Source organism: Podarcis bocagei (assembly GCF_964188305.1).
Source record: "Podarcis bocagei genome assembly, chromosome: 4".
Taxonomy (NCBI): Eukaryota; Metazoa; Chordata; class Lepidosauria; order Squamata; family Lacertidae; genus Podarcis; species Podarcis bocagei.
In genome coordinates, this window is record NC_138128.1 from 66,007,882 (window position 1) to 66,078,971 (window position 71,090).

Here is a 71,090-nt window from a genome sequence, read left to right on the forward strand (position 1 = left end):
ATACACGAATATTTCCAGCAGAGATGCGTCTCCCGATTCTTTTTTCCTCTGAAATGTGAGAAATGGTCTTCTTACCGCGGCTCAGGTCCAGAGGCTGGAATGCGCTTCCCATACATACATACATACATACATTTTTTTTCATACAGCGTAAAGACCTGTGCACAAACTCCTGCCTTTGCTGTAAACACTTTGCCACCAAATCTCAGCCTGACATTTTATTTTGTTTTAAATCTTGCCACAGGCTTTTGCCGGGCGTGGGAGGAAGAGATATCTGTATTAGACTAATGACTAATGAGGTTCGCGTCAGAAGTAGCCCAGAAGTCCTTTCTACAAAACGGGAACGGACTGCTCTTACATTAGTGCTCTATGTTTCATTTTGATCCTTGCGTCGCCGGATCACGCAGTCAAAAACGTAAGTCCGCTTCCTGGGAGGAAATAATAAACGAAAAGAAGGAGAAAAAGTCCCGTGTTGCCCTGCGCGCCTCCTCCCTTCGCGCTGATTGGCCGAGGCGCGAAGGAGCGAGTCGTTCAAAGTAGGCGAGTGTGGAGGCGCTTTGGGCGCGCGTCTCGTTTGAGGCGGTTCTTCTTGACATTCGCCGGTCCGAAGCGCTTCTCTTTCCTCCGGGAGCCGGCGGCTCTTTTTTTCCATCTCTCGCGGGCGTTTCGGCCAGCCGGTGGAGCTCGCAAGTGCGGGGACCCCCCTCCCGCAGCCGTTAAAGACGAAACGGGACTCGAGCGGCCGCCTCCCTTCCCTTCCCTTCCTCCGCTCCGCCCGCGTCGGGGTCTTGCCTGCACCGGCCTGAACATGAGTTCAGCGGGTGGTGGGGGCAAGAAGGACGAGAAGGGCAAAAACATCCAAGTGGTGGTCAGATGCAGGTGAGCGCGGCGGGGGGGGGGGTCCTGCAAAATAAAAACGAAAATAAATATGGGGGATTAGCTGCGGAAGCCAAATTAGGCGCCTTTCTCGATCTTGTGCATGTAAGCCTCGCTGACTTCTCACTAGGCTTGATCCCCCCGCGATGGTGTTGTTGTGGATGCTTCGGGTATCGAAGAGATCCTTTTTCTAGGCGTTGTCGGCGATGGTGAAATTCAAAGAGGTTGGGTGCTAAAGACTGCGGTCCTGGGCTTGGCAGCGCAGTGGGACATCTGAATATGCATACAGGGTTCTGCTGTTGTTGAAGAAACCTCCCCCCCCCCCAGTGTTTTGTAGGTTTGGGCAGAAGGTTGGTAGTGGTCCTCGGGTTGGTAGCTGGTCATCTTCCCCGTGGTTGGTCCAAGTCCATCTCCTGTTGATTGCTGGCATTTTTGGGGAGAATATTCAGCGTCGGTCTGATCCAGCAGTCGGCTTACTTACATATCTTTAAACAAGAGGGTGTATATTCAGGATCAGTTATACTTTAGCTTAGCAATTACTGGATAATTTGTGGGGAGAAAGCAAGATCCTTGATCTTGCAGACAGAACCTACACATTTGCAGTTTTTATGCATTAAGTTGCGTTGGGATTTGTAGATCCTGTTTCTTCCTTGATGCATATTAATCATAATGTTGGAATAAGTTCCCAGCTCTTTTTGCTTTGTAAATTTCATATGTCAAACCTAAGGAAGGCTGATGTGTGGCCAACACTTGCCCCTCCGGATGTTATTAGATTCCAGCTCCTATCAGACCCAGCTAGCATAGCAGCCAAGGGGTCTTCAGCCCCCCAATAAAATATTTGATGGGCCAGCCCCCCCCCAAAGACATTGCCATTCAAATGCTGTATGCACCGTGACATGTGATTGCTTATGCCGGGTGCAGCTTACCTGTTCCCTCCCCCAATATTTTATTAAAGTTGGCACCACTGCCAACTAGCAGGGTCAGTGGACAAGAATAATGGGAGCTGAAATTAAACAGCCTGCTGTAGACAGTGGTGATGACTGTCTTGCATTATCTGCTTAAAAAAGAAAAAAAAAGCATTGTGCCTCTTTTGTTATGTCATCTTTTATTCCCTCTTTCCTCTTCCCAAGAGGTTTAAGTAGTGCATGTCAATAGAAAAGCTATCAGTTCATTAAGAACAAAGTGAAAGAGATGAGATGAGTCATTTTTTTCTAGCTTGGCATAGAAAATAAGATTCTTTTTTTAAGGTGGGGACAATCTTCAGCAATTCAGTTTCCATTATCTGATTGCTTGGGACAATTTAATTTCAAGTATAGCGTAAATATGCTTACCTATAACATTTAAATCAAATTGTATCATTGATATTTTCTTAGTCACTTATTTCAGTCATAATACTTCTGTTGGGGGGCAGGATGAGATACTGATTCATCACCTAAATGCATAGCATACTTTTTAGTTATCCTCTCTAAATAACCCTAGCAAATATGCTGTATTGAATCTCAATGGATTTAGGGCATTGGAAAACTCTCCACAATTCCAGATTTTCCAAGAATCCCACATCACTGTAGGTGATTAAGTCCAACATTTTCCCATTTTTATTGTGTACAATTGACATTTCTTAAACTTGTCAAAGCTAGTTCAGCAAAACCAAATTTCAGCATAAAACCTGCATCTATTGCGTTCATAATTCAGTGTTCAAGGTGTTAGTCCTGAAGGCTGCTCCCTACAAGGCCCTTTCTATCTGTCCTAGGTGGAAAGGGCCCCGGCTCACCTTGCCCTATTTCAGGGATTCCTGGGAGACTGGAGGGTCACTGCCCTGTTGTGAATGCTGAAGAGCCCAGGCTCACTGGAACAAACTCTGGGGTTGGGGCAAATGTAAAAAATGCTTTCAAATGTTTTAAATAGTTTTTTAATTTATCTTGTTTTAAATTTTGGTTTTATGGTCTACTTTTTGCTCTGTTGGGGGTGGGATTAATGTTTTGTTGGGCCTGGGAATTAGTTTAATTTTTAGTATAACTGAATTGTTTTTTGTTCTATTTTTTAATTAGTTTCTATTTTATATAGTTTGTATTCTGTTCTTAAGCGGGGAGGGTCAGGGTTACGTAACACCGGTCCTGAAAGACCTACATTGGCTCCCAGTACATTTCTGAGCACAATTCAGAGTGTTGGTGCTGACCTTTAAAGCCTTAAACAGCCTCTGTCCAGTATACCTGAAGGATCATCTCCACCCCCATTCAGCCCAGATACTGAGGTCTAGCTCCAAGGGCCTTCTCAGTAGTGGCACCCACCCTGTGGGATGCCCTCCCATCAGATGTCAAGGAGATAAAGAACAACACAACTTTTAGAATAAAAAAATTCCTTCCAGTAGCACCTTAAAGACCAACTAAGTTAGTTCTTGGTATGAGCTTTCATGTGCATGCACACTGCTTCAGATACACTGAAACAGAAGTTGCCAGATCCTTCTATATAGTGAGAAGGTGGGGAGGGGTATTACTCAGAAGGGTGGTGGGAATGGGAGATTGGCAGCTATCTATCTCCCATTCCCACCACCCTTCTGAGTAATACCCCTCCCCACCTTCTCACTATATAGAAGGATCTGGCAACTTCTGTTTCAGTGTATCTGAAGAAGTGTGCATGCACACGAAAGCTCATACCAAGAACTAACTTAGTTGGTCTTTAAGGTGCTACTGGAAGGGTTTTTATTTTGACTATGGCAGACCAACACGGCTACCTATCTGTAACTACAACTTTTAGAAGACATCTGAAAGTAGCATATCCACTGTCTACAATCTTGTCAGCCTTGTGTTTGCTTGAAGCTAGACCAGTGTTTCCCAACCACTGTTCCGTGGCACACTAGTGTGCCGCGAGATATTGCCTGGTGTGCCGCGAGATGTTGCCTGGAGGGAGGCGGGCGAGTCGGGTGGCGAGAGGCGGGGCAGCGAGGAGAGGCCGCCCAGCGCGGGGCTCTCGCCGTCTGCCTGCCTGGCTGCCTGCAAGCTCGGCGGGCAGCGCCTCCGTCCACAGCGCCCGCCTCGCAGCTCTCATTCCCTGCCCCTGCCAAAGCTCACCCAGCCAAGCCGCGCTCTCCTTCCTGCCTCGCTTTGCTGCCTCCTCCCCCCCCACCCCCAAAGCTTGGAGGTTCCCCGGCAAGGGGGAGGGAAAAAAATTGAAACTTACACTTTCGTGCGTCCCTCCTGGCGTGACGCTGCGCGCTGACGTCACGGGGCTGTAATGGTGGTGTGCCTTGAGATTTTTTTCATCAAACAAGTGTGCCTTTGCCCAAAAAAGGTTGGGAAACACTGAGCTAGACTAGTGCATATGCAATTTGGGATCAACTCTTACCTTTTTTTAAGGCCCTTCAATGCAGCTGAGCGCAAATCTAACTCCTATTCTGTGGTGGAGTGTGAAAATGGAAAGAAAGAAATTTCAGTTCGCACTGGAGGGGTGATGGATAAAATAACAAAGAAAACATACACATTTGATATGGTAAGTATCACTATTTGGTTGGCTTCCTAGCATGTCTTAGCTATCTTATCAGTTTTGAGAATTTAGGGCAGGAATCATAGCTCAGAATAGAGCATATTCTTGTTATGCAGAAGAGTCCGGGTTTGATCCCTGACATTGGGATAAGGTACAACTGGTTGGACAGTCCTTTTGCCTTAAGACCCTAAGGATTCATTTCCAATCTAAATAGATACTGCACAAGATAATATTAGGACCAGGTGGACATATCTGATTTGAACATAATGTAACAATTTGATTTAGTGTTGCCTACCTTGGCCCTTGTGTGTTTCCCATCTGTTCTACTCTACTGGTACAGCTGTGAAAAGGAGATCAGAAGCTTTCCCCCCATTTTTAAACTATGAAACTGAAGTTATTCTTGACGGTGTTATAGGGAACCAAGCCAGAACCATAAACTTTAGTTTGAAGTTGGCTGCTTTCTCTAAACTATAGTTAAGACTCATGATTTATTGGGGTTCAGACATGATCATAAACCACACTTAGTGAAAAATGGAGGCAACAGTTTCCAGCACAGTTGCACCAGAGGAAGAAAATGTGAGAAGCATATGAGGCCGATGCTCGTTCACAGAACACTGAGCCCTAAGTGAGCGTCATGTCTGAATGAGCATACTTCTTGAGCTAGTATGCGGCACTTTCTGTTGTGGAATAATATAAATTGAACTAGCTTTACAAATTATTTGCAAATACTATATGGATAGGAAGTGGTTTGTTTTTTTAAAAAGTCTTTTACGCTGGGAAGAATTAAGAGGTAGGTGGGAGTGGCAAGTCTCTTGTCATGTAACAGGTAACCTACCTGATCAGCCTTATTTACGTTGCCTATAGAACATGAAATGTCCATAGAAAATGGGTATTTATTTCAGATTTGTGGGGGAGAGGATGGTTTCCTAGCACAACCTTGTAAGCAAGCCCAAAAAGTGCTTAGCCTACCTGGACTGCAGGAAGAGGGATGACTCACTCCATCTCCCTTCTACCAGCATACTTACTGAATGTGGAACAAAAGTATTTCCTCCCACTCCCTTCCCCAATGCCTACCATAGAAAGCAAGAGGACAGATGAGTGATCTGTTCTCCCTTCACCAGCTTGCTCACATGTCTGCATGGAATTACTGGTAGACAGTGCCTACATATTAAAGGTTAAGTACAAAACCTCAGCTTTATTTTAGAAAAGTCCTAGATTCTCCAAAACACCCATTTCCTTGAAAACCTTTGATTTGGTCGACATCTTTCCTAAACAATGGGTGCTTACCACGAAACTCATTTAAAACAATCTTTAATAAGGAAAAGTTCCTTTTATTACTTTTCTTTCACATCTTTCCTTCAGGTAACTCAAGGTTGTGACTGGCCCAATGTCACCCAGTGGGTTTTATGGCTGAGGGGATTATAATCCTGGTCTCCCAAGTGCCAGTTCAACACTAACTACTACACCACCACATTGACTGCTACACCACAAAAATTTCTCTTGATTGGAAAACAATTGGAACTTCTACCACTCTTCTTGGGGGGAAGCATGAGATGACAGGCTGGGAGATGAGAATCTGTAGCTAAATCAGAATATAATTCTGACACTGGTGAAATTATGTGGCAAGTTGGAGAGTTCCTGTTTCATAACTGAAAAACATGCAGCAATGATGCCTTGTATGAACTCTGCAGGTTTTTGGAGCTCAGGCTAAACAAATTGATGTGTACCGGAGTGTTGTGTGCCCGATTTTGAATGAAGTTCTTTTGGGTTACAACTGTACAGTGTTTGCGTGAGTATCATATTTATTTTTCTTCTAACTCCATCTATATCTATGTTCTTGAAGTTAACATTCCAAATTCCTTTGTACAGCTATGGTCAAACAGGAACAGGAAAGACCTTCACTATGGAAGGGGAGAGATCACCTAATGAAGAATACACATGGGAAGAGGTAAAATATGAGGAATTAACAAAACAGCAGAATCCTATGCATGTTTATTTGGAAGGAAGTCTTCCTGGAAAATACACACATACCCCTCTCCAAGTGGTGCAAGATTCTAGGCACTTATGTTTCCGTTTGGAATGAGGCATAGTGGAGACTGGTGATACATGGTTTATTTACACATACAGGAACCTGAGGGAGTTCCTAGCATTACCACCCAAATAAAGTCTTGCTTCTCTCATAGCTACAGTTTTGGATTCCAACAAAAATCAAACATTGCTCTGACTCTCTTGCTTTAGGTCTAGGTCACATCACTGCAATTCAACTCTAAACTCAGGCCTTTTGTCTTTCTAATTAACCAGGGAAGGAGGCACACACATTTGCCCTCTGACACAGCCACTCCCTTTGTTCCCTTAACAGCTCATACTTAGCAGGCCATTACCAGGCTGGCCTGGCTATTCCAGCAATTGAATTGTAATGGATCCAGGAATTGGATGTGGGGCTCAGGAATAATATAGCCTAACCACCTCAAACTCATAACATTATTTTCACTGTCTCCAGCATAAAACCATATATAATGGATTGTATTGGACACACTTGCATTTTAAAGGTGTATGCTCATGCTAGCATTCTTGTGTCAGCTTCCTAAACTCCAAAAAAGAAAACCAGTTAATGCTGGTATGCTATGTTTCTTTACTTTTAATTATAGGATCCATTAGCTGGTATAATTCCCCGTACACTGCATCAAATATTTGAAAAGCTTGCTGAAAGTGGTACAGAATTTTCTGTGAAAGTATCTCTGTTGGAAATCTACAACGAGGAACTCTTTGATCTATTGAATCCCTCTCCAGATGTTGGGGAAAAGCTGCAGATGTTTGATGACCCACGTAACAAGGTAAAAAAAAACCACCACCACCCCCCAATTTGGCTTCTCCTGAAGGCTGTGGGATTTTAAATTACTTGCTAACCAAGCATTTTGTTGTGACAGAGAGGTGTCATAATCAAGGGTTTGGAAGAGATAACGGTACATAACAAGGATGAAGTTTATCAGATTTTAGAAAGGGGAGCAGCAAAAAGAACCACTGCAGCTACTTTAATGAACCAGTATTCCAGGTAAGAAACATGTCTCCATGAGAAGCATTTTGTTCGTTCATGGTATTGGTAAAGAAAAAAAGAAAAACCCCTAGCTAGCTCAGTTGGTTAGAGCATGGTTCTGATAATGCCAGGTTTGATCTTGGTATGGGACAGCAGGTCCCTTCCAACTCTACAATTCTATGATTCTAATATGTAAGAATTATATCCAATAGTTCCCTTAGGCAAGGCCTCCCTCCCAATGTTTTGGATTATGAGGTCCTTGTCTGCTGCAGGATTCATTAAACACATTGCTCCAGTTACCTCCACATTTGAAGGTTATTAATTTATAAGGTTTACCATAAGCACCCAGAGCAGGTTACAACAATATAACATAAAATTATTTATTTTATTCATCTTTATTTCATAAGTTTATGTACTCCCTTGTCATCCAAGGAAAATATATTTGATTTTGAATTCTGTGGAATGCAAATTATAACACAATAAAATTCCACATAAGAAATAAAAGAAGCAATAAAAATACAGTTAAAAATCATAGGGCATTTAGCACAGTGTGTTGCAGTTGCTACAGCAGGAGAACAATCAAGTACTCCACTACTTAGTGTTACATCTGTCTTATTTGGTTGAGTTTTTGTAGAAAATATTATAGGAAGTTGGGTTATGTAGAATCAGACCACTGGTCCATCTAGCTCAGTGCAAGGAAGCAGTTCTGTGGGGTTTTTAGACAGGCTATACCGAGGATTGAACCTGGGAGCGTTTGCATTAAGAATGTACTATACTATTGAGCTTACAGTCCTTCATTTTCACAGCAGTTTGGTTGTCCTGTTTCTTTGTATTTTCTCACAAGGAAGCATAAGAACTCTTTCTGAACTCAATTCTTTGAAAATTGCATTTGAATGAGGCGACAACACAAGCTCATGTCACCCTCACAAATCCAGTGTGGATCAGTGGGAGTCCGCTACTAGCCACCCAGGTTTTGGCTAGTGGGGAAAGAAGGCTCAAGCTACCTTTCGATGCAGTTTTTCCCATGACCCATAAGCCTTCTCCCTTTCCAGGTTCTGTGCCCCCATAAGGGTCCCATCTAACAGTTTGAATCAGGCCTTGAACTTTCTGCCTACTTATATGGAAGAATGCATTGGAGGCAGGAAGCCAGCAGGTGGCGCCAGAGAGACCAACACAGAGTACTTCCTGCAGCCCTACTTGCAATAAGAAACAAAAGGCTTTATTAATGAAGCTTTGTGAAAGAGAAGGTGCTGTACTGTAGCTGGGAGATTTACAGAGTTTGGAAAATGCAGTGGTAGAATAGTTCTTGCCTGCTGTTTGTGGCAGCACATATTCTAAGTTGAAGAAAATCTGTAAAATGAGCTAATTTACCTTCTACTTTGAGTTGACGTGATGTAAGTGAATGATGGGCCTGTGTGTGTGTGTTTAAATGTCCATTGGAATATTTATCTGAAATGCTTCACTCTATTTGCAGTCGCTCCCATTCGGTGTTTTCTGTCACGCTACACATGAAAGAAACAACAACAGATGGTGAAGAGCTTGTTAAAATTGGGAAGCTAAACTTGGTAGGTGCTCATCCTTGGGATTAACCCAAGAAGAGATTATATTTAGGAGCAACAAAAAATGAGGGGTGGGGGTGCGGGACACAGTGCTGCTTTGAAAACTGAAAACTCTTACTGAATGTTTTAACAAAGTGATCTGCTTAAAATGCATGTCTTAAGAGACCATAGGTGCTAGGGCAGTGCACCAGACTTGCCCAAGGCCTGACTCCAGAGCCAAATGGAGCATATTAAGAGGGCCTCCAATGTCGGGCACAAAAACCACTCATTGCTGCAAGTTTGGTTGGATGGGCCCAGAATGATCTGTGGGTGTCAAGGAATGGGCAGGACATCAGGCAGAAAGGAGAGACAAGCAAGGTGGAAATACCATGGGGAAAGAGCCAAGACTTCTCTGGTCAGTGGCTGCATCTTCATGGGAGAAGGTAGACTGAATGTCGCAGCTCTCCTCCTGCCTGACACCCCTCAGGATCCATGCCACACAGCTGTTGAGCAGCGGCATCAATTTTGTGGCGTGTGGATGCTGCTGCACAGAATTGGATGTGCCAGCTGGTAAGCAGAAGGTGTTCTCTTGTGTGTTGCCATTGCATCCCTTGGCTCTAGTTTGAAACCTATTTTAAATTTGTGTTAAAATTGGGTCTTAAAACCATTAGTCCTGCCCCTGGAATTGTTTTGGGGGCAGATCCAGAGTGGGTGACCCCCAGGGCAGCAGAAGGCAGATTGGGGATCTGCACGCACGCCTAGCAGATAGGCATGTAGCACAGGAGAGTTTGGCTCATCACAAAAAGTAGGTCACACTTTACCTACTTGTGTTGGCTTATTATACAATTTGAAAGTAAGGTCTCACCTACGACTGTCACAGCTTATTAACCTAGACACGGTATTGGTTCCAGGTTGATTTGGCAGGAAGTGAGAATATTGGTCGTTCTGGAGCAGTTGACAAAAGAGCTCGTGAAGCCGGAACTATCAACCAGTCCCTATTGACTCTGGGAAGAGTCATTACCGCACTTGTTGAAAGAACCCCTCACGTTCCATACAGAGAATCTAAGCTCACTAGAATCCTGCAGGACTCCCTTGGAGGGCGCACAAAAACTTCCATAATTGCTACCGTTTCTCCAGCATCAAGCAATCTGGAGGTAAGGTTCTTGCTTTCAAACTCTGTTAGTGGCTGAAAAGTACCTTGTTTCAAAGATAACTTGAGTGATTGGGTGGCCTTCCAAGACTTCATCACTGGACTCCTAACCTATTCCAGGAAGACTCTGTGTATGCTGCAGGGTACGGGTTAGGGCATGCTAATCTAAGTCTTCCTACAACATTGTAAAACTGGCTCAGAATGTATAGATTGCTGTGGATGAAAGGAGATAGGATGCTGGTAAAGCTACAGTGTTTGGTTGATTAAAGAGCTACATTAATTTGAAAATTCTCAATTAAGTAAGGTTCCATCTCCATTGAGCAGGAGGCTTAAAAAAATTAATACAAAAAACATTAACTATCACAGAATTGTATCACTATTAGAAAATGATAATAATGATTTCTACCACCTTCTCTCTGACACAAGCAGGAATGCCTCCTCCAGGAGGATTTCGAGAAAGTTAGCCTATTAAAGCAAAAACAACAGAGTCACATGGCACCTTAAAGGCTAACAAATTTCATAATAAAATTTGTAATTTTTTTAATGGTGCCACAACTCTCCTTTTTCTTCTGAGTTGGTGGTTGCTGTGACATGTGTATCATCTGTATACCAATTTTCTTTAAAATGCATGTTATTTAGACATACACAAATGTGCAGATTTTGTCAACTTGAAAACTCAAATGATTAGTCAACCATGATTTATTTTAAATGGAGTTACAGCCCTAGAGCCTGATGTAGGCAGGGCTGATTAAAGTTGGTAGGATGCACAGCAGATCAGAGTGAGAAGCCATTTCTGTATACAGAAATTCAACTTTCCCCATTGGGATTGACTAGTGGAGATTGATTATATGTTTATAGGAAGACTCTTGCTGAAACAGAAAACACTTATCTGTCACTTTTATATCTTTTGTACAACAGGAAACTCTGAGTACTCTTGAATATGCCCACAGGGCTAAAAATATCATGAATAAGCCTGAAGTGAACCAGAAACTCACGAAACGGGCACTCATTAAGGTTCAGTATACTTTTATTATGTATAAGTTCTCTTTAGATCTTACCTACTGCATTGCAGGGCAGATCTAGTTCAATTAGTTGCAATGCAAGACCTCTTGAGATTGGGGTTTGCAAAGGCCAGTCAGCTTGGAGGATACGTAACAACACTGTACTGATGTTTCAACAGGAATATACGGAAGAGATTGAACGTTTGAAACGAGATCTTACTTCTGCACGAGAGAAAAACGGTGTCTACATTTCTGTGGAAAACTATGAGTGAGTACTTTGAAAACAGCAAAGCTTGGCCGCTGTGGGTTAGCATGGCATCTTCGTTTCTTCCTCTAATCATGAACTCAGGTGGTTAGTGATAATAGGATTGGTGCCAAAAGCCAAGAGGGAGGCTTCAACATGAGAGGATTTTATACAAATCCAATCTATTTTTAAAATTTTTTAGAAGTACCCCCCCCCAATAGCCCAGGGAGAACAGGCCATGCTCAGTAGTTAATGGATATTGAGCGATGGTTAGAAAAGAAGAAATAGGAACACGTGCGAAGGAATGAAATGGAATATTATTGAGGAGGGCTCAGCTAACTAGAACCGTGAGTAAGGAGCACCAATGGTAGAAGGTGAATGTACACTGAGATGTTTTGTTTCGGGTCTTGCTTATATCCTCTAAAAATGAACTCAGGTTATTGAGTGCCAACAGGGTTGGAGCTGCAACAGTGCCATTGAGGCATCCGCACGCCCTGGTGAAACCCAAGGAATGCAGAAGAGTGAAACGCTTCTTTAAAAATTCCCCAAAATGACAGTAATGCAATGATGACCGAGCATGTTCCGTGGCCTTTGACAGCCACAGATTGCTGAGTGTCAGTTGGAAAAGGAAAGGTGGGAGCGGGGAGTATGAATCGACCACTGTGAACCCCTTTGCAGTTTGTACCATCTTGAAGGAGCACGAAGGTGATACACTTACAACGTTTTGTTGCAGGTTCTGCTTGACTAATATGCTGCCTAGGCAACATTCCTGTACATAATTATTTTGTTTTAAGTACCACACTTCTATCTATATATTAGAATGCCTAAAGTACAGTATAAGTTACAGGCCACTTGCACTTGTTTAATCTCAGAGACTTCATTGTAAATGGGCTGCTCCTATATCTTAAGAAGAAATCTGTATCAATAATTAGTGATAGAAGAAATTTAAAATCATAATAGCATTTAAACAGGGAGTTTCCAGATATGTCTTTCTTTCCTTGCTCTTACAAATATTTAATTGTCTTGCGCTGGCACAGTCAACTTGTTCAGTGTTCACCATACGTGGTTTTTTTAAATTTTTTAATTTTAGTGCTCTTAATGGGAAGTTGACAGTTCAAGAGGAACAAATTGCAGAATATATTGATAAAATTGGCGCAATGGAGGAAGAATTGAAAAGAGTAAGTTGGTAGACTGTTATTAGTCTACGTGGCTCCTTTTGGGAGGGGTAATATGTTTACATCCTGAAAAAGCTTTAGAATAGCTAGATGAAAATAAAGCATCTTCACATTGACATGTTCCTATCTAACCAACAGCATTCAGCATGTCCAGGAATGAACAATGTTGGTAAGAAAAAGGAGACAATAATGTACTTTACTCACTTGATTCAATATATTTAAAGCATTGTCAACTTTTGTTCACATGAAAGCTTTTCTGTGAGTTGCAAATTAAATTTGTTGAAGCTAGTGTAACGAAGCAGTCTGACAATATCTCCATTCAGATGCAACAACAAACCATGGCTTGCTGTTCTGATAATCATTAGCAGCAAGCTTTTCCTTCCCTGGGTCCCTTCCTTCAGGTGGTCCCGCCCACCTGACAAAGTTCACCCTAGGGGGAGAGAAATAAAGAGTTGGGCCAAAGATGTTCCCCACCCCTGCTCTAACAGCTCATAGTATTTCTTTCAAGTGTTTTTTAACTGTTTTGGATTACTTTCAATTTCAGGTCACTGAGTTATTCACAGTTCATAAAAGTGAAATGGAGAAGTGCAAGACAAACCTGCAGGTTAGGGAAAAAGAGCTGGAAGACACACAGAAGCACTTGGAAACAACCAAGGTTCTTCTTGAGGAAGAAGTGTTTATAGCATCAGCTTTGGAGAACACAGAGGAAAAACTTCATGGCACTGCAATTAAGGTTAACAAAATTCACACTCCCAAGTTCCCCCCTCACTAGCACTTGAATGGGCAATACGGTTATAACGTCATGATTATAACTTACGCTGTCAGCGCTGCATAGGTTTTCAGGCCGCTTTCAAAATCTTGAAGTGCATCCCAAACCATAAGAATGATCTGTTAATGATTTGGGATAAAAGGGGAAGAGAATGGTCTACTTCTCTCATGAAGAGCATTCAGAGGGGACTGAAGCTTCAACATCCCACCCCTTCCATCTCTCCTTTTATTTTGTTTGGAAGGTCTTTTTTGTTTGCTGCTGTTTATGCACCAAGTGTGTTTTAGCACCATGCCCTGCAGCAAAAGGCACAGGGTTGCCTTGGAATGAAGCTTGGAAGTTGCTAGGAAATAGTGTGTTCCCCAGCAGGCTATCTGAACTCAATAGCTCTTTTCAACTTTCACTTCTGGACCCCAGCAATTCCATGCAGCTTGGGCCACCTATAGTTACAACACTAGCCTTTTCATGTGTTGCATGTTGGCACTTGCTTAAAAATTGAGTGTTGGACTGCACTGCAGAGTCTGCCCCTGATACCCAAACACTAAACTTCTTAAACGTAGGGGTTTAATATGACTGAGAACACAATTGTGCGAGAGTCCTGACTGCATGGAAGCCATTTGTGAGCAACTGTCCATACACAGGTTTTCCTTTGGGTGCTCACACTAGATACTATCTTCTACAATTTGGAATAATTGTTTGTTTGATTTGAAGGTGGCTTAACGTTTGCAACTGGACTTAACTGTCAGGGGTCCTTTAACTTTACCTTTTTAACATCACCTAATCTGTACTGATTTTGTAAAACTGTCAAAACCTTTCTGCCTTAGCTGCTTAGTGCTGTTAAAGAAACAACCACAGATGTTTCGGGTCTGCATGCAAAATTGGATCGTAAAAAAGCAGTCGAACAGCATAATGAGGAAGTCCAAAGGACATTTGCAGAACACATGAATGCCTTCTTCTGCGATATGAAGAACTCCATCAATGAGAACTGTTGGAAACACCAACAAATGCTGGACTCTTACACTTCTTCGGTTGGTAAGTGCCTCAATTCATCTTTCTGTGCAGTAGTCATTCAGAAGACCTCCCTTCCCCTGAAACTGAATTTGGAGTCAGACTTGTTCCTGAAATCATGGGGAAGACTGTCCTGTTGAGAAGTGACTCACTTAAACTGTGGCACCCATCTCTCTCTCGGTAGGTGATCTTCTGTCTGCCAATTCTTCAGCTTTTGGAGTTACTACATCAGCTATAATTTCAGCGTTCGGCTCTCTGCAGGAGATGGTTTCCACTGAAGTTTCTCTAGCTTCTGAAAAGATACTGAATCAGGAGTCTCTGACATCTCAAAATAAAAATGATCTCCGGAAACTCTTAGTAAGTATAAGTGCCGTGGGCAGTAACACTTCTAAGTAATTATTGAATTGTTTCTGTAAAATATCCTGATTGCTTGAAATGGACAGTTGTGTGGGAATGTAACTGATAATGGCTCTCTAAACCAGGGAAGGAGAAGCTCTGCAGTCAGCAAAAGAAATGACGTGTAGAAGCCACTTACTGATGTTTTGAATGGTTCTCGTTCAGCCTCATTCCCAGCCATTCCCTGTTCCTTGGCAGAGTGGCATCAGGGAAGAAGCTAGGAAAGAATATAGGCAGCTGCTGTAGGGAAAAAGCTTCTGAGTTATAATAGAAAACAAATAATACAGTCATCCAGCAACTGATCTGCTGCAAATGACCTATCTACCTCATTGTGACAGGTGAGGTACTTGGTCATTGGGCATCTTGGGAGTTGCCTTAGCTCTCAAGCACAGTCTTGCTCAATCAGCTGCCACCCTTCTGTACATCCTTGACCATTCTACCAGACTGTAGTATAGTTATAGTAGCCATTTCTGGAGCCAGGTTACAGCTGCCCTTGCTTTAATTTTTGAGCCAACATGGCTTTTGAACAAGAAGCCATCGGTGGTTTTGAGCTGTAACATTTCCTTTTCCACTTCCCACAACAATAAGTTTTCTTACTGAACTCAAAATGATTTAAAGTAGAAGAACTGTCTTATACCCCACAATCTACTCTTGGTTCTAGGAAGAGCACACATCAGGATTGGACCAAGCCTTGAGGAGTCTGTCACCTGTGTTGAAATTTGTTCTGAATCTGAACTCTCAAGTTCATGATAATTTGCATAAATATTCATCCCTGGCTGAAAAGGTAATTTTTGAACAGCTTCTGCCATATCCTGAACTATTGTACTCAAGTGTGTGCGAAAGTTTCTTTGATATAAAATATATATAACAGCAACATCAATAATATTTTAAGAAAGTATCTAAGCAAGGTAGTGAAATTCTTTCGCGTTGTGAATTGATGGTGCATTGTGTGTGGATGTGTACAGAGATTGTGTGGCTGGAGTAATTTTTAAAAACCCTACTACAAGTCCTAACATTGGTGTATTTCTGAACCTTGATCTATCATTTTCTTGTTTATAGATGACAGGTTATAGAGAGGAAATGACTATATTCTTCCAAGACCATTCTCTTGCTTTGAGTAAACTACAGGAGGACATTTCCCAGAAGCTGGCTCAACTTCAGCATGATTGTGAGAGCTTACAGGAAGAGGTGGTGTTGTCTAAGGTGGCCCTTAAAAAGGTATCTCTGCTTTTTGCGGCACAATAAGGAATAGGCCAAGTTAGTCTCTGCAGCAGGTTCTCAATGCAATCAGACAGAGGCAGGCAGAACTGTGACCATGGTTGATAGGCAGACTGGACTGGACAGGGTTGTTGGTTCTGGTGCCCTTCACCTTATGTTTCTAGTTGTGCATTTGCCATCCTTTAGAGGTGGGGAAAGTCAAGTTGCAGCTCTCAACTTCAGGTTCCATTTAAATGCTACAATATGCAGGAGAAGGGCATATAACACAGCCTATTTAGCCCTTTTTTGTGTTGAGCAATCCATACAAGCCACAGTTCTTTGTATGGGAACTGGAAGTTTATCTGTTATTTCATAGGGTTCATTTAAGAAATAAACACTTGTTTGTGCACCCTGCAGCTGGGGGAGGGGGTGTTTCTGTGCACTTCACTCTCGTGTGCTGTGTTCCCTCTGCACTGCCCCCCCCCCAATTTGTAACAGGGTTAGTGTGTTCGGCAATATGGCCTAGATGCTGCTGTGTCATGAATTTCAACATGCTGCCCTTGATATCTTCCTGCACAGCAGTGTGCAGTGAAACCATGTGAGATCCAGCTGGCTGCACCCTATTTAGGTAGATGAAGGAGTTGAGTGTTGCGCTCCTGAATGTGCATCTGAGAGAGGGAAACAATGAGGTGTTAGCATGCATAAGAGCATATATTCAACAAAAAGGAGACTAATAGTGCTGGAGAAGAGTGTACTTAAATATAGGTTCTACTATCTAGGAACAGATTTTTTTTTTTTAATATGCTTGTCTGCCTAATGTACAACTTGTGTGGTGCAGCAGGTAACTGTCCCCATTCCTAATTCACGAGCTCCTGTCGAGGGCCTGAAGTTACATGCAGCAGAATATTTAAAATGTTTTGCCATGTTCATCAAAAAGTACACTGGCTTTCTTTTTATGCTGTGGCTCTAAAAACCAGTAGATTTGTGTTTTAATTCTGTGCATTTGTTCTAGGCCTCTTCCCAGCTTCTTGCTTCTCTGGGCCTCCTAGAGCAAGAAACCCAGCAGAATTTAAGTGAAGTGCTGGAGAAAGGTGAAATGGTGAAGAAGAGTATTGGTGCTGCCCAAGAAAGCATAACCTTGTAAGGAAGCTCTTCAACTTGCTTATCGCTTAAATGTCTTTTAAAGGCTACGCACATGTTCCTTAGGCTTACCCTGCAATAATTTTGCAGGTAGGCTATGTAAGGGTTCAAATTTGTGAGCCTTCTAAATGTAGAAGTCTGATTCTAAAAATCTCAAAACCTAAGCATGCTTGAATGCAGCACCTAGTAATAACTAACTGACTTATTGTACATTTTTGGGGACTTGCATTAATTAGTTGTGACTGCTATGAACTTAGTAATGAGTAATTGTGGGAGTTGAATGAATAAAACTTAAGTTTAGGACTGCTTCTAAACTATTATCAAATGGTCTAAATTAGTTTTTGAACAATGTGGGTGCCTGACCTATTTTTGTGGTTAGTTGTCCAAAGGTTATATATTTAATAAAACATAAAATCAGAGAGATGTTGGTAGTTGTAAGCTGTGGTGTGTCTGCTGGATGAATGAAATAAAACTTCATGTAACAGAGTTGCCGAAGGTAGTTTCTTTTGCTACATTCTTCAGCTACCCTTAAGGATACTCATTGATGCTGTCACAATGAAACACTGTATTTATGATTAGGCTTTGTCCTACAGAGGGCTCCCAAAATTACTAGTTACTGTATCAAGAAAGGACTGCAGCTCAGTGCTTTTGAGGACTATACACTATCTAAATGCAGGAAAGTATCCACAGTAATAATGTGACCTGTTCAACACATAGGAAGCGATAGCCAATGCAATAAGCCTGCTGTGTGCCATGAAAAGCAAGTACCTTAGAAGTCAAACGAAATCCGTTCCGGAAGTCCGTTCAAAAATCGAAGCACGGCTTCTGATTGGCTGCAGGAAGCTCCTGCAGCCAATCAGAAGCTGCAGAAGCCCTGTCGGATGTTTGGCTTCCCAAAGAACATTTGAAAACCGGAATAGTCACTTCGGGGTTTGCGGCATTTGGGAGCCAAAACGTTTGAGAACTAAGCTGTTTGAAAGCCAACGTACGACTGTACTTGGATCAAAAGTTTTAATAATCTATTACTAAATCTGTTAATACAGGCAGACTACTGGCCTTGTCAACTCTACAACTTTGCAGCACAGCAGATTAACACTGCCTCTGAATGATTTTTCACAAGAGATCAGGCAATCCAATGAAGAAAATGTTCAGATATTGCTGGAATCAGCCAGCCACTGCAAGGACCTGGACAGGCTCCTGAAAGACATGTGCCAGGAAACAAATAAGTGGAGTGAAATTGCAGCTACAAAGATGGACTGCATTGTTGATCAACAGGCAGCCTTCCTCAGCACCAGAAAGGAACACCTACAAAGAATCTACAAGGTTACTTAGCATCTTACAGCCTAATGACAGACTTCCTAAAAGTACTGTACCACTTTAGGCCATGGGTGGAGAATCTCTTGAGAGTGGCGTGTTGGGTGGTCAGGGGCAGTGGTGCGCTGGGCCTCCTGTTTTTTCTAATTGTTGTCGTGTACCTTCCTGTTTCTCCACCCCTTGCCACCCACAAAATAGGCCAAATACTGTAGGTTGCCCACTCTTGCTTTAGATAGACAAGACTGGTCTGTGGCTAGCATATATAAAACATCTTGGATTGGATAACATTTGGGTGTGAAAATTACTTGATTCTCAATCGAGAACAGTTGAAAAGGCTGGGCCTATGAGAGTTGCCCATCTTTACATGGAAGAATTCAAACACATTTTGGCCCCCTCTGCACTATACATTTAAACCAGCACCATACCACTTTAAACAGCCATGCCTTCTCCCAATGAATCTGGGGAATGTTAGCTAGTTAAGGGTGCTCGACCCTCTACCCCACTCACAGAGGTATAATTTCAGAGTGGTTTAATAGTTAATCCCTCTTCTCTGGGAACTCTGGGAATTGTAGCGGTCTCCTAACAACTCTCAGCACCCTTAGCAAACTACAGTCTTTGGGGAAAACCATGGCTGTTAAAGTGGTATAATGCTGCTTTAACTGTATAGTGCAGATGAGGCCTTCTGAGCGTTTGATCACAAGTGGCAGCACTATCAGATTTGGCCACCTGATATTGGTGAAGGCAAATGAAGTTGCAGTACCCTTGCTTTGAGTTCTGGTTGTGCCAGGATGTACAATGGAACGATCATTTCTGTGTGCAGTGTGGTGTGCTTTCAAGCACAATATAGTGCTTTTAGAAAATGTTTGCCCTCTGGCCTGATTCTGGACCAACTTTTTCTAGCCAACCTTCCTGCCGAAGCAACAGGACCTGGCTCACATGATACATTAAAGCATAGTTAAAGCAAACTAGGTGGTTCAGGATGAGCATGCAGAAGGCTGGGGCACATTGCTGAAATTGGTGTGCTTCGTTCCTTCCCCACACCTGCTGCTGCTCCCTTTTGCCCCAGCCCAATTTCTATGTCTGTTAACACCCTATACGCTGCTCCTTATAATTTGACAAAGAAGTCAGGAGATGTCTGGGCAGTGCCACTAGTGGTTTTCCAGAGTTATAGAAGCCTTTGTAGAGGAGAACTGGCAAAGAAGAAAGCTTAAATATTTTTGCTACCTGGAAGCTAACTTGGTTTTCTGAGAACATGGACCTTTGTATGTATGAAACCAAGCTTAAGCCCTTTTTGTCCAGCATTATATTTATTAATTCCACATTTTGTAAAGAAAGTTCCTAGTATTAAGCTCATCTAGGAGTTTTCATGAATTAATTAGCAAAAAAATAGCTGTATATGTGTGGTGTTTAGATTTCTTACAGTGGTTAGTAGGAACCATATGATAAAAAATGAAAATGTTCACCAGTTGCTACAACTCTGGAGTGTTTTAAGACTTGCATTTTGCTTTCAGGATTTAGATGAGAATTGCAGCTCGTCAGTTGCTAAGGTCACAGACCATATTGCAGGACAAAAAGATACTGAAGCAGAAGCTCTGAAGACGCTCCTTGACAGGATGAGGAATGATAAGAATGTGCTCCTGAAGCAGAAAGAGATACTCCTTGAAGAAACCGAGGATGGGTCAACTCGCATTAATGGCTTCCTGAGGGAGGAACTTAAAGTGGATGTCCCGACAGGTATGTGGAGGGAAACGATGAGTCATGGAGAGATCCAAAAGTGTGTGGAATTTAGCAGCTTTTCTGTGCCAAAAGACGGTGGTTTTAGGTGTCACTTAAACTTACTTTTCTCCTGAAGGAGCCACCCCAAAAAGGAGAGGATACCAGTACCCAGTGACAGTTGTGAAAACAGAACCTCGCGATGTCCTGCTGGAAAGATTAAGGCAAAAGCAGACAGAAGTCACAGCTACGCCCAAAGCTCCTGAAAAGGTATTTGCGGAAATTAGAAGGGAGGAGGAAAGATGCTTCTTCAAATGTGTAATTCTTAGCTTCCGGGGGCGGCGCGAAACTGTAATGGCGGTCCTCTTCGGGCTCTGAAGAGGGGCTCCGCGGAAAAGGGTCGTTCGCTGCGGCATAGCGACGACCCATCAAGATAAACCACGGGTAGAGTGAGCCCGTGGCCGTGGGACTCGGCGGGCACCAGAAGCTGCTCCGAAAGCACAGAAGGGACCCCGTAAGGAGACCCGGAGTGAAGGAGGGGTAGCGGTGCTGTGAGTTCATCGCTCTTTCCGCGGAAGCGAAGCCGCGCGGCTGTTACAGATGAGCGCTGATCCTTCTTCCTAAAATCAACGCTAAACTGCAAGCAACATACCCGTGAGTAAAGGGGTTTAAAATTTGGCAAAGAAATTCGGTTAATTTGGCTGAAAGCGGGAGACGAGAAAAGGGAAGTCCGTCTTCCGACATTGCTGACAAGATCAAAGCAAAGCTTTTAGAAACGGAAGCATTTGAAACGGGACTTTGGGAAGCTTAAACTTTTTCGTGCCATAAAATTTGCTTATTTTATTGAGCTGAAGGTGGAAATGGACATTGACTAAAAGAAGCAGCAGATGGTGACTTTCCTCCTATCTTTTTTCTTCTTTGGGCTGTATTTTTAAAGAGCCAGATTGTCGGGCTGCCAGAGAGAGAGACTGTATCAAACTGCGGAAACAGTTGCAAACTGTGCTAGAAAGTAATTGTTACATTTGAGCAGAAAAGACTGATTGGGATACTGTTACAAGCACCTTTCGTGAAACTTTGTCGATTTATAAAAGGTGCTTTGGGAGATCTTGAATTTATGAAGGGACTTTTGGATTAACGAATTCACTGTTTTGAAATAATTTGGAACTTTAATGGCGGATTACTTCCTTCCTTGTCTTTGAAATCGGGTGGCACTCCCCCTACAGGGCTTTCGGATTACAAAATCCTGGGAACTGACTTTTGTTTTGAATTCCATCTCACTGGCTGTTTACTTCTGAATTTGTCTTTCCCATGGAACAATAGACAATTTGACCTTGAACATTGACAGATGTGTAATGAGTGGTGCAGGGAGAACAAGAGCGTCTAAAGCAAAGGAAACTAAAGAGGCTAAGGAAAAAGAAAAGGAAAAGGAAAGAAGACCAGCACAATTTGTACAAACAACATTGACCCAAGGACGCCGTTCGTCGGTCCCAGCTGTACTGGTGTCTCATAGAGAACAAGGGGAAATAACTGAGAAGTCCACTGAGGAAGATATGGCAGCAGGTGGGTCAGACACACTATTAAAACAAATATTGGAGCAACTATCAAGTTTAAATCAGAAGGTGGACGATCAGTCTGTGAAGATAGATAAAGCAACTTCCTCGATCCAAAAACTGACTGACCAAGTTTCCCAGCACACGCAAGCCATAGAGAAATTGCAAGGAGCAACAGCGGAAAATCGAGAATTAGCTGGAGAAGCAATCCAGAAAGTGGGAGTCCTACAAAAAGAGGTGGAAGAAATAAAAGGAGAAGTTAGGCCCCTGCACAAACAGGTGGGTGAACAACAAGTCTATCTGTCAATGGTGGAACTGAAAAATCGTGAGAGCAACATCAAATTGAGAGGTATTCCAGAACTCGAGCAAGGAGACTTGATTGGATACTTAACACAGGAATTCTCGAAGTTCTGGGGTTTAAAGGAAGACACGGATTTTAGGATTGTCTCGGCATATAGATTGGGAAGACTGGTAAGGAAAGACAGATCCAGAGACTGCTTGATAATTTTAAGAACAAAGGAAGAGAGAGACAAGATCCTAGGCCTTCACTTCAAAAAAGCAATTGAAATACAAGACAAAAGAGTGGAAATTTACAGAGATATCCCGAGGCAGCTGCTGGACCTTAGAGCCACCTATACAGAATTAGCAAAATTGCTGAGACACAACGCAATCCCCTATAGGTGGGAGTTTCCACAGGGATTATCCTTCACCTACAAAGAAAGGAAGGTTAAAATAAGAACACCTGAAGATAACCAAAGGTTCCTTCACGACCACGGAGAAGATCTCCAAAAAGGAGCGGATTGGCTTCCAGTTTTACCAGCACGAGCACCGCCCGGAAGTGGGCCAACGCCTATACCTTCGGGATCTGAACAAAAGGAAGACACCCCATCTTAAGAACATCTTAAATAGAACAGGATGTCTCTGCAGCTACTTAGTTGGAACATAAATGGCGGGAATTCTCCGGAAAAAAGGAGAAGGATATTTCATATCCTAAAAAAAGAACAATTGGATGTAATATGTTTGCAAGAAACACATGTGACTAGGCTCCACAGGAAAGTATTAATCAATAAAAGACTTGGCCAAGAATTTATCTCATCAGACAAAGTTAAAAAAAGAGGTGTTGTAATTTATGCAAAGGAGAACCTGTCGCCAAAATTTTTATTTAAAGATGATCATGGAAGAATCCTCGCAATTGAAATCCAAACACAAGGGGAAAAGATTTTGATATTAGGAATCTACGCGCCAAATGATGGAAAATCAGAATTCTACAAGAAGCTGCATGAGACAATGATGGACTATTTGGACTATGCTAATATTATTGTGATGGGAGATATGAATGGGGTGGTGTCTACAAATATGGACAAATCCCAAAATCAAAACTTAACAACAGACGGCAGACTCCCTAAAACTTTCTTTGAAATGACAGACAATATGGACTTGATTGACATTTGGAGGACAAGGAACCCCTTGGGTAAAGAAGGAACTTTCTTTTCTGAGGCCCATTTGTCATGGACACGAATCGACCAAATTTGGATATCTAGAGGGCTGGCTCCGAAAACGAGAAAAGTGGAAATCTGCCCAAAAACCTGCTCCGACCACAATGCCATAAAAATGGAACTGAGACTTTTCCCAACTGGTTCCTTCAGATGGAGAATGAATGACACCTTGTTAAGAGATCAAGAGATTGTGAAGAAGGCCCAAAAAACACTAAAGGACTACTTTGAAATAAATTTGAACACTACGGTGGAGAAAAGAACAATCTGGGACGCAAGTAAAGCTGTAATGAGAGGGTTTCTGATTCAACAGAATTCGATAAAAAGAAAATATTGGAATGGAAAAAAAGAAAAAATTTTAGAGAAAATAAGTGAAGGAGAGAAAAAATTGAGAACCAAACCGAAATCTAAAGAGGTGCTAAGAGAGATCAAATTCCATCAAGCACAATATTCGAAACTGATCAATCAAGAGATTGAGTGGAAAATCAAACAAATGAAGCAGAGATCGTTTGAATCAGCAAATAAATGTGGAAAGTTGCTGGCTTGGCAGCTGAAAAAAAGACAAAAGTTAAATACGGTTACAAATCTGGAGATTCAAGGAAAAATAGTTCAGAAACCAGAAGAAATAAGAAAGTGCTTCCACAGATATTTCAAAGAGCTCTACGCACAGGGGCCTCAGAAAGAATCGGAAATGGACCAATTTTTGGAAACAAATGGACTACCTAAAATAAGTCAAGATAAAAGATCAATTCTTAACAGCAAAATAACTCAACAGGAAATTGAAGGTGCCATCCAAAACATGCAGCTGGGCAAATCTCCAGGCCCGGATGGACTCACCTCCAAATATTACAAAACTTTGAAGGATTTCTTGATACAACCGTTGTTGGAGGTTTGTAACCAGATCATGGAGGGGAGGAAGGCACCGGAAACGTGGAAAGAAGCATTTATCACATTGATTCCCAAGTCAGAAAGGGAAAAGACTCAGCTTAAGAACTACCGTCCCATCTCACTCCTGAATGTGGATTACAAAATTTTTGCAGACATTTTAGCAAGTAGACTTAAAAATGTATTAAATGAAGTAATTCACAAGGACCAAGCAGGCTTTCTCCCTGGTAGACACATGTCGGACAATACCAGGAACATTATTGATATTTTGGAGCTGCTGCGAATTAAAAATACAAGGGCTGCTTTAATCTTTATTGATGCGGAGAAAGCATTTGACAACATTTCTTGGATGTTTATGAAGAAGAACTTGAAAGGGATGGGAGTGGGACGGGGGTTTGAAAATGGATTAGAAGCAATCTATTCAGAACAAAAAGCTAAACTGATAGTGAACAATGTGGTATTGGAGGAACTTCGAATTGAAAAAGGGACACGACAGGGGTGCCCTTTATCCCCTCTGCTATTTATTTCTGTTCTGGAGGTTTTGCTGAATATGATTAGGGAGGACCAGCTGGTGCAAGGCATAGAGGTCGGAGCGAAACAATACAAACTGAAAGCCTTTGCAGATGACCTAGTCTTGACAGTACAGGAGCCAGTATCTAGTACAAAAAGAGTTTTGGAACTTATTTTGGAGTTTGGTCGGGTGGCGGGATTTAAGCTAAACAAACAAAAAACTAAGGTTTTGGTCAAAAATCTGACACCTACAGAGACAGAGGAGTATCAGAAAGAGACAGAGCTAAGTGTGGTTAAAAAAGTGAAATACCTGGGGGTATACTTGTCCACCAAAAATTTAAACCTTTTTAAAGATAACTATGAAAAATGTTGGTTGGAAATTAAAAAAGACTTGGATATTTGGTCAAGATTGAAACTTACCTTGTCAGGCCGAATCGCAGCTATAAAGATGTGTGTTTTGCCTAAAATGCTATTTTTATTTCAGACCCTTCAGGTCGTGGACAGAATGGAATGTTTTGGAAAATGGCAGAAGGATATTTCTAAGTTTGTCTGGCAGGGCAAAAAGCCCCGAATAAAATTTAAAATACTAACCGACTCAAAAGAAAGAGGGGGGTTTGCCCTGCCGGACCTAAGGTTGTACTATGAAGCTGCAGCCTTCTGCTGGTTGAAGGATTGGTTTTTGTTGGAAAACACCGATGTCCTAGATCTGGAAGGGTTTGATAATGTGTATGGTTGGCATGCATACTTGTGGTATGACAAGGCGAAGGTTCATAAATTGTTTAAAAATCATATTGTCAGAAAATCAATTTTTGCCGTCTGGATGAAGTACAAGGATTTATTAGAAAGCAAGACCCCGAGGTGGCTATCACCTGTGGAAGCCAAGATTTCTAAAAAAAAGCCCAATATGGAGGCCTACTGGCCAAAGTATTGGGAACTGATTGAAAGAGTTGGAGATAACTGGAAGCTCCAAAGCCAGGACAAATTAAAAGGTAAGGTGCGAGATTGGTTACATTATGCTCAAATTCAAGAGGTATTTAAAATGGACAGAAAAGTGGGTTTCCAGTTGGAGAAATCGAAACTGGAGACGGAGCTGCTAGAACCAAAGACTAAGGTACTTTCGAGGATGTATGACTTGCTGCTTAAATGGAACACACAGGATGAGACAGTTAAATCTGCTATGATAAAATGGGCACAGGATGTGGGACACAACATTATGTCTGAAGACTGGGAAAGGTTATGGAACACCGGTATGAAATTCACGGCATGTAGTGCCTTGAAAGAGAACATTATGAAAATGGTATACCGGTGGTACATGACTCCAGTCAAGTTGGCTAAAATATATCATCTTTCTGATAATAAGTGTTGGAAATGCAAGGAGGCAGAAGGGACATTCTTTCACCTCTGGTGGACCTGCCCGAAAGTAAAGGCCTTCTGGGAAATCATACATAATGAGCTGAAAAAGGTATTTAGATATACCTTCTCTAAGAAACCAGAGGCCTTTCTCTTGGGCATGGTGGACCGGAAGGTGCCAAAGAAGGACAGAACCTTGTTTATGTATGCAACCACAGCAGCTAGGATTCTCATCGCAAAGTTCTGGAAGACACCAGATTTACCCACACTGGAGGACTGGCAGACGCAGTTGATGGACTACATGGAGTTGGCAGAAATGACTGGCAGAATCCGAGATCTGAGCGAAGAAACTATGGAGGAGGACTGGAAAAAATTTAAGGACTATTTGCAAAAACATTATAAGTTGTTTGAATGTTAAGATAGCGCACGATTAAGAAATGTTATGTTTCCGCAATTTATTTTAAGAAATGATAAAGTAAGTATTGATAGAAAAAACGAGAAATATTTGAAACAAATTATTATGTTTATTAAGAATGTCAAAACTAAATTACAATTTTTTGAAATTGGTAACATAATACATTTAAAGGTATAATAAGATGGGAAATAAGATAACAAATTGCTGAACTGGCTAGAACAATGAATGCAATGCTGAGAGGATGCGAGGAGGTCCAAAAGTGAATTGCTGAAAGATGTTAAGGAAAGTTTCACAATATTTTTTCTTGTTTTTATTTTTTCTTATATATATATATAAAAAATGTTTCTTGTATGTTGCCATGTAAACAAATTTGTAAATCTATGAAAAGAAACGCAATAAAAAATCTTTATAAAAAAAAAAAAAAACAAATGTGTAATTCTTAATGGCAGGGACACAGGAGTACATAAGTAGACGTGAGATATCTATCTCTCTATCTAATCTATCATACCGCCCTATACCTGCAGGTCTAGGGTTGGTAAGTAGCTGTAGAGCAAGGGAGCAAACCTTTTTTAAGGACCACATACCAGTGGTGGGCAGGGCTGGAGGCAAAAGTGCACACAGCAAGGAATGAAGGGTTTTCATTTGTCGTGTACTCATGAAACTAGCCTGTTACACAAACACCTCCTTCCGGCTGTGCATTTAACTTTATGAGGGGGCTTCTATCTGTATTCACTGATATAACAGGCTTACTGTTGTGTTCCCAGGATGATTTGGAGGATGAGGATGAGGAGGATATAATAGAGACCAACGGGAGCCCGCTAAGTGAAAAATCCTTCTTGGAGACAAGTGTGTGTATCAGTGGAGGAGTTCCTTTCTTCCAGGTAACTGCTGTATTTTCTGTAGAACAGGAAAATTACAAGGTTGTAACAATCTACAGTTTTGTGGGGACTAATCAGAGCTAGGAGATAGCCATAGTTCAGTATAACAAGCACACTGGAAATGTAGAAGATTAGGGACGTAGTCCTTGAACTCACTGGGACTGATTTCTGAGTAGATAGGCCTAGGACTGTGCTGTAGAAAGTCTGGCTTCTCACGAAGAGGTAAAGTGAACTTGAATGTGTACTTGCAGTTGTCCAAAACGAAAGCTGTGCAACCTTGTACCTTTGAAGCATCACACTTTCAAACCAAAGGCAGAATCTCTGCAGAATTTCTAGCAAAAATCCTTAGGCGGCATAAGCTTGTAGAAGATTTTAGATAGAATTGAATGAAGTATGGAATTTGGTACTGGGAAGAGAGTTAATCTTGAAAAGTAGCTTTTATTTTTAAAAACAAGAATCTTATCCTTATTGGCTCCAAATAAAACTTGGGCAGCTGCTAAAATCAGGCAGTGGGGCTTCCGTGCTGTGTATCCCCTTGTCCCACCCCATGACTAGCAGATGGAGAATAAATACAGGTAATGTTGCAAAACTTATAGGTCTTGGATGAATTTGGAGCAGGTTACATCCAACTGTATGTTAGGTCACCAACCTGATAAATACAATTGTCTTGAAACAAAAGACCATACTGTCTGGTAAAGAATATAATTACGAGTTTCTTTTTCTGGGTGGTGTTGGTGTGGTTCTCTCATAGATCACTGCTGAGACTTGATAATCCACCTTAAGCGTCTGTGCCAATAAAATACCACAGAACAGAACTTTTTTGCTGATATTGCTGGTACCTACAGTTGTCTCAGAATGCAGATGAGTCTCTCTGTAAGGATGAGAAACTAAATTCAGTATTACACCTTGACTGCAGCTTATAGTAGAGGTATCTGGCTTTTCCAGTGTTCTCATACAGATGGAAAATTAAATTTTGCAGAACACATTAGAAAAAATGGTTAGTGGAACCCTGTTTTCCATATATTAAGGCATGGTTTGCCCAACAAGCCGAAAGAGATGGTAGGGTAGACTCCAGATGAGGAATGCAATTTTTAAAAAATGCTCCCCTACATTTCAAAGCTCCTTGCTGGTAAAAAATCAGTGTGGCAGGCCCAGACCTGGACTTGAACATTTTTACACTGTGCTAGTTTTTTGTTCACTGGATTCCCCCCCCCCTTTAAGAGGAGCAATCTCTTCTATCACTTCATTTTGCATTTGTTGACCCAGCTTTAAATCATCACTAAGTTGTTAGGCCAGTCTAAAATTGTAATAAGTTTACCTTTCAAAAGAGCCAAGTTTCCAGTGTCATCTTCTGTGTGGTTTTGCCAGTCAGTGAACTGTGTTCCGTAGTGCGTACCGTAAATTTTAAAACAAAGAGGAATAAATGATCAGCTGAGCTCTTTAACCCTACAGCATAAAAGGAGTATCAAAAAGGATAAAGAGAACAGATCTGCATTGATCCTGGAAAAGACCAGGGAGGAGGACAAAGGAGACCCTACTTTTTCAAAATCAAGATATCCATTTAGAGTACAGAACTAAGGATGTACAGCATTTGTCTTTGTTTCTTCAATGTTTCACGGCTTATTAGTTTGACCTCTGTATGTAGTGCTATAATGTTGGTGTCCCAAATTAGCTGTGAAGAGAGTTTGAAAATACCAGTCTCTTAATAAATGCTTTAACTCACTATTTTTGAATTTTTTTAACACCTTATTTTCTAATAAATACATGAAATGCCCAGCATCGTTAAGCTTATTTTTCTGCAAGAGGAATCAACACACATCACTGGGTGGGAAACAGGCCTTTTGAACATGTCAAACATGTGTGCCTTATTTGTAAATTGAATTAACCTGGGTTTCTCTAACAAATGACCAAAAGCACTTTTAGTATCAAGCCTTCCTTCCCAGATTGGCCTCTGCTCTGAAGGGCTTTCCCAGACTCAGGGATACTATCTTCATACACATAACACATTGACTCATTAAGTGAAGATATATGGGGATGAACTCAACAGATCTCCATCTCAGAAGAAAGCCCCAGAAGATGTTCGACTAACCCTATTGTATCTTAAGGATCCTAGATTCCTTGGCAGCAGTGTATAGAGTCATCAAACCCTTGAGCTCTGTCTCCTGAGGCTTACTCTACATAGCACAAGAAGGCAAGTCTTCTCCACAACTGAGACCTGAAGCTAAGCCAGGACATGTGCCTTCTACAGCAGTGCACATGTGTGGATCTTACCGAGTTGTTCCTATGCTCCTGCTGTTAGGCAAACACTCTCCAATGGTATTAATCTATTTAGAACATTTAAGAACAATTAAAAACATCTAAAAGCATGTATGCTGCCTGTCTTTAGTATCAAGCTCCAATCACTTTTAAATTCACTCTCTCATCACCCATATTTAATCTGTTGGAATGTTCAGGGAGGCGGGAGAGGATATATTGTTTATTAATATTCCTCCTAACTTGTGCTAGCAAGTTCCTTTACTTAGCAGAGTTTCACATTCCCCTTTTAAACGCACAGCAGATAACTGGTTGCAGGCTTCTGTAAGCCTCTCACTGTTAGGTTCCTGGTAAGTTCCCTTATATCCCTCTTAAAAGAGTAATCACACCACAATATTGTGTAAGTAGTTTACTTACATTCAGTTCACAGTTGGATCTCTGAGGGCAGACTTAGTTACAAAGTATATACAAGTGGAGCTATCCCATATGGGGATAATCCCAGTGTTCTCTGTTGGCTGGAAGCCAACAGAGCATCTCTAGCTAAAAACTGCTCTAACAAGGGAGGAAGTCAAAAAGTGCTGCGTGCCTTGTCCTTTTGTTACCTGGACAGGTAAGGTCACACCCACCTCTAGTCACATGCAAAGGAAGTATGTCCCAGCCAGGAGGAAACAGGAAGTTTTCAACTGGCTGGACCAAACATTCCCCAGCATGTCCACTAGGAAAACAAGGAACGTTGTACTTGACTGCTACTTATGTATCACATCCCACACAATCAAATCTCATTGGTGTTTCAACCAATCTTTCTGCAACTATGCACTCTGACTGTGCATTGGAGGGTGCTACATGTGTCCTTTCAGTTCATTATTTCTTTCTTGGGTCCAGGGTCGCCAATAGTTTCCAAGCGTAGCACTGATTCAGTAATCTGCAACAACAAATATTCAGCATTTGCTCAGACATTCGTTTATATTAGGTTCTATCTATAATGCAACTCAATCTAGCAAGCTAGCACCTGAATAGGTGGCCTGAAAGCAGGGAAGGAAATTTTATTACATCTCTTAACGCGGAAGCCAGTCTTGTTCATCCCAGGTTTACAGAAGGTCATTTTATTAGCTGTTATCCATAGCTTATGTTGACAATTGATTTTCATTGTTGAACAGTGAAATTTATTATCTGCCATTTGATAAAGATAATTAAATTGGCTTTATATAGAGTTGCTATTGTAAATGTTATGCCTGCGAAATGCTCGCGTAAAACTGCTGTAAGAGTGGAAATGTGGAAAGGGAAAGCTGCTTTCATTATATTTAATGGCCTCTGAGCTTTTCTGCCCTGACTCTGATTTCACAGGTTATTACAGTGCCTATTAAAACTTGTTTTTGAGACATGGTTGTCCCTCTTGTTCTTCTTCAGGGACTATCATTGTTCTTTAAATGAGTCTTGCCATTTTACACCACTGCAAAATTGTACAAAGGAAATAAACGATTCAGCTGTCCAGGTTGGAATGATGTGTGTTGCTTTCTGGCTAGTTTTTCTATCCAATATATTTTTGTAGGATCTAAGTATACACTTCGGACTACTAGTGGCTCTAATAAAAAACTCTTCAGGCTTGGTTTACTGGGCTGGTGAACTCTTCCGAGATGTCATTGGCTCAACTTTCCATCTCCTTGCTTGTTAAACACAGATTGTACTTGCAGATCATGAAATCGCTCTTATGGATCATTTTGTACAGAGCAGAAAAGATTGCGAACGGTTCTTTTTTCTGGAAACTAGCAAGTAAAAAAAACACTGGCTGGTTTTAACAGCTGATGGAATGGAACTTAAAGGCTTCTAACGCTGACCTTCCTTTGGCTATGTTACAGCATAACTACTTGAGGGCAGACAGGATGCATTTGCAGCAGGACCTGGATAGATGGACCACAAGGTTGGACAGTGGCAATATATAATGGGGGCCTATAATAGAAGGCTTTGAGCCAAGCAGGGAACCTGTAGCCCTCCAGAAGTCATTCAACTCCAACTCCCATCAGCCTCAGCCAGCATGACCAGTAGTCAGGCATGATGAATGTTATAGTTGGCAGGTTCCCCACTTTGACTTGAAGGACACACCTGTTTGTAGGCTGGGCAAAAGGTTGAAACGCAGGAAGTCCTTGACTCCACTCAGATACAGCCAAGCCTGAAGGATGCTGAGAGGTAAAGGAAGGTGGACCCAGGGTGGCAAGAAACATTGTTTAGCTGGGATGGGCACTGGGGACAGCACTGCTCATTTTCAAAAGTCAGAGTTGTGGAGCACAGTCCAGAATTGTTGAGGTAACAAATCTTCTCAGCAGTCCCACTAAGCAGCAGAAGAGATGCTTGTTTTTCTGTTGCTTTTAAAGGAAAGGTTTTTTGGCAAGAGGAACAGCGAGCTGATAGGAAGTAAAGTGAAGTATGGGAGATGTAGGCAGTATATTCTGGGATAGGTGTAAAGCTGAACAGATCATTATCAGGGGAAATCAGGCTGCTGTTTAAATGACATTGAGTTCTGCTTGCACATCAGTGATTCACTATTAGCTACATATCATTTTAAGGATGAATCATCAAATATTTGAGCATGTATTTCGCTTGCAATCTCTCTGCATCATGGGTTTTGTAGTCTCAAATTAGTGCAGCACACATGTTTTGCTCACCAAAAGGACTGGCATCAGAAGGTTATACTGTATATAATTATATTGTAGGTGGTCTGGCTGCTATACCACAATATAAGTCTCTCTCCTAAGTATGAAGATGGTAAGGCTACATGAAAAAGATGTACTGCAAGGATACAAATGGTTTGGTAGAAAGTCTGTAATATTGCAAGAATGCAGCTATGGAGAGAATATGTACCACTCATTCATGCACATCTGACTTGCAAGCAGAATTTGTTTGTGCCCTAGTATTTTTTTAAACTGCCTTGTACTCCCAGGTTAACCTGCCCCATAATCTTTAAAAGGTGCTGGCATTTAAATCTTAGTCCTTGACTTTAACTGGATTGTCAGTTATCCTCCTTGTAATGGTCTCTAATTGCTCAGATGCCATTTTATACTCTCGTCAAGTGAACAGCCAGGATCCTGTTCAAAGGCAGTGTTCCCCTGCCTCCTCCCTCTGCTTCTCTTATGTTGCAGGGTCCAGATAACAGGAAGAGACAGACAGATAACAGCCCCTTCTACAGATTTCAATGCTGCTTTTAGCCAGAGAAAAAGACGCCAGACAAAACCAAATCAATTAATTTGAATGATCTGCTGATTGTCTATGTTAGTTATTCTCTCATTATCTTGCCCAGAGTTTAGTTCAGGATCTTTAACCTCTGTCACCTAGGACAAAGTTGGTGCTGTTCTAGGACATATTCTTATACATGTGATGTAGTGAAATAACACCTGCGTGAAATATATACACTGAAAGCCCAGTGTGTGCTAGCTGTAGATATAACTTAAGAGGTTTGTTTCTGAATGCCTCCAGGTTCACCATTAGTGGGAAGGACAAATATCATATACACAGCAAAGTTGTCTGTCCCAGAATTGGGAGTCCTAGTTTCAAGTGCCCATTTGACCATAAAGCTCAGTGAGCGACCTTCGGCCAGTCACTAGCCTACCACACAAGTTTGTTGTGAGAAGAAAAAAGGTGGAAGAACCATGAGCTCCTCGGATAAAGGGCAGGATATAAATTTAATGACCAGTGTTGCTGTTCCAGGTGGTAACCACCTGTGGAGAAGAATGGTGCATGCCCTTGCTTACAATGGTAGGGGATTAATAGTAAGTCTTTTTGCTGTGCCTTTGGTGGAATTTGTGGGATGTAACATAAGCAGTCAAGTTCCTCTTTGCCCAGAGTGGACACGCAGGGAGGGTGTTACTCCAGCCAGGAGGACTTCTAGTCTGGAGCTTCCTCCCCCTGCGTGTGACCAGGTAGAAGGGCGTGACCCTGGGAGACCCCATCAAAAGGCCGGTCATGCAGCCATCTTCCCTTGTTGTTCTTCTTCTTTTGATGCTGATACTGACGTATTTTGCTGTCTGCTGGCTTTCAGCCAGCAGCACATGGGCTCATTCCCATATGGAATGAACTCAAACTCTGTTCTGTAGCTACAAGCTTAAGCCTGCCTTCAGGGAACCAACTGTGAACTGAATGTGAGTAAACTTCTTATTACTTTTAAAGAAGACTGTTGTGTCTTTATTTTTTTTTAAAGGGGAAATTACCAGGAATAACTCAATCTGGACAAAGCCAGGTTGGATTGCTTAAGTAAAGAGATTCAAACGAATCTACCAAATACACAAGGAGTAATGAAACTGATTTCTCATTGCGGTATTATTCTGAATATAAAGAGTCCTGGCATCGCCTGGTATTTGCTAAAAATGGCACTCAAGGCGGACAAAACCCAGATTATTTCTAGTTGTTTCCAGGACACCAGATGATAAATGGAATGATGCATGTGTGCCTGTAACTCTGTCTATGTTTGGGCCGTATCCCCTTTTAATGCTTCTTGGCTTTGGCGTGATAATTCAACCCACCACAAGAGGTCACCCAATCCCACCCTGGGAGGCAAAGGCAAAGCTTCATAAGGGAGCATCTGCAAAGTGAAAGTAACTTTCTTCTGGCCAAGGGGCAATTGACATTACCACAATCATGGGCAACCTCTGTCCTCTGAGGTTTCATAGGTTTCTGCTTGTTCTAGATCTATTGCTCAGTGCAACCCCTGATTTTTTTCTGGACCATATTTTAACTTGACGGTAAAACAGGGTTAAAAAACCTTTATACACATGGGACAGGGACATGCTTGATACTAATATGCAGAAGCTTAAGAACAAAGTCTAGTTCCTATTATTTGGAATAGAAAGCAACTGGGAACACAAAGAAAATTCCTGCTGAAACTTGGGGGTGTGCAAGGCTTACTATTACAAAGATGGCAGAAGGAAAATGGAATCCTATGTACATTTCAGAACTGGGACCTGTTCCATCCTGCTGAAAGAATGACCTGCTTATTCCAACAAAAGATGGCCAATGTCAACCTTCTATTATCTTGGCATGCACACTTGTGCCTTAGTTTATTTGTTGCTTTTAATTCCAGGCGGATTGGGTGCTTAAGGGGCAAAGCTGATAAACTGGCAATTACAGGAGAAAGTCAACAAGGTGAGATGGCACCACCCAGGCAGGTGAACTGTTTGCACTGGAGAGGAGGGGAGACAGTCTCTCTGGACAAGACAGGCCCCAAACAGCGGAGATAAGAGGTTTCCCTTTTGACAACAGCCCCTGCTGCAGCTAAAATGATCTGAGAAGATAAATGGACATTCCGCTCAATAAACCTGTGGAAATACACCAGCTTTCAACAATTGCTAATTGATTTGATTTTCATTTAGTCCACCTTCTTTCCAAAAGTTCATAGAGGGCCATTTGCCCCTCTATTGACATCCCATCTGGTCCCTTGGGGTATATAAATTCAATAAATCAATTTTTTAAAATGCTTTTAGATTTATAGCCTATTGTTTTATTAAATGGGCAGGCTGCAACCTTATCTTGCCTCTTCCATTTGTGGTTACCTTTTACTTATTTTTAAATAGATAACTTTGCAAGATGCTGTACATTTAAATACGATACCCAAGCAGCATGCAAAACCTTTGCCATTGAGTCACAGGACATGGGTTTGTTGTGTGCCATTGTTAGGGAGTGGGCCTGGGGCACTGAGCAATAGGTCTTTTGCTTTGCAAAACTTTGCATATAGGACAGCCGGGGGTGGGGCACCTCAAGGCCACCTGCTGGGGTGACCCAGCCACTGGGCATCTTCATCTTCCAAAGCCACCCTATATGTGGAGAAGAAAAGAGGCGGGGCAATGGTGGGGAAGAGAGGGCTGCTAGGAGGGATGGTTTCATCATCAGAAGCTGCCTTATGCACTTGGATCACACCATTAGTCCAGCTAGCTCACTAGCTGCCTACTTGACTGGAAGCAGGTATTTCCCATTCCCTCCTCCTCCTCCTCCTTAATAACTAATAATAATAATTTTATTATTTGCTACTGCTTTATGGACTAGTCTTTTCCATATCTCTATCTCTATCTCTATCTCTATCTATCTATCTATCTATCTATCTATCTATCTATCATCTTCTGTCTTTCCCATATCTATTACTATTATCTGTATTAAGGTAAAGGTAAAGGGACCCCTGACCATTAGGTCCAGTCGTGGCCGACTCTGGGGTTGTGGCGCTCATCTCGCTTTATTGGCCGAGGGAGCTGGCGTACAGCTTACGGGTCATGGGGCCAGCATGACTAAGCTGCTTCTGGTGAACCAGAGCTGTGCACGGAAACACCATTTACCTTCCCGCTGGAGCGGTAACTATTTATCTACTTGCACTTTGATGTGCTTTCGAACTGCTAGGTTGGCAGAAGCAGGGACCGAGCAACGGGAGCTCACCCCGTTGCGGGGATTCGAACCGCCGACCTTCTGATCAGCAAGTCCTAGGCTCTGTGGTTTAACCCACAGCGCCACCCGCGTCCCTACAATTATCTGTATTATTGGCATACAAATTTAACAACAACAACACTACTACTACAGGCTCACTCTGCTCTCCTGCTCACCTCCCACTATTTTACAGATCCCGACGTCTGTAAAATGGCTACAAGCTCAGACCAGCAAGGGGAAGGGGAACCTATTTGATTCTAAAAGGAAGAGGTGTTCTGTAAAACAAGAAAATCCTCAATAAAATATTTTTTTAAAAAATAAATAAATAAAAGGAAGAGGTGGAGAAGAGTGTGAAATTCCTGTGCAGATTGTGTTGTGGTCTGCTTGAAAAACAAAATAACACCCCCCCACCCCATCCCATGGGCGTAGGCAGGGGGCAGCTGGCCCCTAAATCAATACAAATCTGAGGTTATGCCCCCCAAAATGTCTGCCCTCCCCCGCAAAAAATCCTGGCCACGCCCATGTCCTACCCCATCCCAAGCACGAAGCCTGGAAAAATCCACGGTGTTTCGAACATTCCTGTTTCCCCAGTGGGTCCTTTTCATCTACCCATCCTGGACTCTGAGGAGTCCAGTCCCCTTCTGCTAAAAGAGAGCCAGCCTTCTCGGGGCCCGGGAGCCAAATTCTAGGTACCGTAATCAGTGGCTATTGCTTCTGATTGCAGACTGAGGCGATGGATGTCGATAACGAGGGGAGCGGGAGACTCTGCACTGGTTGGCTACCACGTGGGGGAGCGTCTGTGTTGCGCTTTCACTTGGGTTTAGCCTCCCAGGGGTTAGAGACCCGCCTCACGCGACGTTCGCTCTGCGCGCTGGGCTGCAACCTCTTTTCCTGCACCGCTCGGCGGCCGCCTGAGGAGGCGTTGCAAATTTCCTTCCCAACCACGGCAGAACCAAACATATGTTCCCCCATACTTTTTCTTTTCTTTTTTTTTTTTTTTGTTTAAAGGAGAGGGGAAGAGAGGGAGGGAGGAAGTTTTATTTTATCCAGAAAATAATTAAAATCTCCTGTATTTTTTATTGCTTCGAGTATCCAGCAGAGTGGAAATATTGAAACTTCAAGCCCTCTTGCATTAAAAAGTCACAACTGTTCCATTTTATGAGTTCTGAGTGTGTGAAAAGAACGGACGGGGACAGTTTTAGAGGGAGGAAGGGAGCCGGGTGGGGAGAGCAGGGTTTTTGGAGCCCCGAATGGCCGTAAAAACATAATACAATCGACTATAAAAACCTGCGAGGGTGATATTAAAAATTATGTAGCTCCATAAATGCGGCGTTTTGTGGAGAGTTGGGCTTAATCGCTTTCAGCCTCTAGAAAAAGGGCGCTGGGATCGCGAACGGAGATGTGGTGGGGGTTTATTTGGGGGGGCACTAAAAATTAAGTACCGATCCCCCCCCCCAAAAAAAACTCCTACTTCTCTTGCTAGGGCTTATGCAGCAGCCCAGGAATGCAATAACTTGGCTATTGAAACTTCCTTTTAACAAGGCCTATTGCCTGTATAAAAGTCAGCAAAGAATAATCTCCCCGCCCCCCCCCCGCACTTCCCTCTTTATTTGCTTCCCACCACTAGGAGTACAACAAACCTGAGCTTGAATCGCTTTCAATCTTGAGGTCTCTCGCCTTTTCAAAAATAAAAAACTGGGTGGCTTGTAAAAATATCGAGGGAGGGCTGAGGCTAGATGAGTTCCGATCATACCCGTCGTTTTTTTGTTTATCCCCAAAGGGCAGCGAGGTTGGGGGTAGGTGGCTGTGTGCTATTTTTTCTTTTACGACGCGCGTTTTAAGGAAACTAAACTTGCAAATCCAACGCTTCCAGGTGAAAATGTTAGCCAGTTCTCTTGGGGTGGGCAACAAGGCAAGACCTTGAGGGCGCGCTAAGGTAGGCAGAAAAAAGTCATCAAAGAAAGGGATTCGGTTACCTATACCAGATTTTTATAAGACCCTGGCAAACGCAGTGTGGGGGGGGGGAAGACTCTCGCGCGTGATGAAGCCTCGCTGGCTCCATAGAACTCAATGGGGCTCCTGTAAACGCAAGGATTTCTGATCGTTCTGCATCTCGGTTTGGGGGCTCCTCGCTTGCTCTCCTGTGATGAGCCTCGTGGATTTAAGACAGGAGACACGCGGAAGAACTGCAAACGGAGCAGCTGCCCTTGCTTGTCTTCTGATGAGGACTTACTGAAAAAGACAGACAGACAGACAAACAAACAAATAAATATAGATGTTCATATATTCATGAATGAAGCCAAGGGAAGGAAATTCCCCCCTCTCCCCACGATACTTCAAGTCTTGGAAGAATGGGGGTGGCGGCAAGAAGAGAAACTATGGGTTTGGACGCTGCAATCCTAGCCCCACTTTCCTAGGACCTTAAGCTTTAGCTGTCAACGTTTTCCTTTTTTTAAGGGAAATTCCCTTATTGCGAATAGGATTCCTCGCAAGAAAAGGGAAAAGTTGACAGCTATGGCTTAAGCCCCATTGAGTTCAGCGGGACTTGCTTCTGAATAGCCCTGGTTGGGCTCGCGAGTTAAGCACACTCCGTCGAAATCTATGGGCCCAGCGAGTCCCATTGATTGCAGTGGGAATAAAGCAGGATTCATTTCGCCCCACATCCAGCCCTAAACGTTCATAGCCGAGAAAAGTGAGTTTCCCAACGATCAGCGGCGGGAAAAGACTTCTGAGTCAACGAAAAGGGCGTGTTTTCCTTCTCGGCTGGAGGAGGAAATTGGTTTACAAACCAGCAAAACCGTGGCGTGTTGGAGAGGGTGGGGAACAGGAGAAGGAGCCTTCCTTTCTCTGAATGAAGTTGGCCCAGCATGAAAGGCGACGTTTCTTTGCGTTTCCTTACACCCCCACCCACCCACCCACCCTCGACGAGATGCGCAGACTGGAAACGAACCAGGCGACTTCACTGGCCGAGGTTTCGTCTGCCTGCAACTGACCAAAAGCAAGCCAGAATGGACTTGAGAAAGAAAGAATCCTTTCGCAGTCAGGACATTTTGCTATTTCAAGGCTATTGAAAGCGAGGTCCCCCCAAATAAAGGGATTTTTAACTCCAAAAGAAGCCTGCGTGTGATCGGGCAGTTGACGCCCCTGACATCTGTAACATCTGTTTGGGATAGAGGCTTTTTTTGAATGCAGGAAGGAGGACGGAGGACCTGGAGAATATTCCGGGGATTAAAATAAAAAATAAACTTAGAACGAACACCTGGGGAGCAGAGGGAGGAAGGTAACTGCGGTCCCTGGCATTCCCGTTTGATCCAACTTGTCTCGCGCCTGGTCCTATCCTGCTGCTAGTCAATACACCCCCCCGCGTGGATCTGATGGTGACTTCTGTGCTTGGCATAGCGGAGATCCCAGGTGTATGGATCCGTGTCTGACGCCCCCGCCAGCCCCGGAAGGCCCGGGTGCAAGGAGGAGCAGGAGGCGAAAGGTCCTCGCGGCTCAGTTAGCACCCAGCCAGGAGATAAGTGGGGAGGAACGAGCCTGGCTTAGCCTCAAGACATACGCAGCTTCTTCCTAAATTGGAAGGAGGAGCCGGCAGTTTCAAACAATGATCTGTCGGATCAAAGGCAAGCGAGAGAACGGAAGAATTAATGGGCAGAGAAGAAGTTGCAGAAGAGCGAGAGAGGAAACCATCAGGCGAGAGCTGTTCGCCAGTGGAACAGACTCCCACTAGAGGTGGTGGATTCTCCTTCCTTGGAGGTTTTCAAGCAGATGTCATGGATGATCTAGTTGAGATTCCTGCATTGCAGCTCGGCCGTTCTATGCTTCTCAATTGCTCCTCCATATTGCACGAAGGATATACACATATGGTCAGAGTGTTAGCCTATGAGGTGTGGAGACCTGAGTTCAAATCCTCACACACTCATGAAGTGTCTTCCGGTCACCACCTATAGGCTTAATCTACCTCACTGGGTGCTTGTTTCTGGGGATAAGATTCGGGAGGGAGGAGACCACCCTGCGCTCATTGGAGAAAATATGGGATGAAAAAATCCTAAGGAATCAACAACTCAAACGCTGTTTAGTGGGAGAGTAGGAGAAACTCTTTTAAACAAACTCATCGGCAAGAAAGAGAGAAGGAACAAGGGCCCGTTGGAGAACGGAGTCTAATACTCGCCCAACCTGGGCTCAGCCCCAGAACCTGTTCTGCAATATTTGGGATGAGCTGTGAAAAGGGCGGGAAGGTAAGCGTTCCCCTGCGCGACTGCAGAGTGCCTTTCCCGTGTTGCTGCGGTAATCAGAGTAAGCTGCCTTAGAGGATGAAGCTGCTTTCAAGGCAAGAAAATGTGTCTCGGACACATATTTTCCCTCCCCCCTCTAGGTTGTTACAGAAGAGGTGCAAAAGAAGGGACCCCCCCGGAAGGTTTGGTTCCCAAACCGTGCTGGCAAAATCCCACTGGAATTTTGTGCACCTTTACTTAGGAGTCCTATTGAACTCAGCTAGAATTACTCCCAAGACAAAATGCATCCATTCTGACTGTTCAGGCGACAGGTGGCATTGAACCAACCACTATGAGCACACAGGATCCGGGCAAAGCTTGGTGGTAGAAAGAATGCAGAGGAGGCGGAGGGAAGCCCTTCAAAAAGGCTGCCGCGGGCAGGATCCAGCCAGCTAGATCAGGGTTTTCATGGTGACTATGGTCCCAGTTGCCCTGAGAGCATTGACAAGTTCCCCTTGTGTAGTTCTGGGCTGCTTCATCACCATTCTCACGATCATTGCAACTCCACAAGATGAGATCTTGCATGGAGCCCCAGACCGAGGGAGACTGACAGTTATTTGGTGTTTCTTCCATTTGCGAATTATTGCACCAACTGTTGTCACCTTCTCACCACCAAGCTGCTTGGCAATAGTCTTGCAGCCCAGTCCAGCCTTGTGTAGGTTTACAATCTTGTCCCTGACATCCTTGGACAGCTCTTTGGTCTTGGTCATGGTAGCTACTTTGGAATCTGCTGGATTGATTGCTTCTATCGACAGGTGTCTTTTGTACAGGTACTGTAACGAACTGGGATGACAGGTAAGACCTCTCCCTTACAGGAGGTGCTTCTAATCTCAGCTCGTTACATACAGTGAAGATACCAGGTAGCCTGACATCTGGCTGGTTGATAGGGGATCAAATACTTCTTTCACTCATTATAATGCACATCAATCTCTGACTTTTGACTTCTGGGTTTCTTCCCTGTTGTTATTCTGTCTCTCACAGCTACAATAAACCTACCCTTAAAATTATGGACTGGTCATTTCTTCATCAGAGGGCAAAGGGGCAAATTTAGCAGGGGATCAAGTACTTTTTCCTCTCACTGTCCCTCTTACTGTCAAGAACCACTTAGGAGCGTAGCTGGGGCCTCGGACTGATCCTCTGGGCAACCCCCCCCCGCCCCACTTTCCCTTGTGGATTCGCTCTGCGGCCGCTCCATCAGCTGCTGTGGATTGGCACCGTGGGGTTGGAGAAGGGGAGGGGGGAGGATTGGCCACAGGCGATGGGCGTGGCTTACCCGCTTGCCCAGCGCCCTCATTGGCTAGCCGGCGGCCTGACATGAGGCGGGCCCGCCCCCTCCGATTGAAACCTGCTGCCCGGAGGGAAGACTCAGAGCAAACTTCCCAGCGCCTGGGGCAGCAGGGCTGGCGCGAGAGCGAGGTGCCAGGATCGCGACCATGCAGTACCAGCCGCCCGCCCTGTACGCGCCCACCCCGCTGCTGCAGCCCGTGCACCCCACGCCCTTCTACATCGAGGACATCCTGGGCAGGGGCGCCCCAACGGGGCTCCCCCACCCCGCGCAGCCGCCGCCGCCTCCTCCTCCGCCCACGCTGCCGTCCCCCAACTCGTCCTTCACCAGCCTGGTGGCGGGGGCCTCCTACCGGACCCCGATCTACGAGCCCACCCCGATCCACCCGGCCTTCTCGCACCACCTGGCCGCTGCCGCCACCTACGGGGCGGGCCCCTACGGCGCGCCCGCCGGAGCCCCGCTCTACCCGTTCCCCCGCGCCGTCAGCGACTACGCGCACGCCCTCATCCGCCACGACCCCCTGGGTAAGCGGCGCAGGCCGAGGGAAGCGGGGGGGGGGAGTGCAGGGAGGGGTCGCTCGCAACCCCGGGGTAAGAAGCAAGGGGCTTTCCACATGGGTTGCGCTCCAGATCTGCTGGCTCCTGATCAAGAAGGATGGGATTCATAGACCAATTAAGGGGCCGGGGGGGGGAAAGAGGATTGGGGAAGGTATGGGGTCCTCTCCCCAGCCCCTAACCTCCTGGTCCCCTTACCCCGCGGTCAGTTGACCCACTTACCACGCGCCTTAAGCCGGCGCTCCCAAAAATCCAGAGGAATGATTGAGATCGTGGTGAGGGCAGCGGGCTTCCGAGTTGGAAACTTACTTGGTTGTCAAAGAAGGACCAAGCTAAGTTTTTAAATATATATATATATTTAAATTAGAATAGCCGAGGAGCGAGTCAGTGGCTATTGGACCCCAAACGTTTCTGAGTAGGTTGGGCAGTATAGAAGTTGCATTGAAGAGTGCAGATGATTCTGGAGGAAAAGGACAAATCAGCTTCTCCTGGGCCTTAGGCCTCCCGAGAGGAATCGAGCGCCTCCACGGCAAATGTGACAAGACTAGCTCAGCTTCTTCCGCGGCCTTTGGAGGGCTTTTGAAATCGGTGCGTGTGCTTGTGGACCCTTAAAGGACCCGGGTTTTGCGGCACCAGCTTTCGTGGGCCAGAGAACCCAGGGAAGTGGACGAAACATGAAGCCCCAGCTGGCCTCTTGCTTTTGCACGAAGCGTGCAAGCCTGTGCATGTTGACTCATAGTCCCCTGGCTTTCTGCTGGGGGCTCCGAGGACTTTGCAGCCTTGATCTCTAAGGGGTCACCGTCGTGCTAAACCTTTTGGGGTTGTTGTTTTTTGCTGCAACTGATTAACGAGGCTGCAAGGGAGAAACTATGGTTTGTGGCGGGGCAGTGAAAGAGCGAGCTTAGGCGCCCCACCGCCGTAGCCGGGACTGGGTGGCGCTCAGCTGCAGCAGCAGCCAGCCCCGCGCAGGGTGTGTCCGCGCTGTTCTCCTGCACGATCCGATCTGCAGTGCAGGAGGATTTGCTGGGAATTAAGTACGTGCGTTTAAAAACGTCGGATCTTGTCACTCCTCCTTCGCCAAGGCGTGCTTACTCGGAAGTCAGCTCCGCGGCGTCGGATGGGCCTTAGGACGAGGGAGCGCGCAGGCCGAACGCTTCTTCTTTCTTTTGGGCACCGATTCGACTCAAAAGCATTTCTCTAGGTGTTAATTCGGATCGGAGGCTGGGGTGTGCGCGGTTAGTCCGCTGCGATCTCTCTCGCGCTGGTGGACTTGCTCGCTTCGGAGCCGCGGGATTCGACTTCCAGTTGCAACAGGCGCTGAATCCTCCGGGCTTTCAGTCTTGTTCCAGATTCATTTCTTGCTGAAATGAATGGAACTGACTTACCTTAATCATGGCCAGTTTAAGTGCCATCGACTTCAAAAAACCTTTCCTCTAAGCAGGGATCCAGCCTAACGGGTTGAAGTTCAGGTGGTTGGCAAAAGCGGGGTCACTCCGGAGGCGAAACGGATTTACGATTTCTCGATTATTTGTCTATATTTGCGCTTGTTTCTCTTTCGAACCGGAAGAGGGGAGGTTGTGCCCCATATGGTGTAAAACTGAAGCTTGCGAGGGCCCCGATTCTCTCTTCCTCCCCCCCTCCCCGCCCCCCAGTCACCGCAGGCCGCCAGCAGACCTTGCAACGTCTAAGATTTGCAGGATTGGCTCGAGTTCGTGCTGTCTGAGAGCGGGTTGGCTGACCCTTTCCGTTCATACAGGATATCTTGAGCTCTTGATAGGAGTAAATCTGGGTTCAGAAGCTGTTAAGTGTTTTCCTGGCCGCCCGGAGCAGGCTCTTCCCCGGGAGTCGTGCACACTGCTGATTATTTTATCGACATCCTCAATACAGACAAATTCAGGAAACACTCGGCTTCTGATAGCCCGGATCCGTTTTTCTGATATTGTTCATTTCCTCTGTGTGGGATGGGGCTTTATGACAGCTAAAATAACTCGTTGCTTCCTTAAAAAAAATCAGCACATGCAGAAAAAAGAAGCCTGTTTTCACCAGAATTACTAAGGCCTGACGCAAACGAAATCTTGAATAACAATGTTTTTTGCATTTTTCAAAGGCTTCGGCCAGACAGAAACACAAACACCGACCGACATGGTGAGGGGATGTGGGGCCCTTTGAAACTCGGGCGCCCGCTCTCCTTATTATGGCGTAGGATAAACTCCCGATGCGCTGCTTGTTTACTTGAAAGTAAGCCTTCTGTCTCCTAAGGGGGCTTTCTGCCAAGTGGATCGGCGTAGGAGGGCAGCCGCCTTCTGAAGCGATGTGTTTCATGGCCTTACTTGCCTGCGTACTTTTAAGCCACATTGATTCCCCTCCCAAATCCCGGGAACTCTAGTTTGTTTGCCCCCGAGCTACAATTCCCAGCACCCTTAAACTACGGTTCCCAGGATTCTTTGGGGGAAAGTAATGTGCTTTAAATACGCTTTAGATGTACATTGTGCGTGCCGTCCAAAATGTTATGGATAAATATCCCACCTCCCGTTTCCACTGCTTCGTTCTCATTCTGCAATCCTAAACTGCACAGTAGCAATGGTAGATTACACTGATTTCCGTAAACGTCGTTAGGATCGCGTTAGACATGAATTATATATAGAAATATAAATATATTTAAGGGAAACCGGCTTAGTCTGCGTGAGCTTTGGTTTCCGAGTGGATTATAGACATCCGAATGGATTACAGGCATCTGAGTGGATTACAGGCATAGAGTTTCTTTCCGAGTGATCATGCATAGGATTGGTCTGTTATTGTTTCCTGGCTGCGATTTTATGCAGCCGATAAATCCCACAGAAGCCATGCACGGGAAACAGCACCGTAGTAATGGAACAAGCAGCCAACCTCACAGGGTCGCTTGTGAGGGTGGCCAGAGATTGCAAGAGCACCCAACATGGTGCCAACTAGATTTTTTAGGATTACAACTCCCATCGTTCTAGACCATGCTGGGTGGGGCTGATGGGAGTTGTAGTCCTTAACATCCGGGAGGATATCAGTTTGGCTGCCCTTGATGGACCGAAGCTGGTTATGGGGACGCTGGGGGCGAGCAACGAGCCAAGGCGAGATCCTGCTTCTGGGAAGCCTGACTGCTGCTGAGGACGGAACGGTTGTTCTATCTTATCGAGCAAAATTTATACACCGCTTAGTAGAACGAAAGACCTCTGCGCGGTGTACAAGTCTAAAATATACCTTTAAAATGCTAATTAGAAATGAAATGAAATAAGTTATATATATTTTTTAATTCAAATACAGATCGGTTTGTTTTTTTTTTAAAAAAAAAACCTTATGCCTACTAAAATCACACGCCGGAGCTGCCTGCTGGAACAAAAAAGAAAAGTTTTTAGCAGGCGCTGAAAACAGCGAAGGAGCCTACCTACTTTTCAATCGGCAGGGAGTGTACTCTCAGTGTACTCTCTGCCGATGGATAATTATGCGGCACTTGTAAAGGCCCCAGATCCGTAGGTCTAGGTGGAACTTTCTTTGGTCTGATTCAACAGGGCCAGCAGCGCGCTCTTAAATTCATGGAAAAACTTTGAAAGCGGCAGTGTCAAATAGTTTTCTTGCGGCAACACTGGAATAGCGAGCCCACCTCGGGAAATAATGATTTCCCTTTATACAAACGGGGAAACTGCTGTTTTTGAAGACCCACGCTTTCTCTCTTTTTATGCACACGCACAAACTGTTTTTGTATTATTTGATATGATGCAGAAAGTACCAATTAATTAAATGTAGCAATTAATTGCTACAATTTTTATCCTGCTCCCCCCCCCCCGCAGATATACGATTCTCTTTATTTTATCCTTAACAACCCTGTAAGGTGGGTTAGGCTGAGAGACACGGGCATGGCTAATTTGAACCCTGGTCACCCGGGTTCTAGTCCAGTGCTCTAACCACTGCACCACCCTGCCATAGTAAAAAACAAACAAAGCCGCTTGCGTGGAGACGAAAACAAATCCACGTGTTTCAACGGGAGTTTTGCCCCCAAGCTCGCTTGGCAGCAGACGCTAAACTAAAGGCTCTTCTCTGCTTCCTCTTACACAGTTCTTGTCCTCCACTTCCGTGAGGAAGCAGCCCTAAATCACGTGGAAGTCAATTCCATTGAATTAAACGAGACTAGGCTGCAGTCCTGCACACGCTTCCTTGGGAGTAAGTCCCCTGAACTCCGAAGAACTTAATTTCTGAGTAGACCCTGTGCAGAACTGCACTGCCTAAAACCCCGGTTAAGAAATAACCCTTTAAAGGGATGGGGTGTTGTTGTGCACCAGAATCGCAGTCACCTCGAATTTAATCCAGAGGAAACTGAATGGAGGTGCCTTCATTAAGATTTGGGGATACGGACTCCGTGGGTGGAGTTCCGCGTGCTTCCACTTAAACTGGTTTACATCTCGTTCAGCAAACCAAAGTATTTGGATTTTTGCGTGATACCATATTTTTAATAATTTGTCTCATCTTCCTACTCAAACCAACCAACCAACCAACCAACCAACCAACCAACCAACCAACCAACCAGTTAATGGAAGTCTATAGGTTCGTTGCACGGGTGGCCTATATATAAAACCAATGGGCGTAGCCAGGGGGGGCAGGGAGGGGCAGCTGATCCCCCTAAATAAAAAAAAATACATGGCTAACTGAGGTTCTGCCCCCCAACAAAAGGCCTACCCCCCTAACAAAAACCTTGGCTACGCCCATGATAATACATACGACTTTGCACGTTGAAAACGTTGTATAATAGCTAGGGATGATTATTCTTGTTATTTCGATCTTCATTGTTTGGAAAGGAATCCCGCTGGTTCTGTGTTTATCACGTTATTTTTGCGGAACTTAAACCTGAAAATGACATCCAGGTCAATGAGTTTAGGATCAGGAGACAAATCTGCTCATTCAAAGGTTTCTGCCTTGTAGCTCATTTAGATGGAGGGAAAGCCCGCCAGTTAAAATGAAATTTACAGGTACATCTGACTAAGCGCGCCCGTCTAGCTTTTACGTGGTTGGACATTTCCAGCGATTTCCAGAGAATCTGCCGTGGCGTCAGGTGCCTCGGGATCCCTTGACACCGAAATCTGCCTCTTCCTATTGCCGAGCTCGTGAGGACGCCGTTCAAACGCGCGTTCATTCCTGCCTAGGCGAATCGGGCTTGGTCGTTAAAGACCCGGGGCTCCGTTAAAACAACGAGGACTCCCCGTCCTTGCAGGGCAAACCTATGACGTGCTCTAGTGCCAGTGGCGTAGCGTGGCTTGTCAGCACCCGGGGCAAGGCAAGTAATTTGCGCCCCCTAACCCTAACCCCCAGATGTTGCGCCCGGTGCGGCCGGCCCCCCTGCACCCCCCACGCTACGCCACTGTCTAGTGCTAAGGCCTGTGGGGCCCCCTCCTCCGACTAAGCGCGTGCACTGCAGGATTTGTGGTATCAAGTCTAAACGCAAGCAAGCGCGCTCCATGGATTCAAAGCATATTCCACTCTCCCTTTCCCTCCCAGTGTACAAGCACCACTTTAAAAATGATCTTATTACTTATCTTGAATTTATTTACGAGTCGCACACGCGTAAGGGCTCCAAGCTGCTTAAAACCATTTTTATGAGCATAAGCATCAGTTTTGTAAAATCTAGATACAGAGACAGATGATATAGATATAACGATTCCTTTAAAAATCCACAAAGCAATCCACAATGAAAGCAGCAAAATGCTTTGAACAAACAGCTAGAACGTTGACGTCCCCCTCTCCAAGAAACACCCACATTTAAGTGTCCGGCTTAAACAATATTTGCACTGGCAGTGCAATTCTCTAACACGTCTATGCAACGCCAGTTGGGGCTTATTCCCACATTCGTGTGCAGTGGATTGCAGCTTTGCCTGTTTAGTAAGCGCCCAGGACTGTGCTGTTGATCTGGAATACCTACGGGACCGTCCTTCAGTCCTCTTGTGGGCGAAAACTGGGACGAATGAATTATTATACACTACATTTGTTAATTAGGCTTATCCATCTGCCCTGGTATCTGTGCTACCTATTGCCGTTCCTTGCGAATGGTTCCCAGACCCCCACTAGGGTGTTGATACGATTATGTGCCGAACACATGACCACTAATCTGTTTCTGTAAAACAGGCATGACCAAACTTGGCCCTCCAGATGTTTTGGGACTACAACTCCCATCACCCCTAGCTAACAGCACCAGTGGTCAGGGATGATGGGAACTGTAGTGCCAAAACATCTGGAGGGCCAAGTTTGGCCATGCCTGCTGTAAAAGATGTTTGAATATACAGTACATTCAAGCTGTGATTGTCACGGACTGTAATGTTCACATCTCATTGCCATTCAGCTCCCACCTTACAATTTTTCCCTTTACATAGCTGACTGCATGCATCTGAGGAAGTGGGTTTAAATCCGCGGATAACGATAATAAACTCGTTATTCTTCAAGTTGCTTCAGGAACCTTTTTCTTTTTTTAATGCAATCGATGAAAGAGTAGGATAAAGCAGTAGCTTGTTAATAAAATAATAAAATAAAATAAACACCGAGAAAAAGACCATCAAGATGATGCCAATTTTCTAAGCGTGTGAACAGAATTTTTTCTTCATGTATAGAACTCGTGAGTTGTAGTCCAGCAATATCTGGAGAGCGAAAGGTTCCCTTCACCTGGATTAAGAACTGCGGAAATAAAGTGCGCACGAGGTATAATTAAGTGTCCGAAATGTCACAAGAAGTGCAGATCGTTTCAGATGACTTTCGAAGGGGTTTAGATGCGCCTATCTTAGCTGCGATCTACAATAAAATAAAAAAGCCAATATGGTGTAGTAGTGGTTAGAGCGTTGCACTAGGACCTTGGGAGACCAGCGGGCCAATCCATACTCAGCCACTGTAGCTCACTGGATAACCTTGGGCCACCCACAGCCTCTCAGGCTAACCTACCCCACAGGGTTGTTGTGAGGGTCAGAACGGGGATGGGGCAAACAGAACGTGTGCACCGCCTTGAGGCCCTGGGAAGAAAGGCGGGTGCGCCCGTGTAATAATAACCCATCGAATTAATCAACTAAAAATGGTGTTTACTAACCAATGGCGGACCGCTGTTAGACGCGGTCGCTAAGTGGAAACTTCGCGTTCGGAAGTCTCCGAGACCTCTCTGCTAGGGACGGAGCAGAGAGGAAAGCCCCGGGGGTTTCAAGGCTGGCTGGCGAGGGGTGGGCGCGCCGCCTCCGGGTCTGCGCGTCTCCGGCTCCGGCCTGCGCTGCGCTGGCCGCGCTCTGCTTGCGGGGAGCCTTGATTTGCCTTGGGAGGCTGCTTCCTTGGGCGCGAGAGAGCCGAGAGGAAGCCTTGGGTGTTTCTTCTTCTTCTGAGCAAGAGAGACCAACAGGAAACACATTGGCGGAAATGTTGCCATCAGCCCATTGCGGAGAGCGGCTTAAACTGCCCTCTGGCTGATGTGACAAATCGGGGGAGGCTCGAGCGGAAAGTGAAGCCGCGAGGAACCCCAGGCGGCTCCGGGCGCAGCACCGACCTCACAACCGCGGAGTAGCCGCCCCGGATTAGTGACTCCGGTTTGGTATCTTGTGACTCACTTTGCCCGCCCCCAGCTTTCAGTTAAGGACCCACGTCCCGGTTGGTTTCAACCTCAGAGGGCTATTTGAATCCCAAAAGGCATTTACTAGCCCCTTGGCAAGCGATTTCAGGATACTTTTGTTGTGAGTGTATGTAGAAGCTATATACCTTTAAAGCACATGCAAACACATAAAGTCACTCCGACCGGAATTCTGGAAAGCGAAGGTGCTAGGAATTGAAGCCTGGGTGGGTACTACAGTTCCCGTGATTCTTTTTTGGGGGGGTGGTAATGTGATTTGAACGCACTTTAAAGGCACAGTGTATAGGAAGCCTGCTTTTGTGTGTGCGTACACATATATGTATGTACAAACACATACAAGTGTGTGAGTGTGTGCATATGAAGCGATGTACAGGTGTATATTTTTCATTCCCTCCTACAGTAACACCTGAAAGAACTCAGTGGTGGCTCATTCCCCTTTTAAGTTTCTTAATTAATTGATCAATTAGATTATTTAATTGACGGTGCGATCCTGGACATTTTCACTCAGCAGAAAGTCCGGCTGTACTCAATGGGGCTGACTCCGATTTAAGTTTGTTTTTGGATAGTGGTAGCACCGCAAAAGTATTTCACCGTTAGGGAGTCAACTAAACACTGGCTGCGTCGTAAAAGGCAGGTCCTAATCATAGGATGGAGGATTACTTTGGGGTAATTCATGCCAGTTTGATTAGGCTGGGTGCAGGAAAAGAGGTGTTTGAGCTGGCCCAATCGGAAAACGCCGCCCTTTCCTCGATATGTCCCGGGCTTCAGTCGAAGTGACCGGGACCATGGATCTAGAAAGCGGGGAGAAGCTAACCGGGCAAGGCAGGATCCCTTTTTATTTTATCTGCGTCGGCATCGCTGGAAGGGAATACAGTTCTTGGAACAGGAAAGAGTCGGCTGGGTCTCCAGCGGCTTCTCCTTGAGTTGGCCTGCGCTGCTCGTGTAAACGCTGGGCGAGCGTACCCAGAAATCGGAGTGGCGCCTGAAAGAAGTGAGCGGTTAAAGTATGGGAACGTGGCTCTCTCTTTAAGCAAAAGTGCACGACCGACGTTCGTGTGAAGGGAAGGACGAAAAGTGGGACCCATTTGCTAACAACGGTGTATTTATTAGCCTTTGCGAAGAAATGATCCATTCTGCACCTGCTGGGAGCTTGGCCCCATTGAGCTCAACGGAGTTCAATAGGCATTGCAGCATCAGCCCCCTCTTAAGCGTCTTTTTACGGATCTTGCTCATTCATTCATTTCAACGGTTGATAGACCGCTTCACACCGTAGTGTCGAAGAGGCGCACGTTGAAGTTACAAAAAAAAGAAAGGATCAAAAGTTGTTGCGTGTGTTGTCTTCGGGCACCTTCTTGGGAGAATTCATTCGATGTATGCCGTTTTTGCACGGATTTCCAAAATAAAAAATAGAATAAGAGTGAATAAAAGGTGGCTAAGGTTTTTCGCACTTCCCCTTCGCCTGCCTATGCATCAAATAGGCATTTCAGTACAAGTTAGCTCCATGGGAATTTATTTCTTAGTATTTTCAGATTCTGGTTTTATGGGGTACCCCTCCCTGCTCAACTCTCTCTCTCTCTCTTTAGTTAGCAGTGCACATTACTTGTCAAAATATGGTGAGCTAGCCCTGCTGCGCTTAGGGTGCCCTTCTGCGCATTCTGAACCCGCCTCTGGACTTCTGTTCCAAAGTCCTGAGCAGAAAGGGCACTGAGGTTTTGCGGGCGGCGGTGGTGGAAGAGAGCTGGAAATTACTCCAGATTAAATATCCCTGGAGTTGAACCAGCTGAGCGTTCTATGGAGTGAAGTGAACGTTCCATGCGGCGAACTGAACGTTCTATGGGGTAAACGGAACGTTCCATGGGCTTGAATCAAGTAGAGGGAAATTCGGATTAAATCAGACTTCGCCACCGAGGGCGCCCTCCAGATGTCGCGGACTGCAGGTAGGAATTGTAGCTGGAGGGCATCGATTTCGGCGAAGAGGGGATTGCGATCTTGGCACAAATGGGGATGTGGAAAGCTTTGCCCCTGGACGCTCCACGGGCGCCGAGGTGCCTCCCCTTGCGAGGCAGTATTAACAGCGCCACCGTCTCTCCGTCTCCCGCAGGCAAGCCGCTGCTGTGGAGCCCCTTCATGCAGAGGCCGCTGCACAAGCGGAAAGGGGGCCAGGTGCGCTTCTCCAACGACCAGACCATCGAGCTGGAGAAGAAGTTCGAGACGCAGAAGTACCTCTCTCCGCCCGAGAGGAAGCGCCTGGCCAAGATGCTGCAGCTGAGCGAGAGGCAGGTGAGGCGACGCGAGGAGGCAATTGAGGGTGACCCTTCCAAGACGGATTCCGACTAAATGTCAGTTATTTCCCCTTCACCTCCTTAGTGATCGTGCCCGAACGGTGCAATCACCTGGGTTCGGTTGATATGATATGATGATATGATATTATTACCGTATATTGACATACCTTGGTTTTTAGGAACAGGGTTTTTTTAAAAAAAAACCTGGCCACTTTACATTGGCAGCTAACGATTGACTGGTTCGAATTAGGCTAAATTCCTCTCTCACCACCAAAGGAACCCGCACAAGCAACGCTGACACAAAACTCCACATATAATAAGTAAAATAGAAACATCACCACCCGACCCCACCCCCACTCATCTTTCCCCCTCCACTTCTTTACCCTTATTCTTCCTAATGTCTCAACAAATGAATCCGATTTGTTGTGTTGGTTGTTTTTTTAAAGTGTTACGTGGAAAAAAATACGAGAGACATTGCACATACCTTTGCAAATCAAGAAAATCTTTAATAAAAATACATTTTAAAAAAGAATTAGGCTAAATTCCAAGAAATGTCTCCCCCCCCCTTTTTTTTTACCTGATATCACAATAAAGGAAGATCCGGAGCAATTTCTTGAAGTAGGGAGTAGACTATACGCCCAATATGCAGCCTGGCCTCTCCGAATTTCTCTCGGAAGCAAGAGTACAAACACATACTACCTACTTGGAAACAATATTCAGTGATTTCAGCAGGGCTTACTCCCATGCAAGTGTGCATAGGTTTCTTATTATGCTCTTCCTCCCAACAGGAGCCCATGGCACAGGACTGCAGTCTCAAGTCCCACTGTGAAGGGGTGGAATTAAAGCTGTGATCCTGTATAAACTTTATTGGAAATAAGCTCTCTAGTCAACTCAGTAGGTCCCACTTCTTGAGTAGGCATGATTGCCATTGCACTGTGGGTGTATTGAGGACTGTAGTCTTTTCATCGGTCTCTCTTTAATGTCCCCTTTTGTCTCTTTTTGCTGTTGTTGGATTGCTTAGGTTAAAACTTGGTTTCAGAATCGTCGGGCTAAATGGCGGCGTCTAAAGCAGGTAAGAGAGATCCTCCTATTCCAATAATAATAATAATAATTTTATTTATATCCCGCCCTCCCTAGCCGAAGCTGGGCTCAGGGCAGCTAACAACAATAAAATAGTACAACATTCTAAAATCATTTCATTCTAAAATTAATTCAAATCAAATTGATGGCAACCATTGGGCTAGAGTTCTGTGAAGACTGCCAAAGGAGGGAGTCAGGCTGTGCCCTGACCAAAGGCCTGGTGGAACAGCTCTGTCTTGCAGGCCCTGCGGAAAGATGTCAAGTCCCGCAGGGCCCTAGTCTCTTGTGACAGAGAGTTCCACCATATCGGAGCCACAGCCAAAAAAGCCCTGGCTCTAGTTGAGGCCAGCCTACCCTCTCTTTGGCCTGGGATCTTCAAGATGTTTTTATTTGAAGACCGTAAGTTTCTCTGTGGGACATACCTGGAGAGGCGGTCCCGTAGGTACGAGGGTCTTAGGCCGCATAGGGCTTTAAAGGTTAAAACCAGCACCTTAAACCTGATCCTGTACTCCAGGATCCTCATTTTACACACACACAGAGTGCTGAGGAGGCTGTTTACCCTCTTCAGCTATTATTATTATTATTATTATTATTATTATTATTATTATTATTATTATTTTATTTATTTGTACCCCACCCATCTAACTGGTTTGCCCCAGCCACTCTGGGTGACTACTCTTAAGAAGACGAACCGTCCCATTGGGATCTCTGAGTTGTTGTTTAGCATGAACCTTATTCCTCCCCCTGCCGCACCCCAGAATTGGCTCTGCTTTCTGTCTTTGCAATGGGTGCCAATTATGTTACTTATTTTGGGAGCCCTAGAAAAAGACATGGCCACATTAAAAGGAAAAGGAGCCGCTCCGAGTCATAGGAAGAGCCCTGCTGGATCAGGCCCTATTCCAGTATCCTCTTCTCATATGGAAAGCACACAAGTAGGATCTGAGTGCAACAGCTCTCTGGAGATTGAGAGGGATAGAGAACTTAGTCCTGCCTTGTCCCTGACTAACTGTTCATCTGGCTTGACCCATGAACTGAACGTGTTAGGAAAACGAGTGTGATCCTCCAGTCATTTATTTCTGAAAGAGGCAGAGCTCCTGCACCATCATAACCAGCTTTAGGATCACACCAGTGATGCAGCCCAAGTCAATGGGCTCATTGATTTCTTGGGGTTCAGTATGCATTGGTATCATTTCCCACTGACAAACCCAGCAGGGCTCTGATTCAGATGACAAAGTGGCCCTTAGAAGTGCTAAGATAGAATCAGAGTTGGAAGGGTCATCTGGTTCAACACCCTGCAATGTTGGAAATAGAACATGCTCCCTGGAGCTGTGAACATAGGTTACAGTGGTACCTCAGGTTACATATGCTTCAGGTTACATGCTCTTCAGGTTACAGACTCCGCTAACCCAAAAACAGTGCTTCAGGTTAAGAACTTTGCTTCAGGATAAGAACAGAAATTGTGCTCCAGCGGCGTGGCAGCAGCAGGAGGGCCCATTAGCTAAAGTGGTGCTTCAGGTTAAGAACAGTTTCAGGTTAAGAACGGACCTCCAGAACGAATTAAGTACTTAACCTGAGGTACCACTGTATATGCAAAAATGGCAGGCTGCATTCTTTGCTTTAAGGAAGGAAAGAGTAAAAAAAAATCCCAACATCCTCTGAACAAACTCCACAATCTGTTAACGAAAATGAAAAACAAATAATTTCTAATGCAGTACCAAGGAGTTTTGGGCATGGTCAGCCACAATCCAAAACAGACACTATGCAGCCCAATCCTATGCATGTTTACTCAGAAGTAAGCCCCTTTGAGATGGATGGAACTTGCTTCCTAGTAAGCAAGTACCTCGGGTTACAGATGTTTCAGGTTACAGATGCTTCAGGTTACAGACTCTGCTAACCCAGAAATAGTACCTTGGGTTAAGAACTTTGCTTCAGGATGAGAACAGAAATTGTGCTCCAAGAGCGCGGCGGCAGCGGGAGGCCCCATTAGCTAAAGTGGTGCTTCAGGTTAAGAACGGACCTCCAGAACGAACTAAGTTCTTAATTCGAGGTACCACTGTATTCTATAGAATTGCAGCCTAATCCTGTAACCCTTCTGATCATCATGGTTTTAGATGTAAATTCCACCATGTTCTATGGGGATTGCGACCAAGTAAGTGGTCCTAGGGTTTTTACCTGATCACCCTCACCCCACCCCCACCTGTACTTGTTAGAAGGAAAATAGTTGTGATTTTAATTGGTTGGTATCTCTGTGAGATAGTGGAAGGGTTAAAAATGGTTTTTATAAATAAACATCTCTATCCTTGCCTCCCTTCCCTCCTACCTCCCTTCCCTCCTACTTGACCGCTGCAGTGTTTCCTTCACCTGGGATCCTTCATTGTAAATTTTCTCCCTGACTTTTTCAGGAGAACCCTCAAGCTAGCAAAAAAGAGGAAACCGAAAGTGGGGACAATCACCAGGATCCAAGACAAGAGGACTGTCTGAGTCCCGACCACAATAAGGAGACTTCTCCAGGGAGACCACTGTACACCCCATCACCAGCCTCCCAGGAAGAGCTGGATACTGACATCTCTGATGATTCAGACCAAGAGGTGGACATTGAAGGTGACAAGGGCTATTTCAATAGTCCTCATCAGTAGTGGTCCCCTTGAGGACGGACTTTCCCTCTGCTTGCACTTTAAGAGGAGTTGGCTTGACAAAAATGAGGAGGGGAAATATAACTCTAAGTCAGTGTTTTTGTTGAGACAATCACCTGAAAAATGGGGCAGATCTTTTTTCTTTGAAATGACAGGAAAGAGCCTGTGCTTGTTGATAGATTTGTACAGTGATCAGTTTTTATATCCTCCTGGGAATATAACTACTACTACATCTTCTTTGAAGACCTTTAACTGGCTGAGAGAAAAAAAACCACACCAAACAAACTGGATGAAAAGGGCCCTTTTGATTCCCCAAGGAGAATTTCACTTCTGGGATGGAACCTTTGCGAAAAGACCTTTTGAATGTTGCAGGACTGAAACAAAATGTTTTGAATTTTGGGCCCAGGGGTCCAAAAGGTGGGGAGAGAGTGTAGCAGATACCATCGACATAACCTTACTTTCATCTCCTGAAAACACTGGTGCAGTTAGGTAATTTCAGATGCTGGGCTTGTGGGACTTTCTCCTTCGATCATATCATGTATTATTTCACTTAACACTTAATTCCAGTGGTCTTACAGGGATGCTCTTTGGATGGGAATATGTATCACTTCAAAAGGTGGTAAACCAGCCTTAATGCATTTGAGGGCCCTCTGGTTCATTCAGTGGGGTCACCTTGACCTCTGCCCCAAAGTCCTGCCCCACTGACTGAAAACAATGTATAACCAATGTGGGCATCATGATTTTTTTAAAAAATGTTTTTATTAAAGATTCTCTTGGGTTACAAAAGCACGGACAATGTCTCTATTTTCAGTTCATAAAGTCCTTTCTACATATCAGCTATATTCAATGTGAGACATTAATGCTGTATGCAGTATAAGGTTGGGGAAGAAGAGAGGTGGGGGGAGAGAGCAGGGGGAGGGGTAGTAAACTTTCATTCTTTTACATGGTGTATGTGCAAGTTTTTGTGTAATGTGGGTAGGTTCTCTTTCTATTCATTTATTAGTTATTGGCCGTGAGAGAGGTTGTGGGACCAGGGCATGGTTGTTTGCCTTCAGTATACTGTGGTAAGTTTTGTTTGCGTGTGGGTGGGATTTTATTGGGTCAGGTTAGCTATATTGACTTGTATGCTGTTGGTCAGATCAATGTGGGCATTATGTGAAGTGAGTTCTTCAATGATTGGAATATGAGTGCGGGAAGGAACAATGGCATGGGCAGGAAGAGAACTCCCTTATCTTTAAGAAGAATGTTGACAAGCTGGAACATCCGCAGAGGAGGGCAACTAAGAAGATCAAGGGTCTGGAAACCAAGCCTTATGAGGAACAGTTGAAGGAGCTAGGTATGTTTAGCCTGGAAAAGAGGAGACTGAGAGAAGATACGATAGCCATCTTCAAATGTCTCAAGGGCTGTCACATGGAAAAGGGAGCAAGCTTGTTTTCTCCTGCTCTTGGGGGTAGGTCTCAAATCAATGTTTCAAGTTACAAGAAAGGAGATTCTGACTAAACATCAGGAAGAACTTTCTGACGGTAGGAGCTGTTTGACAGTAAAACAGACTTCCATGAAAGGTGGTGAACTTTCCTTCCTTGAAGGTTTATAAGCAGAATGTTGGGTGGCTATCTGTCAAGGAGGATCTAGCTGAGATTCCTGCGGGCGGCTGGATTGTCCAAATCTACCATTCTATTATTCTAAATTATTCTTCCCTATTGTGGGATATACACATGTGTATTGTGGAGGCTTGTGGTGAGAGTGTTAGCCTAGGAGTGGGGAGACCTTGGTTCAAACCTCACTCACTCATGAAGCGCATGCCACCACCTAATTTATCTCACTGGGTGGGTTTTTGTGGGTATAAGATTCGCAAGGAAGGAGACCATATATGCTGTCCTGAGCTCCTTGGAGAGGAGATGCGGCAAAAAACATACGCAAAAGAACAACTCAAACCCTGTTTAATGGGAGAGTGGGGTAAACTGTTTAAAACAAACAAACAAACAAACAAACAAACAAACAAACTCATCCTCTAGGAGTTAGCTTTATTTATTTCATTTCATAAAAATTATACACCATTTGATTGTAACTTCCCCTCCTCCCCAAAGATTTGAGATCCAGTTCCTATGGACACATCCCTGTACTTATTCTAAAGGCCAAAAGAGATTACTTTCATGCCCTTGTACCTCAGGTTAAGTACTTAATTCGTTCTGGAGGTCTGTTCTTAACCTGAAACTGTTCTTAACCTGAAGCACCACTTTAGCTAATGGGGCCTCCTGCTGCCACCGCACAATTTCTGTTCTCATCCTGAAGCAAAGTTCTTAACCCGAGGTACTATTTCTGGGTTAGTGGAGTCTGTAACCTGAAGCGTATGTAACCCGAAGCATATGCAACCCAAGGTACCACTGTACATCAAAACACACACATACATTTTTTGCAAAGAACTTACGTATTAATTAATATTAAGTGGGCAGCCTGTCTGATATTCTCAACTGCTGAAGGCTGGATGATCCCAAGGAGGCACAAGTCAGCTAAAGGAAAGTCATTGGTGATCTGTCTTGTTCCTGATCAAGAATTAGAAGGAGTCCCCCATACCAAGACTTTCATAGTGCAATCCTAGGCACATCTACTCAGAAGTAAGCCCTTTTGAATAAGCTAATTCCATGCACTTGAGAAGCACTACTGAACGCAGTGGGACTTATGTCCAATGAGCCATATCAAGGATCAAACTAAATTCCCCCCACCACTTTGCCACCTAAAATGAATCAGATGTGATAGAAAGTCTAGCACAGTGGTAAATTCCCCCGACCCCTTGCTTCATGATGAACTGTTTGTAGTACACGGAATGACTTCCAGACAAGGCAGCTATTTGTAGGCCTACGTGAGTTTCCACCAGTTCCCGGGAAGGTGATCCTGGAGAGGAAGCAAGCCTGATCTTTTGGAAAACCCCTCAGTTTGCTTTGAGTTTGCAAACAGGATGACAGGTCATGCTAACAGGCTAGGAAATGACGATCAGGACTGATCCTGCGCATGATTACTGGAAAGTAAGTTCTACTCATTGGGCACCTGTGTCCATACACCTCTCTTCCCAGTGTCCTCAAAATAGAAATGGAGGGGGGAGGGACAGGGAATGGGAGACTGAAAGGAATAGCTGGAATTCTGAACAGGGAACTTTCAGCACTGTAGCAATAGTTGCAATCCCCACTACTATTTGCAAGTGTGGAAATCAGTCACAACAATACTGTAGCGCCAGACCATCTGTTGTATATTCCCCTTCATGCAGTCTCTTATTCATCTCACCGACCCCAAGATCTGTACGTTGGTGTGTTATTCTCCATCTTTCTGGACCATTCTCTGGTTGATGGTTGGCTATTTTGGTTGAATTGGCATGGGTGACCTTTACAGCATGGCTCCCATTTTGTTTTGGAGCTCATTTTATCAGGAGATTCAACTTGAAAACGGTTATCATTTAGCAGGAGAACAAACATGGGAAGCGCATTTTTGCAAGCAAAACGTTAATGATTGGAAGAATTGCACCAATTTCAGCATGGCAGTGTGTGATTAATCTTCTGGGTCAGGTACTTATATTTTTAGCCATTAGGTTCGTTGGCCTTTGATAGTCAGAACTCTTTCTAGCCTAATAGGATATTGATTTTGCTGGATAGTGTACTTTGACTCCTTAAACAACACCCACTTTTGAAGACTGTCAACAGTGTCTAACAGTTCAGCTGGACCAAAGTGCCTGGCACAGATTTTGGAGGGGGGTGGAGGGAGGGAGAACAGAGTGGTTTTCATTGAGGCGAGTGGCTGGCATGTGGAAAGGTGCATGATTTCTCAACAGGCATGGCAGTGTTTAAAGTACAAGCATTTTCACCAAAAGGGAGTTTTGAATCAAAACAGCTCTTCACATGAGAGTACAAGTGTTCTCTTTATAACCCTAAACCAGGTTCTGTTATCAGTTCAGTAGTTTGGCTCTTCACAGATACTCAGGTTATCCTGTCAATAGCATAAGAAGAGCCTGCTGGATCAGGCCAATGGCCCATCTAGCCTAGCATCACAGTGGCCAACCACTCTTAATAAGGAAGAGTGGGAGGAGGAAGTGTTGGAAGCGGAAGAGATGATAGGGTTTAGTGAGCAGGAAGAGCCTATGGCAGAGAGCAGTCTAGAAGCAGAAGCAGGCAAGGAGGGAGGCCAAGAGGCAGAGATGAGTCAGGCTGGTGAAGGAGGAGGGTGTCGCCACCTCTACTGCGATGACATTGCTGGTTTCCCAGGACTAGAAGAGGTATGAAGAGAGAGGAGCAGAGGCTGGCTCATTGGTGTAGGAAGGACCCAGGTGGTGAGCAGGAGATTTAGGCAGATGTGGGAAGGCAGGGACCTTCAGCCTCCACAGCTGCTTCATAGGGGAAAGACCTATGAGGAGTTGGTGTCCTCATTAGGCCTGGCACGCCTGAGCAGGCCTGTTTGCTGAAAGAACTTTGGCTGGTAGCCAACAAAACCATACTCAGAATAGTCCCACTAAAAGCTCCTTTTAAGTCTACTGACTTCAATATGCCTTCTCTGAGTGTGGCTAACACTTGATAGTACCCTTTATTTTTATTCTGCAGTGTTTCACAAATTCTGTACAGATGACCTTATCAGCAAGAGCAGATATATCTCAATTCGTCATCAAACCTTTCATCAGGAGATAAGGACAAAACAAAGTAGTTCAAGTTGAGTTTATTGATTAATCCATTAATGATTTTGTCAATTTATGGAGATTGTCTTCAGCTACCCGGCTTGGTTGCTAACCACATGATTAAATAGATGCAACCTTGACTTCTGTTGCGAGTATCTGCCACATTGCAGGCTCTGGAAAAACACACCCCACACTACAGCTTCAGGGATTAAAATGAATAGTCAATTGCACCAGGAAGTGCATGATTAACAGTTAATCAACCCGTTAACTGTCTTGCAAATTGGGGTCCAATTTTTCCTTAGCTGCTTATGGAATCCACATTCCATTATTTGCAAATTACAACAGATTAATTGAACAAATGCTTTCAAAATGGACCAGAGTGCTGGTTTAGAAGCACAGAGGAAATGGTTTCTTAGACAACGGTTTCCCACAAATAGATTTGATAACAGGTACGTGGCTGTGGTGAGATGGTGATATTGAAGTACAGAATGGTTGATTGTTTTACTGAAGATAGAGTCTCCTTTTTAGTATTATTAAAGCCTTTTGCTAGTCAATTACCTACTCTCTTTAAGTCCTTAAAACTCACTAACATACAATCCTGGTTGAAGCAGCTGTGCCTTGTCACTATATTTTTCTAGCACATTAGGATAATTATCTGGCTAATGGTGAATAGCAAGTGCAAACATGGGAGAACAGCTTTCCTCATTAAGGACGTGTGATATTTTCAAGGATCACAAGTTGGCAGAGGAAAGGAGGTAAGAAGTCACTGGATTATGTTGTTCTCCCTTTTAACCTATAATATTAGGCCTCGGTTATATTCATCATTAATTGCTGTGTTGCAAAAAATGACTAACAGTGAAATTCTACGCATGCCTACCCAGAAGTAAGCCCCACAGTGGGGCCTGGTTTCAGATAAACAGGCAGTTGTGTGGGGTGGCTGCCTTAAGTATCAGATATGGGGATCTTTCAAGGTGATGGAGGTATGGATCTGAATTCTTGATGTATAAAGCCTAAGGAAGAACCTTGAGTTCATTTGTTGTTGCTTTTTCCAATTAATAAATAAAAGTTTCCCTGCTCAATCCCTGATTGAAATAATAAAGAACTTTGTAGAAGGTGACTTCCCAGTTTTCCAAATGCTTCCATGAAGTCCTAGGGTTGGCCCAACCATTGGACAATTGGAACGAGGTAGTAGATGTTGGCAGGTGGGGAGCATCAGTAAGGTGTTACGGGACAGAGCTGTGTTCCATATGCCCCCTAAACTAGCCTGCTGCCCTCAGATGTGATGGAGGATGCTGTCCAGCCACTGCTGCTGAAATATGATTCAGTTGCCAATGAGGTTGGATGTTGGAGATGGAACAGCAGGAGCAGGTCCTTGCCCTTGGTCTTAGGTAGCAAGGAACTGCCACTCCTTACCTTCCATGGCTGTAGGCTTCCTCTTTCCCTGAACACTGGTGCACAATTGCATCCTGTACTCTCTATAGATTTAAAAGAAAAAAATCTGTCTCGAAACAATATGGGCTCAGACACCTCAACTGGGCTTCTGGTCTACAACTGTAAAAACTGAATAAACCAGCAGCGACTTGATAAAACAACTTGATCAAAAGAGATGACTTTTCAACACCACCTATAAACAAAGCAGTGTATGGTCACAGCCACACAATGCACTTAAAGCACATTCCCCCCAAGGTATCCTGAGAACCATAGTTTACCCCACACAGCTACAAGCCCCAGTACCTTCAACAAACTATAGTTCCTGGCATTCTTGGGAGTAAATCATGTGCTTTAAATGTACTGGAGAATGTCAATACTGGCTCTTACGTTCAGCAGAGTGGGGAAGCCACCATAGGCAGCCACCATGGAGAGTTTTGGTATCATGGAAGAACATTTGTTAGTTTTTAATTCATTATAATTCTATTTTTATTTTCAATAAGAGTCACTTAAGGGCTTTTCTTGTCAAGTCCTGGGTGTATCATGCACCTTGACTTGGGAGAGGTGGATGTTACTGAGTTCCAAGGAATGGCTGCTGAAATCAGGACAATTCTGCTCATTTTAGTCCCCAGATTCATTTCTTGGCTCTTGAAGCAGATCCAAACATAGGAGGGGGACCTTGTATGCAAGAATGCCCACCCCGAGGCCCTATGTTGTTGGACACGAATCCCCATCAACCTAAGGTGGCAAGGCCAGTGGCTGGGGATGATTGGAGATGTGGTCCAGCAACATCTGTAGGACCACAAGCTCTCCATCCGTGTCCTGAGATATACTAGTCCTAGATTGTTTAAGCAACAGAGGAACCAGCATTTTGAAAATCACATGGAAGCTACATGGAAACCACTGCAGTGGGGTTTTTTAAGCATGGGAGTGAAACCAGCTTCCACTCTGGATGGGCTTCAAGAAGTTCACCACAGTATTCTAAACAGGAGCTCAACAGAGGTACATGCATAGCAGATCAGGTTGGCACACGGCCCTTTGTACTCACCTGTTGTCTGCTCTGAAGGATGCATTTTAAGAAAAATGATCAGTGGGAGGGAGAGTTGAACAAATAGAAGTATTGTTAATAATACAAAGAATATTATTTATACCCTGTCCACCCAGCTGGGTCATCCCAGACACCTTGGGTGGCTTCCGACATAAAACATCACAAATTAAAAACTTTCCAATACCGGGCTGCTGTGAGATGTCTTCTAAAACTGAAACTAGCAATGTCAGAAATGAATCCCACCCCCATTCAGAATTTCTCGAGCCATTATGAGCCAGCTACAGCCACCTGTCAAATTTTGGGGTGCGATGGCTCCGCACCAGCCGTTTCCATCTGCTTGCCTCCTCTCCACTGTATCACCATCAAAATATGATCAAGGCAGTGTGGGGTGCAGGGGTAGACAAGGTGGAGCCTTGCAGATGTTGTGGACTACAATTCCCATTAGCCCCAGCCAGCATAACCAACGGTCTGGGATAATGGTAGCTGTAGTTCAGTGTTTCCCAAACTTGGGTCTCCAGAGGTTTTTTGGACTACAATTCCCATCATCCCTGACCACTAGTCTTGCTAGCTAGGGATGATGGGAGTTGTAGTCCAAAAGCAGCTGAAGACCCAAGTTTGGGAAACACTGCTGTAGTCCAAAATATCTGGAGCGCACCCTGTTGGGTACCTCTATTACAGTGTACACAAGCAGGTAGGTAGATAAAGTATAGCTGTTCTTAGTCCTGGCAAGTATTTTTGCTAAAATGTTATTGACCACATCCACACTCCTCTTTAGATACGTATCACTCATCTCCCTTTATATTCCTCTTAAACTGGCTTTCTTCTTTAAAATTTCCTCTACTAGTAAAGGTTATTCAGAACCATATTGGATGATGCTGATATAATTGCTCTGCCAATACTGCCTGCAAATGTAGCAGCAGATCACCTTTTAACTCCTAATGAGCCTAAAATTAAATTAGCAGCAGTGTGTTCTTGGCAGTGCTTATCTCCAGATCTAGATGACTGTTTATCTTAGCAATCAGAGGACTCAACTGCATACAGCTCAGGCAAGTGTCTGCAAATAGCCTCACTTATGCCATATTAGCACCCTTTGCAAATGGAGAAATAGGAATTAATCATACAGGCCTAGTTTGGTTCCTCTTTCTGCATGTTTGCCAATACATTTGTAATGTTATTAGAAAATGAGTCAATGTTCAGCATTAATTAGATGTGGGAAATGGAGCAGAAAAACCACATTTTAGCTGTTTTAATCAAGAGGAAATGTTCTAATGCTGGATACGGATTTAATGCAAAACTAAATATTTGACTCAAGATGGCTTATGCTAGTCAATTAGCCAGTGTTTGTCATCATTTTCAAGATTAGTCGTTTAATGCTTCATTTGATATGGCTTTGCCACTCCTGGACAGAGAGCTGATTAATGACCCATTTTTTGCTATTATAGTGATTTCTGTGTCCATGCATTGTTAGACTGAAGGATCACACACTGTTTAACCATATACCTTTTTTTTTTTTTAGTCCTTTATATATTGTACGTGACCTGTGTAGAATACCACTAGGTGAAATACATTTTTACATCTGATGTTTTTTATTGTTTGATGTTTTTATTGGAATGCTGTGGTTTTTAGTCTGTATACTGCTTTGTGAAATTTTATGTGAAAGTGCAGTTAGTAAATAAATAAATAAAATAAAATAAAGTGTAGGAAATATATCCACAAATGACTCCCCCTCCTTCCCTTCACAACCAACCAATAACTGTTAGAAGGGTTCTGGAAAGCTCAAAAGCTTGCTCACTTCGGAATTAAGTACTTAACCCGAGGTACCACTGTATAGGCTAAGTGGTAAGCAGAAGCAGATGGTCAAATATCCTCAAAACAACTCACAAAAACTGTGAAATAGGATGACAAAATAATCAAAGCATATACAGTGGTACCTCGGGTTACGTTCTTAATTCGTTCCGAAGGTCTGTTCTTAACCTGAAACTGTTCTTAACCTGAAGCACCACTTTAGCTAATGGGGCCTCCCACTGCTGCCGCACCGCCAGAGCACAATTTCTGTTCTCATCCTGAAGCAAAGTTCTTAACCAGAGGTAATATTTCTGGGTTAGCGGAGTCTGTAACCTGAAGCGCATGTAACCTGAAGTGTATGTAACCCAAGGTACCACTGTGTTGTTGTTCAGTCGTTTAGTCATGTCCGACTCTTCATGACCCCATGGACCAGAGCACTCCAGGCACTCCTGTCTTCGACCGCCTCCCGCAGTTTGGTCAGGCTCATGTTTGTAGCTTCGAGAACAATATACCACTGTATATTGCAGCAAAAGGCAATATAACTATCCCCACAACCGATATAGGGAAAGAAGCAGCAGACTTGAAATTGAGGCCAAATCAACAGTGACCGGTGGTTGAGTCCCAAAGCCCTGCAAAACAAAGCCCTGTTTATTACATTTGTATTTATTTTTTTATTTATTACATCTGTATACCACCCATCCAGTCAAGATCTTTGGGTGGCTTCCATAAATGGTAAAATAAAAAAATAGAGTGGATGCTCGCAACAAAAACCAAGATGAAAGAAACCATTACAGTAAAAAAACAACAACCTGCTTTATGATTCGAAAATGAAAAATACAAAACAGCCACCCATAACTGAGTTGCAGGCATGAAAAAGGATCAGTAAACACAAGTAACTGGAGGAGGATGAATGATTTACCACAGAATTTGTCTTCACCTGGCAGGCTTGCTGTGTGCTGGATAATCAATGAGTCCATTGCGTGATACTAGAGAGAACAGTCAGGGGTAGAAGCTTGGCTAGAAATACCAAATATGTGTACATTGAGACAGTCTAGGACATTTTTACAGTTTATCTAATCAGAATGAATTGCAATCATTCAAGCCAAACCTGAACTTTAGCCTCTTTGGAAATGCAAGGACAGTTAGCTTACCTCTTTGCTTTTACACAGTGATTTCCCCTGAAATCAATTACATTCCTCTCAAATGTGTAAAAGGGGACTTTATTTTACTGTTTCAACTATTGTGTAAGACAGGCACCTCCAACCTTCGGCCCTCCAAATGTTTTGGACTACAATTCCCATCATCCCTGAACACTGGTCCTGTTAGCCAGGGACCATAGGAGTTGTAGACCAAAATATCTGGAGGGCCGAAGGCTGGGGATGCCTGGTATGAGATATAAATACATCCATTTAGATGTATCACAAGAAGAGAGAAAATTCGGGAAGATTGCATGAAAACGGGAGTCTGTTGAAATCTGATTTGTACTCAGTGTCTTAGCTTGAATCTGATCCCCATTGCTTTCCTAACACTAGCCGAAGAACCTAACTTTAACTTCAGCTCATTTGTACTGAATGAATGTGACTGACCCAAGGGGGAGATACATGGGGTCAGAAAAGAAGGGTGGTCCTTAGAAGACCTGGGACCGAGAAGCAGGAGTTCACAGGAGAGGGTGTTTCTTGTTCAGCCATTTCAATAGCGGGGGCAGTTTGGTGTGGTCCTGAGGCTCCCTCAAGTTCTTCGCCTGATCATAAAAGGCACCACAACTCCCTTATGGATAATACCATTATATTTCTTGGGTTTTCAAACCTTGGGACATTTGCAGAAGCAACGTTGTGAGAGCAGAACAAGCAGCATTCAGTTCCTTCCTCAGTTGCCTGCTGGCCTAGGAAGACTGTTCCAGAAAAGTGAAGAGAGTCCAAGTCTGGCAGCCACTCACAATAGGAGTAGTCCTTCTAAACCTCTTCTTGACTAGCTGGATGTATGTGTGCCTATGTCCATTAAAATAAACACCTTTACGGTCGAGGGAACACCCTCGTTGGCCCCTGCAGATACCCATGCTGAGTGGTGCTCAGATTGCCTTGGATGGGGTTGGACTTTAGGAGGCTAAAGGAATCCTTGGTGGGGGTGGGTTTAAATCCAGTATGGCCACTTGCGGCTCAGGTAGCCTTCGTATGACATAGAAGACATTTTATCAGCTTCAGCTGACCTACCAGCAATGGGCTGATCTAGGCAGAGATAGCCTGGCAACAGTTATTAAGCTCAAAGCAAAGTGCTGGTTGTATCCTATAAAGCCCTAAATAGTAGTCAGGACAGAGGTTACCTGAAAGACTGCCTTCTGTCGTATGTACCTGCTGGACCTTGAGATCTTCATCATAAGCCTTTCCCCAAGTTCTCTCACCTAACCAAGTAGTTGGTCACAAGGGACAGGGCCTTTGTGGTGGTGGTGACAAGTTTCTAGAATGTCCTCCCCAGAGAAGCTCTCCTGGTGGGTTATGGGCATTTATTCTCCTAGGCCTTTTAACTTACAGCAGCTCCATATATTTTTGTAGTTTTTTTTGTGGGTGCTTGTGCTTATACTGACTTTTAGTTTGCTTTGGAGGGCTGATTTGTACTGTATATAATTGATTTATACTGCTTTTTTAAAGTTTATAAACCACTTGGAGGACTCAGTTGCTGAGTGGTGTAGAAATATAACAAACAAATATACATATAATAACCACTGATACTCCTTGATGCAGGACATCCAGTAGTGTTCAGATGCCAAGTAATAACTTTTCTTTTCTTTATCCTATGCCGGTGATGGGGAACTTGTGACTTTCCGGATGATGCTCTTTCCTTCCTGGAGGAGAAAAAATGCACACAACTGCATACAACATGTAGTTTGGCCCTTGATGCCTGCCATCCAAATGGAGTCAACATTAGAGTCAACTAGATCCTATCAACCCCCCCTCCCAAATATTGTATAGTGAAGGAATAGGGGGAATCTGCGGCCCTTTAGATTGGGAGTTGCCAGTGTGGCACTCCTGGATGCATAGGCCCCACAAAGGCCTTTCCTGTCTATCATAGGGTCTTCTTCCTCCACCTTTTCTCCTTGTGAAAATCTGTTGTAGCCAATAGATTAGGTTGTGATGCATTCTTGGAGGTGGTGTGCATGCGTGCATTGCAGTTTCTCCCAAAAGTTTGACGATCTTTAGATGTTATTGGATTCCAGCTCCCGTCAGCCCCAGCCAGCATGGCCAATGGTCCAGAATGATGGGATCTGGAGAACAGCAGCAGCTGGCAGGTCATGTCACAGGTTCCCCATCCCTAGCTTAAGAGATGACCAATTATAGAAGATTTGTCCTCTCCCTTTTTTTTGCAAACTGTTTTAGCTGCTGCATTTGTCTATTTCTTTTCTTTTAAACTATGCAGTTTAAAACTTTTGATGTTGACCGCTGTTTATTTCACCCATTGATGGGATGGAAAAGTACTGTAAAAATATTGAATAAGCTGGTGGAGGAAGCAAGCAAGTAAGTAAGTAAGTTGTGGCTATAGCTGCCCTTAAGAGAGCATGGAGTAGGAAAATGTGTACTGGAGAACTATCAGCATTAGGAACAACTTGGCAATGGGAGTTGTTTTCAACATTGCAGTGTTTGTTCACTCTGAAGGCTACATGCTGACTAATCCTGCTACTCTCATTTCTGTCCGATTGAGGTTTTTCCCCCTCCTGCCCAGGTTCTCAAATCTACTTTGTTTGCCACTAGATTGTAGATGATAGGAAGCTCCTATGACAGTGGCAAGATAACCTTTGTGGAGCTCACAGAATACCACACAGGGCCACAGAGAACCTGGGGCAGAACACAATCTTGAGGGCCTTCCTCTTGCACCCCCTCCACAAATGCTGTCAGTAGGCAATGTAGCACATGGAATATTGGCTTAACTTGTAGGTATTGAATGGTGAAAAATTCATTCGTAACCATGCATTATCAATGCACTAGATAGGCAAATGGTTTGCTTACCTAGTGAATTAGCGTTCACAGCTATTAATTAATTCATGGCTATTAATAAATATATTCTGCTTTACAAAACGAATACCTTGCAATCTCAGGAAATCACAAATCATCTTTGTATTCCAAACGTTATTTAGAATTGCTAAAAAGCAAGAGCAGAAATGATAGAACGTTCACATAATTAATAAAACGGTAATTCGTGAATCGCCTGCTGCTTAAATCTACTTGTGCAACTTCTTTCTCTTGTCTTCATTTTGGCAAACCTATCATTTAAAAGGTCAAAAGAGATTTGCCAAGCAAGTTTATTTTCTGCTCTGCGGTACTTCTTATCCTGTGGTCGATCGACTAGGTGAGCAGTTACCATTGGGATATGGAGTCCCTGACCTATGGAGCAGATCAACCCCATGGCTAATTTCTACCAAGCACATGTTATCCAATATATGCTGTTGTCCCATTCCCTTGGAGCCAGCAGGCACAGAGAGTAGAAGAAGCCAGCCTGCCTCACTCTGCTACTCCTCTTCTGCTCTGGGCTGGAGTGGGGTAGTGCATGTCCTTCATTTGGTCTCTGCGGTGGCTCTCCATTATTTCATGTAGGAGTCCCTTCCAGTTCTATTTGGATATGCCAGGAATCAAACCAGGATCCTTCTACATAGAAAGTCCCACATTTATGGCAGAACAGACACAGGATGTTTTGCAGTAAGTTGGCTTTTTAGAATTGACAAGCAGAGCAAGTCTGTAAATAGGAGAAGCTTGAGCAGTTACTTGCTAATTTTACTTTTTTATAGTTTTGTGCAAACAAGACTTGACATATCAAACAAATCTACAGAAAACAAAGAAACAAAGCAAAAAAAAGGAAAAGGAAAAAAAGGAAAAACAAAATCATGAACAAAAATGAAGTGAAATTAACTACCGGTATACAATACTATCCCAAAACATCAATTCTCAAACAAAATACTTTCCCTTTTGGAATAGATCTCTTTTGTTATTCTATTTATTTTCAACTTCCATCTACCTCACCACAATTCATTCTATCTACCTGATACGATTTTTTCCTGTATTTCAATTCATGTCCTCATCTTGGTATAAGGAAACATTCTTTCTGTTTACGGATTTATTCTAGGCACAACCAAATGTTGCTTGTTTTTTTTTATTATTCAGGATTTTCTTGTTTTACAGAAGTGTAGTGCCTCGTTTTTTGTTTTTTTTTCATGTAACCTTTTTACAAATCCGTTTCATTTGTTGAGGCATTATGGGGAGAAGAAAAGAAAAAAGAAAAAAGAAAGGGGGGTGGAGAGAGGGAAGATGGATAGGGGTGGGGTCGGGTGGCGGTGTTTCTATTATGTTTAATGTATGTAGAGTTTGGTGTCAGCATTGCTTGTGTTGTTCACTTGTGTTCCTTTGGTGGTGAGAGAGGTTGGGGTTGGCCTAGGGTGTGATTGTTTGCTTGTGATTGGCTGTGGTGATCTTTGTTTTCGTGTGTGGGTGAGGTGGGTGGGTGTTTTGGATCAGGTTAGCCATATTGATTTGTATGCTGTTGGTGGATTATTGTCACTGTCCTGTTGGGCTGTGTATGTGATAAAGGGGAGCCATACCGGGGTGAAGGCGTCTTCTTCTGTTTGTCCCCGTGTCAGTTTCAGTTTATTAGTTAATTTTTCTAGTAGGGCTGTTTCCCATACTATTTGGTACCATTGGTCCATGCTTACTCCTGACAGGTCTCTCCAGTGTCTGGTTATGGTGTTTCTGGCTGCTGAGAGCAGGTGGGTTATGAGTTCTTTGTGGTGTAAATGGGCATTGTTGTCTTGGAAGATGTTTAGTAGGGCCAATTCTGGGGTGATGTCTATTACTTGCTTAGTTATTTTACATATTTCTTGTATGGCTGTTGTCCAGAATAGTTGGATTTTGGGACACTCCCACCACATCCAAATTTTGCTTGTTGAACCTTGTCTCATTAGATAAGTGTTAAAGCATTCCCACTCCTTTTGGACTACATCGATTGGTTTATTCCTTAATGATTCAGTCATTTTTGCAAGTTCCAAGTACTTGCTTAACTTTAATTCCCATTCTTCTCTTGTAGGGATCTGTTCACTTTTCCAGTACTTGGCTACCAGTACCCTAGCTGCCGTAGCTGCGTATAGAAATAATCTTGTTCTTTCTTTTGGGATATCATTGGTTAAAATCCCAAGAAGGAATGCTAGTTTTACTTTTGGTCCAACATACACAAGATGGTACTCTGCACATTAAAGTAAAGCCAAGAGCTTGGCTGACAGAATTAAATGTTTTGGATTTTAAAATCATGCATCTTATTAAACATTGATATAACACTGAACCAAGTTTCAAATTTTTCCAAACCTGCAGGAGATTACTAACTTTTCCAGTAAGCAAAATGAGGTGGATGATGCATGCACCTTAACATTTTCAGTATTGCCTTGCTCAGTGATTCGGGGGGCTAATGATTCAGTCAAGACCAAGCCTATGTGTCTGTAGGGTTAGAATTGAATTGGGATTAAGAACTGCTAACAATGGATAAAGCTGATGGATTTTGCAATTGTTCTAATCTCAGACAGATGTTACACATGACTCCTAAATTGCCAAAGGTTGTCCCTATGCACCAATATTCTGGAAATAATTGTACTTGAAAGGATCCAATCCGATGTTACAAACATCTTCCCCTTAAGCTTTTGTTTGTAATGCCATTCTGTATATCTCC

General features: G+C 43.9%; 2 protein-coding genes and 1 long non-coding RNA gene across 4 annotated transcripts; 2 read left to right on the forward strand and 1 right to left on the reverse strand.

Moving 5' to 3' along the window:
* The first annotated feature begins 232 nt into the window (after positions 1-232).
* KIF11 (kinesin family member 11) lies at positions 233-28,882 on the forward strand. 2 transcript variants are annotated; one of them, XM_081192160.1, is made up of 22 exons: positions 233-412; positions 4,227-4,359; positions 6,045-6,142; positions 6,223-6,301; positions 7,002-7,187; positions 7,281-7,405; positions 8,862-8,952; positions 9,837-10,079; positions 10,994-11,089; positions 11,256-11,344; positions 12,411-12,498; positions 13,040-13,228; positions 14,086-14,293; positions 14,454-14,626; positions 15,327-15,449; positions 15,725-15,883; positions 16,875-17,002; positions 18,046-18,325; positions 19,828-20,050; positions 20,169-20,299; positions 26,997-27,113; positions 28,563-28,882. In XM_081192160.1, exons 2-22 carry the CDS (start codon positions 4,321-4,323, stop codon positions 28,686-28,688), a joined length of 2,991 nt encoding a protein of 996 aa, XP_081048286.1. In that variant the 5' UTR covers positions 233-412; positions 4,227-4,320; the 3' UTR covers positions 28,689-28,882. The 2 variants fall into 2 exon arrangements, with proteins under 2 accessions (XP_081048286.1, XP_081048285.1); XM_081192159.1 differs by lacking the exon at positions 233-412 and adding an exon at positions 517-876.
* Positions 28,883-41,416: 12,534 nt separating this feature from the next.
* HHEX (hematopoietically expressed homeobox) lies at positions 41,417-56,265 on the forward strand. The gene is made up of 4 exons (XM_081192202.1): positions 41,417-41,842; positions 51,586-51,764; positions 52,788-52,838; positions 55,249-56,265. The coding sequence occupies exons 1-4, from the start codon at positions 41,467-41,469 to the stop codon at positions 55,480-55,482; spliced, it is 840 nt and encodes a 279-aa protein (XP_081048328.1). The 5' UTR covers positions 41,417-41,466; the 3' UTR covers positions 55,483-56,265.
* Positions 47,473-49,081, reverse strand: LOC308585485. The gene is made up of 2 exons (XR_014007428.1): positions 48,960-49,081; positions 47,473-48,670 (listed from the first exon to the last, which is right to left on the reverse strand). It is a non-coding gene; the product is annotated as an uncharacterized lncRNA (long non-coding RNA).
* Positions 56,266-71,090: the final 14,825 nt, after the last annotated feature.

Excerpts from the sequence above, each read along its gene's own strand:
- KIF11 (XM_081192159.1), top strand. The coding sequence starts at position 806 with ATGAGTTCAGCGGGTGGTGGGGGCAAGAAGGACGAGAAGGGCAAAAAC. Across the intron at positions 7,188-7,280 it reads TTGATGACCCACGTAACAAG|AGAGGTGTCATAATCAAGGG; the intron begins GTAAAAAAAAAC and ends TTGTTGTGACAG. Across the intron at positions 15,884-16,874 it reads CTAAGGTGGCCCTTAAAAAG|GCCTCTTCCCAGCTTCTTGC; the intron begins GTATCTCTGCTT and ends CATTTGTTCTAG.
- HHEX (XM_081192202.1), top strand. The coding sequence starts at position 41,467 with ATGCAGTACCAGCCGCCCGCCCTGTACGCGCCCACCCCGCTGCTGCAG. Across the intron at positions 41,843-51,585 it reads CATCCGCCACGACCCCCTGG|GCAAGCCGCTGCTGTGGAGC; the intron begins GTAAGCGGCGCA and ends CGTCTCCCGCAG. Across the intron at positions 51,765-52,787 it reads TGCAGCTGAGCGAGAGGCAG|GTTAAAACTTGGTTTCAGAA; the intron begins GTGAGGCGACGC and ends TGGATTGCTTAG.